The following is a 72089-nucleotide window of genomic DNA, read 5'->3' as shown; positions in this document are numbered from 1 at the left end:
TGGCAGGGATAAACTATGTAGATCTATTCTCTTTAGTGGTTTGCTATCTTCCATGGAGAGAAGCTAGCAGAAGGGAGCAGTGGAAGAAGTTTCAGAAATGTTTACACTTCTGACAGCAGGACACTGCTATACTGTAGGAATTGTAAATCGTTGAAGACATTTGAAGAAAAGTACAAATCCTAATGGTAATAGACTGAACTCTCACACAGTGCCCCTCTTGTGCTCTCTTCTCCCAGTACATCATCTTAGTCTTTCCTGTTTTAATACTCCAGCCTCCTTCACTTATTGACAGAAGGGAGTCTGTCCAGCATTTTGTCTTGCAGTCATTTATGTCTGATATTGAAAGGAACTATTGAAAAGATCTTGGTCCATGATCTTTCTTCTTATGCTTTGTACGGCAAAGAGACTCAAGGCTGCCTTTAACATGTAAAGGCAAGGATTCATTCATAAGACGCTCTACTCTGCTCTGATGTTTTTAATATAAGTGACACATTTTAGATGTCATTTCCATAGAATTAGTCACCTGGGCTTTTATTCAATTGGCAGATATGACTCTTCTAAACTGGAGTCACAGAAGCTGCAGTAAATCTCTCCTGTTCAGTGCTTCCACACAAGAGAATTTCCCAATATGTGTAATAGTTTTTTCCAAATAGCTACATGCAAATTCAACCATTCCTAAAGATGCAGAGATTCAAATGCATGTTTAAATTACTTCTGTTTGGATGTGAGTTTGTTCAGGAGGCTTAATACCACACAGTTAGACCAAAACATGATTTCTAATTTTGCCTGTTATGAATTATTATCTGACAATTATTTTCTCAAGGTGTTTGTCTTGCTAAATATAGTAACATTCTCTTGCTCGCTATTGACACTTACTTTGCTCTATACAGTGTATTTGAAAATTAGTCTTATCAACTATAATGAAAGCAAAGGCTGCAAAATAATGTTGTTGAAGGATTTTTGTTTGTGAAATTATTCATTAGAGAACTCTTCGCAAGTAATATTTCCCTTTAAAGAGAAATCTCAGGAGACATTTTGGAAGAGAACTGAAAGACAAACGTAACGTGTTTGTTCATTTTATTTTAATAAAATATTTTGTGGTGGGAATGTATTTAAGCAACAAGTCTGAACATTAATTAGGTAATTCTGTGGCAAAACATTTGGCGAATCTAAAAAAAAATCCCTCTCTGGCATTTAGAAGACTGAATAAGAGCAGAGGGAATTTGTGGATTGTTGTCAGACTTTTTAAAAGTGACATATTAGAACATTTAAAAGTCTTCTGACATTTGCAACTTTTAAGACCTATCCACCAGGGTTACTTGCTGTGGTAAGGAATACATTAACCAGAATAATCCTTAAAATAAATTGTGATAGTCAGTTGAATTTGATTACAGAGACTGAATTAAAATAATTAATTCAAAGAAAATTTGCACTCCAGAATGCCAAGAGGAAACTAGAATAACTATATTTCATGCAACAAAACTGAGTTTGCATAAATATAACCCAACTTTACAGAAGTAGAATATGAGGGAGAATGCAGGGAAAAAAAGTATAGTTTAAAATGCATTCTAAAAAGTCTGCTCAGTTGATGGATCATAAAACTCATGATGTTTAGGTCATCTGAGAGGCTGTGGCTTATAAGTGATTCACCAGGTACTGAAATGGTTAAATGTGAGGACATTTATATGATTCACATGCCCAAATGAGCTGAATATTTTTCTAGATTCCAAAATAAATATTAGCAACTAAGTATGCTATCCTGATCACTTTCAGCCTCTTTGTCCTGCATTTTATGTGCCCACATTTTTGATTGTAATCATCTTAATTGATATATTGATATATTCTAATAGAACTGATATACATCATTTCTGACAATGAAGCAAGGTAGATATAAAACTCAGCGAGTGATTCACTAAAAAATATCATACAGGAAACATCAGAAATAAAGTGATCAGGCTAAACCATATTTTCAGACACAGAATGCATCATATAGGTTCACTTCCTTCACAAGTAGTGGTCCTTGAAAACAGCACTGATTAACCATATTCTCAAATACCCACACTGAGTGGAAAAGTGTCCATTGCCATTATCTTCACTTGTGCTGCAGAGAGACAAGGGACCCTGATCTGTGCCAGGGAAGGAGAGAGGAATGTACTCTGCTTTATGTCAGGGAAAATATGCTGTTCAATAAAATTTGCCTTTTATTATACATCCATATGTATAACCTTCAATACTGCTAATTTAAATTCTTTTTGACAGATAACCTGTAAGTTAGTCAAATGAAAATATGGCACTTACAAGGATTACTCATTTTTCAAATATAAAGCTTCTTAATAAAATCCAGTTACAGCTGTAACTTTTTAGTACTGGGCAAGTTCATACAGTAATGCTTCAGTTTTCAGCAGTTGAGTTAAAATAGCTCAGAATCTTTAACATTGTAATGTCATCTTATGAGATTAATATCCCATGAATTTTGGAGCACTTTCTACTTCAGACTGGCTGGAAACTCACAGAGGCTTCAAACATGACTGTATGCTGTTGCTAAACTTGGCTTGAGGCGTGGGGGAACACATCAAATTAGAAAGCAGGGGCAAAAAGACACTGTGTTTTTGAACCAGAAGAAAAGTTTTAGTAAAGTAACTTACTGTTACATCTAAAGTAAACTCCAGGAAGTTAATAGTTCAGGGGTCTTCAAATATTTGTGAAAGCAGCATTTCTAGGCCTTTATGGCTCCAGATCTGGCTGATATTTAAGAATGAATTGACTAGCTGGTTTTCTTAGATTTCTTCCGTAGACAGTCTTCTTTAGAAAGTAATACAAAGAGTAGTTCCTGTTTTGTCATTATAAATCAATGAATGGCACAGCCCATGAATGGAAGAGCAGACAGCTAAGATATTTTAAAGGTAGATGTCAAAAACTGGAAAAAAAAGTCTCCCTGTAACACTCAGTGGTAAGGAACAAAGTTAAGGTAGCAGGCTGGGGTGTATAAAGACCTCGTTCTGATGACTGTAGCTTGAGTGCTTGACACTGCAGCGCTAGTCAGAATTCCTGCAGTCTTCAGGCAGCAAAAGGCATTGTTTATACTCAAATCCCTCTAACATGAAAATTTTAATGGGAAAACAACCCTTATTGACTATTCTCCCCACATGACCTATTACACAGTTGTGGCAAACATTAGCTTCCTTTTTGGTCATTCCAGAGAAACGTTCATTATATTTAGGACATGTGTGGGTTCAGTAGCAATACCGTAGGTAGGGTGATGCATTTTGGATGGTAATGTAGTCTGGCTACATGTTATAAGCCAAACTTCCCTAAGGCAGTAAAAAAGATGAACAAAAATACTCCCACATGGTGACTTACCCAATCACTGATAGCAAACACAGGTGATGCCATGGCTTCAGTGCCCTTTCAGAGATACTTAATGTCCAAGTCATTTGACAGCCACAGCCAATCACATAAATGCCTTCTGAATGCATGTAAGAGTTGTGACACCCCTTTGCTCCACCAGTGGTAGTGTAATATGAGAGAATCATAGCTTACATGGCAGCAGTGTGTCCTACGCATCATTTTGGATGATGTGGACTTCATGTTAGTCAAGGGGCAGGGTGTCAAGGGGCTGGGTGTAAATGTTTTAAAAATACGTATATAATATCATTTCAGGCTTGGGTTTCTCTTAGAGCATCGATTATGAAACTATAAGATGGAATTTATGATTCGGAGTCCCTGAAATGGTTGTCCAGCCATCTTTGTCTTATGTGCTGGTAATTTCCTAAGTTTATACCCCAAATAATTTAATCTATCCCAAATAAAACATTTTGTTTTTATTTCCAGATCCTTTTCCAGATACCATAAAAAGAAAAAAAAAACAAATTTCAACTGCTTAACTTACATATGCTTCAGCAGCAAAGACGAAGTCCCTAAAGAAAAAGAAAAATTTACAATTTTTTTTAAGGTTTTTAAGTTGTTGCATAAAGAGCTTGGTAGATTAAATGGGCTTCTTGTTTCCTATGCTGGAAGTAAGAAATTTCTTGCACAGCTGCTGTGCTATCAATTGGTCTGACCCAGTTGCACTGCCAAATTCTCTTCCACAGTTCAGACCTTGCACTTTGCCTCTTCCTTGTGGACTGAATCGAAGCAAAACTCACCCCGAACTGTAGGCAGTTTTCATATAATGACCCTTTGCTAGTGTCTTTGTCCATCATAATTCTGAACCTCAAAAAGCAAATGAGCACTCGTGCCAGCTCCAAAAATACACTGTCTATATTAGCCATGTCTTGCAGAACTGAAGGCGAGTCTCCTGAGTATCATGGTTATGAACACTGTGTTTGAATGACTTTAACAATCTTTGCTACTGAGATGACTGTAAAATCAATGGACTTACATTGGAACTCTGTCTATTGCAACTTCCTCTATAGGAAAGAAAATCTGATCGTTTAAGTCATTGTGTGGCAGTAAATGTTAATGAATAGTTGGTGCTGAGGGACAGCAGAGAGGCATAGGGAATAGGGGGTTTTGTTCATTTGTTTGGTTTGGTTCATTTTTTGTTTTGTTTTGTGTTTTTTTTGTCTTTTTTTTTTTTTTTTTTTTTTGTGAATGCTTCCAGTGTTTCTTTAGGAAAGGAGAAAGGAGGGATAGCTCAGTCTTTGACCATAAACATGCCACTGTGTGGGTTCCCCTGAGGCTCACACTCTCAGCTTGGACATGTACCAACATCCCCTTCTCACCTTTTACTGTGAGGTGGAGAACAACAGTAAAAATGTTTTGACTTTCCTATTTGAAGTATCAGTAAGGGCTCCTCAAAGAGATAAGAATGTCAGCAAGGCCTCCCTTTACTTAAAACTATTACTTAAGTAAAGTCAAGTAGATCTGCAGCACTGTTCTCTTTCAGACACTCTTCCATAGTCAGGCATGTGCTGCTACTGTGACACTGAGGAGCCTCTCAAAAGCTTTGAACCTTTGCAATGATACTATATGAGAAACAGCCAGTGCTGCTCTATCTCCCAGCAGTAATTATCAGATTTCAAACAATTTCAGACAGATCCTCCTGCATAAGATAAAGTCAGGTTGAATTTTCATACTTTATTTCAAAATCTGCAAGGAAATAATTTTTCTTTTAAACTAAAGGTTAAAGTTTTTAATATACTAGAATATAACAGGAGCCCTAGGGATGGATGTACCTTGCTTATATCTTTATCTGGTCACTTTTGGGTGGGCTTTTTCTTTTTGTAACTGTCAAAGGCCAGAGTTCTCTGGGGCTAGATGATGCTGCAAGCCTATTGATGGCCTGAAAATCCTCAAAAAAAAACCACCAAGTGCTTCATATCCTGCTCCTTATCTCTGTTACTGCTGGCTGAGAACAGCATCAACATTTCTACCAAGTGTTTGTATATGCCTTATCCTTTTTAAAGACTGTTGAGCACATTCCACCCACAAGTAGTACAATCTGCTCCAACCTCTTCATACTACTAGATTTTTCTTAGAAGTATTTTGCAATTAATAAATCTCTAAATCCTTCTTGGATAATTGCTTATATCACTGAAACCATCTTAAAATATACACATAAAGTTGAGGTGTCAGTACATATTGTGTTTCAGAATGAAGCATGTTACTTATCATTGCTCTATTCTTTTTGTAATTCTACTTCCTGCTGATATTCAAATAGCTTTTATATCCTTGCAGTTGCCAACTGCAAATTCAAAATATATGCATATTGATATCACAGAAATAAAACTCAATTACATTAAAATCCAAGATATTTTTATTGCCCATTGCTTTCTTTTCTTGATGTATTTCTTAAAAGCAAATATTTATGCTTTAGGCATATTCAGGCATAATTAAACATGTTTATACATGTTTAAATGTGTGTCGTCTTGCAATAATTGTAAGTAGCATTACAAGACCACAAGCTTTAGGAAAAGAAAGAATCTCAGCAAGGAAATATGCATAAGTAGCATAAAAATCAGCCTTTTTTTTTTTTTCCTCTGGGAGTTTCATATAGTCTTGCAAAAGGAACTGGATAGCTAACATGTTTTCCATTTTTGATGGTGTTAATACAGTTTTTCTTTAAAAAAAATGAGTCACATTCATTGGTAATTGCAAAAAACATCTTAGTATTTTTTTGCTTCATTGAGTTACTAGCTGAGGCATATTATGAAACTGACAGGAACACCACTTGAAACATAATGGTAATGAAAGTGAAAAAAAGCTATTATTACTGCCTTCTCTTTTGTTCTTTTTCTCTCATCAGAAACAAGCAATATTATTTAGAGCACTGGTGCCACAGTTCTAAAAACACCTTTTGGCTTGCACAACACACCATAGGCTTATCTTTCTTTTCACCTATTAGAATCACCTCTTCTATAACTCATTTTATTTTGTAACTTAGCAATAAATCTAGTCCTAACCCAGGTTTCCAGTTTCAAAGCATACAAAAAGTGCTCAGTCTTTTTGAAGGAGGATTCTGAAGATAAAGAAAAATTACTGGAGTGCAGTGTTAACCTTATTCCGATACCTGAGCTTACCCTGAACTTTGGCAGTCCTTCTTTAGACTACCTTCTTACATAAAGCAAAAAAGCTGCTTACTGGATGTCTGTACTCAACTACATCTGTACAAGGGAGTATTTTTGTCCCCCAGTCAGGAATTTATTTGTCCTAAAACTTCATAGAAGAGTAAGACTAAATATGGGTAAATGAGACATTGCTTTATTTATCCTGCACAGTAACCACTAGTAGGGATTTATCAAATGTTCTGGATGGAATCAAAGTTTCTGTTTCCTAGAATAATGATTTAAAGAGACTTGCGATAGAACGCTGCCTCCTGTCAGTCAAGGATTTATTCCAGATGAACTTTATTGGCAGAGAAAGATAAAATTTAATCTTCATGCATGGTAAACTTAAATTGAGGTGCCTAAAACCACAAAATGAATTACACATCTCGGCATCACCTCAGTGCCAATTTAAGCAGCTAAGATCAGTAATGACACTGTAAATGCATCATCTTCAGAGCAGTTTATTTCATATATTCCCTTTCCAGACATTTATTGTGGTGTTCATGCATTTTATATTTCTGTAGATTCTGTTCAAACCATAATATTTTCCTTATAGTCTTTCAAAGGACATTTTAGACTTGTGTTGCAGTTGTGGTTTATATTCTTGCTTCGGTCCCTTAAGTTTAAATGCTTCTCTTGTGTGTTGAATAGAGTATTACAAACCTAGACAGTAAAGTGCAAACCACAAACACTGTAAAATTCAACTAGTTTTAATACTTAACTCTTTTCCTTCTTAAAAAGCTATTTTGTTGACTATAACAAACTTTTCTGTTCTTACTAGCTCTGTTTGAATTTTTAAGCCAAATAATTTGGAAGGCAAATGTTCTGTTGTATGAAAGAAATATTACTTTTCTAACTCCTGCAATGGAAGAAATCATTTAGGGTTCAAATGTATCTAAAGTAGAAACTTCTACTACTTATACTTCTACTATGTATACTTCTATTTATACTTCTAGTATCTACTATTCTGCTAAAGTAGAAAGTATTTAAACCATATTTCAATAGTATTACTGGATCTGTTGGGCTGAAACACTGTGCTCTTATTCACCAGAAACGGTTTCTTCAATGACTAGGCTGAAGACGTAACATTGGCTGTAAACGCTCAGTAAACGTTAATTGCTTTACATGGTTTTGAACATGCTTAGTACGCCATTTTCATCATTGCCATTTTAAACATTTCTTATAATTCTCCTATGCTCTCTCCTAATGTAATTAACATTAAGAAGGTGTTTGTCAAGGATACAATTTTAAGGACACCTTCTGCTTAAGAAGCCTCATTAAAAGCTTTTGAAATATAGAATGTTAATGAAAGCCCCTTGTGTCAAGACATTTAGTTAAGGACCCATGCAGCTTAGGGTATCTCAGTTTAAGATATTACTGCTAATGATGCAGACAGTCTCATTTAAGGAAGTACCAGTTCAGTGTGTTCTGGTGAACACAGTTATGGCAGTAAAGATGAGGCTCAAGAAAATCACTCATTCAAAGAAAAAAAAAAAACAACAACAACAAAAAAAACTCAAAATACCCTAATAGGAATGTTTCTTCTTTACTCTTTTTTTTTTTTTTTTCCTTCTATAGATGTATTACAGAGAAAATAAAGTAATAACATCCATATATTGGGAAAGTATGCAAGTGTACAGTATCTGTTTTGAATCCCTGTTTACCCTGCTTTAGAGCAAATGCTGATCAGTTTAATGGCGTAAAATGTCATGGTCATAAGACTAGCTTGTTAGCACCGCCTTTAGCGTTTCAAGTGTAAATGGCACATGCCTCCTTATGACACAACGAGGGACACACGTAGTATTTTTTTCCTGGAAATTGTATTCTTGATACAGTCCTATTGGTTTTACATCTAATAACTAGTCACTAGAACCACTGAAGAGTAGGGTTGTATGCCGGCAGGGCTAAGCAAAAGGTAAATAAGGATTTTGAGAATACTAGTGTTGCATTAATACAAGACAGCTGTGCTTAAGTGCCGTCACATGTGTTTCAGCCTTCCTCCTTTCTGGCCAGATCTCCAAGCACCTCTATGACCACTGTCACTTTATCCAATTCCATGTTACTGCACACTTACCCTTTCTTTAACCCCTTTTCCAGGTGTTCACTGTCAGAGGTAGGGCATTGTCAGAGGCTGGAATATAGAATAGACTGATGTTTCTTCTGAGGGCATGGATATCTCATGTTATTTTTTTTTTTATGTGTACCCTTTTCTCCCTGTATGATTCATGCTGTTACAGCCATAGCCTCTTTCTATATAATGACTTCTGTTAAAGAGGCTACAGATAGTTAATTCAGATAAGGTTATTCCTTACACTCAAAGAATAAATGGGCAGTGTTAAATACCATTTTGTTGTACCTATTGGTTAATGTTGATGAGTAGCGAGCTTAAATAAACACTCTTCTTTTTGTGAAGCATTTATTTCATTTATATAACACCTCAAGAACATTCCTCATTATACCTCAATGTTCTTTCAAGGTTTTAATTTACTGATCTACTATCCAAGTCACTCCCAAATGATTCAGACACTTTGAAAAATGTACTCACCCAGCTTAAAATGGAAACACTTCCCATGGACTGAAATAGAACAAAGCATGAACTGAAGGTTTTCCTCTGGCATCACTAATAGATGGGAAATACTTTGCAAATACACAGCAGATTCTGAGAGGCTTATCTAAACATATACCTCATCATTGTATCTAATGGTGTTGCTCAGTTTCACCAGCATTTTTTTCACTGCTTTTTGTGCTGTCAGATAAGAATCATCAATTGTTCCACAGTCATACTTAAGATACTTTTCTCTTTTCTTTTTTCTTTTTTTTTTTAATGAGGCCAAAGCCAAATCTGTTCTGTACTACCAGAAAATCAATCCAATATTTACATATACTTTCTTCAGTAATAAGGTGTTTTCACCGGTGATGAAATACCCTGTAATATTTTGACTCTTTTTCTGAGCATCCTGCCTCATTTGGCCTTCTTTCTGTCCTTTGCCTCTTTCAAGTTCTTTTCATTCTAACTGAAAATAAATTCTCTTCAAAGGATGTTTGGGCAACTCAGGGAAAAGGATCAGAGGAATCCTGAGAAATGGCTGTGCACTGAAAGTGCATACACAACTGTTAATGCCTGCAATACCCTTTCTCTAAAATGTAACAGTCCCTGACTATAGACATTTTTCTTACCTTGTAATGCATAATTTTTTGTGGAGGCAGGAGGTGTCTGCCATTCTTGATCAGCCAGCAAGGGTCAAACTGAAGATAACATATGCTGGGATTGAATGGTCATTCCTCAGTAGTGTCTCTTCATTTTTTCCTGGAAGGGCAGAAAGTTGAGAAGCCAGAAACGTTAATGCTCTTTGCTGCCCCAAAACAGCCAAAATACAGTCCTCTTGCTTGTTAGCAGAAAATTCAGATGGGTTCCCAGATTGACTCAGGGCAATAACCATGGAAAGTCAAGATTTTCAGCTACAGGAGTTTTTTAAAACAGATTTATCTTCTAGCTCTGGAAACAGACATCTGAAACTTTTGGGTTTCTTTCATGCCCAGCATTCACAAAGGATTTGTGAATTAGGCATGTTTATGATTGTTCAGTTGTGATATTAAGGACAGGGCAGTTGTATTCAATCTCACAAAATCAGGTGGCCATTTAGAGACACGTATTTTAGTCTATTTTATCATGTTAATACGTACAGAAATCCATTGTCTACTAATTTATCATGGTGTTCAGAGCTGTTCTATAGTTCATGACAATTTACCTACCAAAGAAAGCATGCATGCTGCTTTCAATTTTTTAGTTCTCCCATGAGGGTGGTAAACCTATTTTGGGTAATAAGCTAGTAACATTAAGAGAGTTAAATCTGAAGGGTTTCTGGAGTTTTTGAAGAGATGCATTTCAGCTTGAACCACAACAATCACTTGTGGCATAAATGTACTAATGTGACACTTTCAGATTGTGTGGGTCATTTAAAAATTCTCCAAACCACCAAAACATTGATATTTGAATAAACTGTTAAAAAAAAAAACAAAAAAAAAACAAAAACCAAACACAAAAGCTTTGCATTTAAATGTCTTTTTTGAAGGATTAATTTGACAACTTAATTACTACCTTTCTGTAGAGATCTTTTAATCAGTGCTTCCCCCTTCATTTTGAAAAGTGTTTATGTTCATTTGCATGCTTTCTGAACAGCCTGACCACTGGTTGCAACCATGCTTTCCTAGGAGAGCACAGTCTCAGGGTGACTTGAGCCAAGCCGTATGTTTTGGAGAAGGATTATGTAGTGATTTATTTGTCTAAATTTACCTTTCTCTCCTCAACTCTCTTTCCGTGGTGGGGTTTGTTTTGTTTTGCTTTGTTGTTTGGTTTTTTTTTTTTGTGCTGGAAAGGGGATTTCTTATCACTTCATGCACCAGCTCCTTTCCTATAGCTGCCAGCTTTGAGCTCAGCTGCTGGTTTTCCCCAGGGATTGATGCCCACAGGGAACCTGCATCAGCTGACTTTGTTTCCTTAACTGATTTACAATACAGCCCTCCTCTCCTGGACCAAAGACTATGCCCTTTCTCACCTGCTGCTATCCATAAGGCATAGTAAGAGATCTGCTTGACATAAACAAACGACTGTGGGGAGTTTCATCTCCCAGCCTAGCTATATTGCAGGTGGGCACAATCTGAAAGACACAAAAATAAATGGTGCTTTTTTTGCAGTAGCTCTTTGGTGTTTCCATATGAGTGCTTCTGGCTGTATTAAAGTTCACTGGATTTTGCAAACACAATCAGGTCTTGTTCCCCTAGACATTGCTGCTGTGCAGCAATTGTATGCTATATCGCATCACTCATTTGTCATTTACTGCCTGTACGTACCTAGGGAGCAGTAGATCTACTTGGTTCTCTGCAGAAAGATGTACCTAGATGGGTAGGTATGAGTCAGCTCTACAGCTGTGGGAGACCTCGTCTGACAGGTCTTGAATGCCATGCAACTACACCACTCTGTTATTGTGTTTAAGTTAGTATGGCCAGAGACACATCTGCTTCTAGCTGATGTCTTGTAGTCTGTTAGCATCTTCTCACCCAGAGATCTTTGGAAAACAAGTCAAGGCTCAACCTGAGGAGCATCAACTAAAGGTAACCCATAGTCATGTAAGCATGTTTTAATAGATTTTTATTTTGTGCGTACATACTAGGAAGCAGAAAATGCACATTTGGAGATCCTGACGTTCCAGAGCAAAAAAGTGCTTGATAAATAAATCCAGAAACAGCTGGACAAGAGGTAAGCTGTGGAAACAGGTGCTTTACAGAAAAGAAATGAATTTAGTTTCGTTTATAAATCATTTTTTCTCCTTTTTTTTTTTCACTTTGATACTAGTGGTTCCTGGCCATATCAATGGGCATGGAATTTTGTATTTAGTGTAATTTTTTCTATTCACAGAAATCAATTTTGCAACTCACAAAAATCAGTTTGAAAAAATCAATGACAGTGTCATGTTTGTTATGTAATAACAGAATCTCACAGGTTGCTACTTGCTTGCCAATTCCAGTATCACATACTCATAGCGTAAACATATTTTTTTCTACCACAACAAATATTTGTTTTCATTTCCATTCTATAACAAATATTATTTTAGCTTACTTAAATAAGAAGTAGATGAGATAAATTTTAAAATAGAAACAAATTAATTTTTTTTATGTTTTTAATTTTAAAATGTTTTCTGTATTCTTCATATATTCCTATTGCTTGTGAACACCAATGGCACTTATACCTGCATTTCTGGGCAGTGAGGTTGCATTTTGCTATTGATATGGAAAATACCAGCTTTAGTTGAACTTACCTTGAAAAAAAGATGAAGATTACTTTATCATATAAAAATAGAATTTGAAAAGCAGAAACTTAAAGTCCAAGTAGAATCTAGTAGACAATGCTATAATAATGGCTGGTTAAAAGTGACTGAATCACAGAATTACTGTGAAAACAGAACTACTGAAGCTGGAAGGCTCCTCTGGACACCATCTAGTTCAACTCCCCTGCCCACAGCAAGGCCAGGTAGAACAAATTGTTAAAGAAGGTGTCCAGTGCAATTTTGAATATCATTAAGGTTGGTGACTTCACAACCTCTCTGGGCAACCTGTGCCAGTGTTTGTCCACTACCACTATTAAAAAAAAATAAACCTGATCATTAAGTGAAATTTCCTCTGTTTCAGTTTGTGCCTGTTGCCTCACTGGCACCACTGAGAGGAGCCTGTATCCATTGTCTTTTGTTCCCCACCAGGTATTTATATAAATGGGCAAGATTTCCCTGAGCATCTACTTCTCTAGGCTGAACAGCACAAGCTCTCTCAGCTGCTCCTTGTATGTCAAATGCTCCAAGTCCATAACTGTCACCAAACTTGTTCCATATGTCCATGACTCTTGTACTGGTTTCTCCAGAGTTAGACCCATGACTGCAGATATGTTTTACTGGTGCTGAGTAGAGGGGAAGGGTCACCTCCTTCAACTCTGCAGTCCAGGAGGCCTTCTTTCTTGCAAGGGCACATTGCTGGCTTTTGGTCATCTTCTTGCCCACAAGGACTTCCAGTCTGCCCACAGGACTTCTTTTCTGTAAAGCTGCTTTCCAGCTGGTTGGCCTTTGCTGTGTATACAGATGCAAAAGGCTATTTCTACTCAGGTCAGGACCCGGCCTTTTGGTTGTCTGACTTTCATCATATTCCCATCACCCCGTCTCTCCAGCATGTTGAAGTCCCTCTGAATGGCAGCACAACCATCTGTTCTATCAGCCACTCCTCCTGAGTTTGTATCATCACACTTGCTGAGAGCGCAGTCTATGCCATTGTCCCAGTCATTAATGAAGAGGTTAACAGTACTTGCCCAGGTATGAACCCTCATGACCAAACCTTAAGAGTTTTGGAAAAATCTTCCAGGATTATTTGCCCCATCATGGTCCAAGGGGCTGAAGTGAGGCTGACCAGCATGTAGTTTAGTGGATCTTCTTTCTTGTCCTTGAAGGTAGAAGTCTTTGAATCCTCATGAACCTCCTTTGACTCCCACAAACTTTCAAAGATAATTAAGAGTGGCCTAACAATAACATCAGCCAACTCCATTAGCATTCATCTTGAATGAATCCTATCAAGATAAAAAACACATTTAGACTGTAAAAAAGGAACAACTTTCTAAAAGTATACAAAGAAGTCTTTCTTTTAGAAAAAGCTCTGGAAATGGAAACAAAACATGTTTTGAAAGAAGTTTAATTGAATCAGAGCTATTAATGCTAAAATAGGAGATATTATGTCATAGTGCTTTATAAAAATCATGTTTTCCCTTAAAATTTAAAATTTATTCACCCCATATACAAAAATAAAATGTACTTATATTGCAAAAACTGAAATAGTTTTAATTGCGGGTTAGTGTAGAGTGAATCTGCCTTCTTAGTGAGAGGTCTCTGACATTGATAGTACTGATATTGCAAGCAGTATGTGAACTTCTGATAACTTTTCCAATAGAATATTGGCTTTTGACCCAGAAGTGCCAAAGTGATTTTTGATTTTCTAAAAGAAATTCTTTCTTTACAGACTGTACTGCCATCATTCAGATCACCGGTAGTGATGTGTTCAAGTAAGAGCATTTGAAAAGAAGTGACTGGGAAAGAGAGGAGACCAAAATGGTAGTTGATACTGGTTTGTTCCTTTCAAGTGGAGTAAGGACATGTCTTTCAACTCCATATCTGTACCTCTGCCTGCTGCAGGTGTCCTGAGCCTTCTGCATCTATATAAGAGGTACAAATTCTTTTTATTTCCTGCATGAACTGCTACCCAGAATCCGTACCTGAAATAGATGAACCACCTTGACAACGGTAGATCGATTCTAACACTGTTCTAGTCAATCTACTGTCATTCACTATCATTGGCTATTGTAAACTTTTCCCAGCAAAATGAGTCTTAATATGTTGAGTCACAGCAGACTGAAATTATCATATCTTATGTGGTAATTACTATAATTTATATGTGTTTGATATTTTACAAGCACAGTTCACGTAAAGCTTTCTGCTACCTGGGATGATGGGAGCCGGTAGTCTAGCACACAGGATTCTTTGCAGCTCTTAGAGAGGAAAGGTTTGATACAGGGCTACGTAAAAGACTTCATGGACTTTTTAGTACCTGTACATGATCAATAGGACCTGATGCAGGAAACTGGGAAAAAAGGAATTGTCCCTGAATTACTTTAGTAGTTTAAAACATTTGAAATAATTACTGTCTCAAATACTGTTCTAAAACTTTTTTTCTCCATCTGGGAGTAATTTTCTTCTTCCTTGCAGTACCACACTCAGAATTACTGCCGCTGAACTTGGTAATTTTATGATATTGTAAAAGTGGTATAATAAATACAAAAATCTTCCCAGAATTATATTGATCTCGAGCCAGTCCAATGAAAGCACTTTTGGCTTCCTAAAAAAAACTACATGGATTATCTATGTACCCAGAATCTTGGATATTTTCTAATGAATAATTTTCTGTGGAATCAAATGGCATCAGTTATCCTAGAACTGAAAAGACCCTGTAGGAATGGCCTTGAGAAAGCCTTCACAAATGAAGACTTGTACACTGGTGTTACAGCAGCCAACAAAAGGAAAAAATGTTCTTCTCAACATGTGGCAGCTATTCTCCTTACTGCTGGGCAAAAAGATAACTTTCACCAAATTACTCAGCCCTCCTTTCACTTTGATGCAATGTGTAGCTGCTGGTTGCTTTTGTTTCTTTCTACCATGTAGACAGATAATAAACTGCATTTTTTGATCCTCTTTCTCCTTAGTATCTCAAACACTCAGCCTATCTATGAGTCATTATCCTCCAGTATCTCAGGGAAAGAAACCTTCTTGCTGCCCAGATCACTGTAAGTGATACACACCTTTGAAAAAAAATGAAAAAAAAACCCAAAACAATGCTTCCTAAAACAATTGCTTCTAAGAATATGACAAAAGCCAGCCTGGTAATACTGACCTATAGGTAAGAATGATGCCATAACACCCACGACATTGGAAATCTGATGACAGACATGACCTCTCAGTAGTTCATAAATAGTGGAAAAACACTAGCCTAGCTGAGAAAACAATGCTATACAGTTCTGTATAGCATTTTAAAATATGGCATTGTCTCTATATACAATGTGCTGTGGTTTGTTTATAAAATAATTGTTCTGATCTCCTAAACTACATGTAACAGCCATTAATATCAGATCACCTTATATTCAATGACAATTGCTTTTGAGTTATTGTCTTGTTCTCTGCTGAATGCCATCTCATTTAATGAGAAAGTATCACCTTATTAGAATGCACCTAGGAAAATGTCACTACTGGCCAGGGCACTTCTAAAATAGTTGAGACAAATTAATATTGTCAAACCCGAGAGAGATTATAAATTCCCCTTTAAGCTGCCTTTGTGTCTTCCAAGGACAACATACCCCCTGCAGATTCAGCTGATGCCTTAGGTACCTCACACTCATTCTGTAAAATGTTTTAAAATGTTTTTTTTTCATGTTTACTATTTCTTTACATATAAAAAAAATATAATTACAAGTTTTAAGTTGTTGTTATAGATAATAAATATAGATGTAAACAGCATTGTTAAGGGACAAAACAAATTTTAAGCAATTTTAGTTACATTTAGCTGATACATCTAGAAAACAGATCAGTTGAATTAGTTACCCTTCAGGTTCAGTTTCATTGCCAATAATATCTTTCTGAAAGTAACAGACCTTATAATATCGACTATTTATTTCATCTTAGATAAAATTATTTTCAAATGTAACATATAAAACTCTAAAAGAATGTTCATTTCAAGTTCAAGGCAGCTTTGAGGATTCCTGTACAAGGAATTCATCATGGATATAAACTGCATTGTCCAAACACAGTTCCTGCAGAGAAACATCTCACAAAATTTCAGCTGCTTTATATCAGGCAGGTTTAACTCATAACACCTTAAGCATTTTCACAACTCACGTTTCTTCTTGCAGCTTCTCAAAGGCTCTGCAGATTAGATTAACAAGGATACCCTTCAAACACCATGTCTCACTCAGTGAACTCATCATGAAATGTGTTTGCTCTTTTCTCCCAGCTAAATGTCCCTTTGTGTCTTCCCACCAAACTTGCTACGAAAGAGTCTCCCCACTTGTAGATGGAGCACCTGCTCAGTGTAGCCTGCCACTGTTTGGGAGTAGTTTTCTTGTGCATTATTTCTGACCCCATAAAAAGCTGGCCCATAAAAATGTGATTGTGTAAAAACAGATGAGGTCCAAAAAGATCCACATCATTAATAAGACTCTTGTATTTGTCTTCTGGATTTTTGGCCTTCAGTGTAAAGTCTGATCACACTATTAAAATTTTTTCCACAATAGTAAGATTTTGAAGTTTCTCTCTTCCATACCTTAGTTTTGCATCTGATTAAAATATTTGAAGAACTGGGGCTTCAAAAAGACCAGGACCCAGAACTGGTTATTTTAAAATAATAGATGTATTTATCCCAGTCTTGTCAGGGTATCTTTGAAGTCCAGAATGAATTAAGGAAAGCAAGGAAATGCATCTTAAAATCCTTCGTCTTAAATCTGTGACTCTTCGGGCCAATGAAGCAGACTTCTTCAGTGGCTATAGATTTGCGTCTATCTATCTTTTAGGCAATCTGAAGAAGCTGCTTTTAGACAGAAGGAAATTATACATTTTTGTCTATCTATCTTTTAAGCAATCTGAAGAGGTTGCTTTTAGACAGAAGGATATTAATTTGTGTATGAAAAACAAAAAGATGTCTTCCTTTATGCCTAGCTACCCAAAGGAAACAACCTATCATCTTGTCAAAACCAATGAGAGAGATGTAGGAAATAAAAGAGATTTCTTAACACATTTATAAGAGACAGAAGTTCCTTTTTTAAGTGAAAGAACTCTGTCACACTATAAATTTAGTATGATGTCTGAGAAAACATTGACACTCCGTTCTCTTTTATCCTCACCCACTTATTCTGCACTAGTAAAAATAATTTTATGTGGATTTCAGTTTTATACTGCTGAAAATATATTAACACATTCTGTGTTAGAATAAAATTACTTTGTATTGTTCAAAAATCAAACAATAGATCATGAACTCAACCTTTTTTCCTTAAATTTCTAAAAGTTTTCTACATAAACTGACATATCTGTGTTACTTCCATCTTTATTCTCAGGCAGGGCGAAAGGAAAGATAGCTTTGACACAAAAACAGTAACCTAAGAGTCATCTGAATGGACCACAGATATTTCATCTTTTAATAGCTCTATGAACTTCAGTAAATCTTTTATGACCAAGTCTAGAAATCAAATTTTATTTTGAATTGGTTAGCTACAAAAAGAAGACAGAAGGGATCATAGCCTTATGTTAAGTTCACTGAATTGAGCATACTGACTCAGTAGTTTATTATGCTGAAGACAGGAGAATAAATCTTTCACTTCCCTATAGCTTAAGTACCACTCCACCTTCAATTCTCTAGGTCTAAACACAAATGTATAATTAAATACCTAATGTCATTTCTGCCCAGGGAGACCTGTGTTAAATATTTCAGCTGTCCAAGAAGATTGGAAGCCCTGTCTCCCAAAAGAGTGTTTTAATCATTAGGCTCCATCAGGAAGATGAGCTGTGGAACCATCAATCCGTCTTTTTGATATTGTTCCACTTTGCATAAGAAAACAAATATCTTCAAAAGAGATTGATTTTATTGCTCATGTTAGAGCATTCATCCTAGAGGAAAGAATCAGAGTTCCAGTTCCTTCTTCCAGTAATATTTTGCTAATTTATGTTGGAAAGGGAAAGCTATGTTCTCTCCACCTCTGGGTGTGAACTAACCAGTCTAAACAGTTTCTCATGGTCTTTGACTGAGTTAATATTTAATTACTCTGTGTAACTGGAATAACTTCAACACACAAAAAAAGGTGGGAAGACCAAAGTTGTTAGCAGTTACTAGCAGCTACAAGTACTTAGTATCTGGTTTTTCTCAATTAAAAATCAAGTCTAAGATTCTACAGATGGAGAATGGAATTCTGTGTCCTGAATACACTCTCTGCTTACTTGTTAGCTGAAAACCTTTCAAGGCACAGTCATCAGTTTTTAATTTTGCTATGTGACCTAATCTGCAAAGTGCTCTTGACAAATATTTTACTTAAGCAGTGTAGATAAGTTCTTAGCATACTTATCTTGCCAAAGTACTCAAGGAAGGCAGACAGATCTGAAACAGTTTTAGACATGATCAGAAGATCTCTAGGCACCTAAGAATATTTAATGTTGGAAATTTACATCCCAGTGGACTTTAGTTACCTTAAGCCTAAGCATGAGGAGCTGGGATTCAATTAGGAATTTAAATGCCTGAAGTTATATTACTCAACTTTATGATCTAGCACTTCCATTTTCTGTAAATTTCTTCCATCCTAAGGTGTTCTATAAAAAAGGAAAGCATAATTTCTCCAATGTGTAGGTATTGTTCAACCAAAAGTATTAAATTTACAGCATTTAATGATCAGCTATGGAGCAAAATGCCAGCTCATACAGGTAACTAAAAAAAAACACCTGCTGCTATGATATAGCAGAATTTATTCAGTGGTATCAAAGAATGTTTTATCATTGCCAGAAAAAAGCCCTGTAACAATAACACTGTTACAGTAATAGCTAAAGGTTTTCCCTTACATTCACGGGCTCTGCAAACACTAACTAATCTATAATCAGCTATGACATAGTATAATATTACCATGTAGGGAATGGGATAAACTGTGGAAATAGAGGTTGCAGTCAGATTTTCCTCTTTGAAGTGGCTCAGTAGTTAATGTTTTATTTCAGTGTAGTGTCAAAATATTTCCAAGAGGGTAGGATGCATAAATTTAGAGGAGTCACTTGGTATCAAAAGCCCCAAGCGGTATTCAGTTTGTTCTAAAGAAAAACCAGCAAAATGCAGCATATCTGCATTAGTCAAGGGCATACTAGCAATAGGAAGTTAATACAAGAAACAGAAACCAGAACCTTTGCTTCAAATTCAAAATTAGGAATAAAGGAAACCTATGTCCAAAGGAGAAGGTGGCTGTTGGAGGATGGAGATGGGCATGGGAGTTTTGCTCTAGGTTTCAGCTGTGCCAGAAAGCTGCATCTTTCTTTGCTCAGTTTTGCAAGGAAGCCTTAATCTGAGCTGATGGAAAATGTCTTGACCAGATGAAGGATGTTCATCTTAACTGCCCTCAGTGTTGATGTCTTGCACCACCATGAATACTGGCAACAGCTAATAAGGAAAATGGCTAGTATGTGACTGTTGAAGCAAAACAAGCTTATTACCTGGCATGTCACTATTTTCATTAGAGAAGATTTATGCTAACTGTAGAGACATCACTAGATTTATAGACCTAAAGTAACAAAAGGCAAAGTTGTCTTTACTCAACAAAAGCAGCATTATGGAGATTTATATCACAAAGCCACTTAATCAGTTTCTGATTAATAATTTATTAACAGCATAACTCATTCTATCATTTCATTCTAATATTTTCACTCTTTTTCTTTCTCTACTAAAAATACAATTCATTATAAAATGCTACCAAAGGTGACTGATATAATTGAAGATGAACCTCTTGAAAAGAAGTATAAAATTGTTTAGAAAAAAGATGCCAAGTTTCATACCTACAAACTAATGACTAATAATGACCAAAAATATTACTTTTAATTATCATCATCAAACAATATTTGACCACCCACTTTTGCTTCCTGAAGAAAAATACTGGGAATATATTTTTATAGGCATGAATAATTTTATTACCGGCAATATAACCTGTAGTTACAGAAGTTGTGCTATTATTAGGAGTAACAGAATGAAATATTGAGAAAAACTTCTTAGCAGTTAAATCTATTGTACTGTGCAATCATTTCTAGGAGCAAATTATTTTCGTGTTTATTTCACACTCCTTGCCCCACAAGTCATGCTGATTTCAAGACTGAAGCACTTCATGGAGTTTGACTTTAAATACAGATGATTGAAAAAAAACACATACACTTCAAACTAACCTTTCTGTGATTGCTTCTATTTTCTCCTTTTTGTGCAACACCTGCTTACCAGGAATTCTAAACCTCTGAATAAGAAGTCTGCCTGCTGTGGAAACAAATTACTCCTATTATTTAATCTCATTTGCTAAACATTTACCCAGATGTTATAGTATTGTCAGATATAAGACAACATGCTACTTTTACTATGTCTTTTCAAAACAGATTTTGGCATAAGAAAGGGATTTCTCTATATACTCTACATTCTACCACTTCATTAATTATTTTTTTTTAATAATACTGTAATACCATTTGTTCACGTATATTTTCCTTGAAAGTTTGGAACTGGTGACAATGCATTAGAGAGTCTTTTGTGATCCCAGAAAGCATCTTTCTTGAACCAATTAAAAAGAAAACATCATGAAAAAAGAGAAAAAAGTTTGATTTGGGGAAGGAAGCACCAATGGTGATGATCAGTGATGATTTCTTGGATTTGTTACCTACATGAGGCAATATATATGTATATGACATGTACCTATAACTGAATTTATTAAAAAGCTGTAATAAATGTCTTGATTTTTTGCTCTTCCTTGTTCAACCCTCAGCTTGGCAGATGGTGATGAGCAAGCAATCCAGGAGCATCTCTAGTCTAGTTTCAGTGTTAATTTCACACAAAGGTGTGTGTGACCAGCAATAATTCTTTACACCCATTTGTTCTTCCTGGGTATGGGTAGATTACTTGGTAATGGACTGTCTTTATGAAATACCAAATACTTTAATTCATCCGGTCACCATGAGGGAGATAGGTAGGTAGGACTAGGATGTAATTAATGGTGAATTTTTAATAAATTATATTACACTTTTATATTTCAGAGATTCATCAGAGAAAAACCAGACATTTTTAAATTCATAGAAGTTACAAAAGGTTTTCTACATAAAATATCAAGAGGGACCCGAGGATAAGAGTAAAAAAAAGATTATTGGAGAATTCACTACAGATACAGAATTAGAGTTATATGATACATTGCCTCTCTTCCTATGTTATTCCTTCACAGCTGAATTTCATAACTTAGAGGTTATATTCATTCTGTGATTTTTAATACACAATGTACTGATGCTTGTATGCCTTTAAATAAGTGCCTGTAAAGGAGTCCACATGTGGGTCAGATGGTCAGTCCCAGCCTTCAATTGCTGTCAGTGGCCAGCAGGAAAATGCTCAATCAGATGGCAAAGAGTGATGTTTCCCATAGAATTTTCTCTGAGCCTTCTGTGATGTGTGGCTCAGAAGGCCCCTGGACCAGAAATGGAAAGGACAGTGATTTTATTGATCTCTACCATACCTTCTTTTCATCACCTTCATCCTAGGTTGAACAATCCTAGTCATTCCTTTCACAGAGGTGACATACCTATCAGTAAAATATAGAATTCCTATAAGTATATTTTGGCTTGTGATGATTGCTTCATCCTTTTATGTCTTCATTGTATTGCTCCCTTATTATCACTCTAAATAAGTCCCTTATTACAATTTCTCTTTTATAATCCAAAGTTTTGTTTGAGTGCAGAGAAGCACACAAGATCTGCCTTTAGTTAAATGAGAAAGAGAGCTCTCAATCCATGATCTTTAGTAGTACGTATTATGCTTAGTTCACATTCTATTCCTTTTTAGACGTAAATTCTGCAAAGTGCTTGGATTATAAATTACTTATTCAGTCAGTAGTTTTCAGCACTCAACAATTACCTTTAGAATACTTTTCAATTTATAAGTCCTTAGACAGTCATGGTATATTGCATACTAATGTGTCGTGCTAATTAAAAATGCAAAAAAAAAGACCTAGCATATATATTAGTGTGTTATTTTTCTCTATTAGAAACATAAAAGTGACATATATTAGAAAATCATTAGAAATTATATCTTTTGAAAGCTAACTTTTTGTAATGTGATAATGATTTTGCTATTTTCAACCCTAATAAAGGGTGTGATACAATTTATCAAACTAAACATTCCCAAAGCATGGCTGGAGAAAAAAGCTGTAGGTGGTACATTTTCTGATTTTTGAAAGACAAAATTATTTTAGCCAATAGTACATTGAAAATCTTTTATTATGAGTTGTTCCTGTAACTCTTAAGTAAGCTGTTATTTAATTTCAATTGCTTGTGAAATAAAGATCGAATAGCTTAAAATACTAATCTCTAATATGTGTACTTCTAGTTGCACATTGTGTATGCCAATAAGAAGTTTCCATTTAAATTCATGCCCACATTCACTCTGGTGTGAAAAACAGACCTATATATAACTCAGTGAAAAGGTAAAAGTGAACATTTTTATTCCCCAAATATAGAACTGTAGAGTTAAATCTTTTGTAAGATGCTAAGGGTTCCCCGTGTGCTTTCCTCTCCATGAGAGCAAAAACCATTCAGCATTGTACTCTTCTCCTTATCCAAAACTATACATGTTTTAAATAAAGGTTTGTAAACCACCTTTTTCACACAGAATTTTTTTTAGCACAGGATTTCTGCTTCCCATATCACTGGTTTCCCAGGATTTCCAGGGTCCTACTGAGACTAAAAAAGTATCTCTTGTTGACCATTTAGAAAACATATGTACAAGAAAGCCAAGTCTAGACTAATGACTGAAGTTTAATACAGAATGTAGCCTGTTGGCCAGAAGGAGCTCTAAGAGAAGAAAGTGCTTACGAGTGAGGTGTCATACTCAGAAAAGTTCTGCTGCTGTCTATATGAGATAGAAGAGGATGAATATTTATAAGGAAAGTAAAAAAAAATCCTGTAGAATTTATATTTATGCAGAACTAAATGCCTGTCAGTTAAGGTCAAAACTTTGATAACTGGATTATAGGTGTATCTGACCTGGAATTCTGTCTTTTTATTGTATCTTCTGCCTTTGATCGTATCCTCCATTGAAATAATCTTGTAGTATGATCTCCACTCTGTATTATGCTAGGGAAATGTGTGATATAAGGGATAAGAAGAAATTGATTACATTAAAAATCACACTGGACAAGAATTATGGACGTTCTAGTTCAAAACTGCTGAAACCTGTATCAGACTCGTCAAATGCAGTGCACTTAGTAGAGATAAAAATCTTTTTAATATTATTAAAACCAAATATTCCTGGGAATAATGAGAAATTGTGAGCTATGTTTAACTTTCTAAATACCCATGAAGCTGAAGATGCAATATTATCTGGAACCTACACCAAGACCTGGGTAGGGAGGTGAAGGAAATCGCACAGAAGCATTCTAGTTATTATTCATGTTAAAATTGCTTTAGGATTAGGCAATACACTAAAAAAAGTAATCAGAAAAATACTCCGTTCAACAAAGAAAGTAATGCTTTAAAGTCAAAGAGTATTCAAATATCATAAGACTCGCCAGAATTCAAGCAGAACTATATCCAGAAGAGGAAATTATCCAAGAACAGATCAGGCCATATGCAATTGTCAGCTTTCCATTTTATAGACTTTTAAAAATGTATATGTGTGTGCAAATAACTGGCACTTACAATTTAATAGATTCTACAGCATATAAGGAAATTTTTGTTTGTTTGCAGGGAGAGGTTGAAATTTTTTGTCAAGTTTCTCAATGATATGTTCCTCTTCCACTCTCTGTATTACAAATGCTTCAGTGGAAATGGCATGCAAGAACTAAAAATAAATATCTCAGCTTCCAGGAGTAAGGTTTTGAGGCTGGCATTTTGATATCTGTGAAATAATGTGTGTATATACAATGCAGTGAAGGGAGAGCTGTGGTTCTCAGGACTTCGAGCACACAGGCCTATCCTAAGGGATACATTCTGCCTGTTAATCCCCTTTCTCCTCAGTTCCTATCCATTTCCTACACACAGAATTGATGAGGTGGTGGAAATTAGTATAGATTTCCTCTTGAACCAGGCTTTCTTTCCAGTGCTTTGGAGATTCACGCATGGCATGCCAGTGTAGAGAGCTGAGTGGCAAGCGCCTGCATTGTGCCAGACAGCCCAGTACCTTAGATACCTGAAGATTTTTGTTTGAAGTTTTCCCTCTTATTTCCTGTTCAACCATTTCTATTACAAAATTTGAAAGGTAACATAACATGACATAGAAGATGAAATTGCAAGTGATAGATCACCATAAAATGTTATCTGAAAACCAAAAAGTGGAATGGTCTTCTGCAAAATCAACAATATGGAAACAATGGCTTTCAGTATATAAAGGAGTCTTTTTTTAAGAGTTATAAAATTTGAAACTTTCACATCTTGTCAAACTTCACAAAGTCTGGGGTTGGTTCAAAGCTCCATTTAGTGGCCATCTATTTTTCCTTTTATTTCCTTTTCCATTATTTTTGATTACCAAGATTTGATGAATTGTCATCACAAAAACATAAGAACTGGCCACTTGAATCAAGTTGTTTTTCTGTCAAGAATGTCTCAGCAGTAGCTTTCATTCTTTCTTTGAAAGATTTCTCTTCAAGTCAGATGGAAATCATTATTTTATACAGAAGTACCTTACTGCTTTATAGCTCAATTTTCTAATGCTTCTAGAGAAAGGCAGAAAGACTTAGGAGTTGAAGGCACTTGGCACCCTCCAGGAGGCTCTCCATATAACAGAGGATTGAATCATTAGGTATGGTACTTTTTATAGTGCACATACAAAAAATATCTGCTTTGAGCTCTGTTTTGTACATCTGTGCAATGTTCCACCTTCTGGTAATACTTTTACAAGTGCTGTACTTGCTATACTGTAATGAAAGGTTGTTAGGCTGATTTTTAACCGGCTTCTGTAAATATTCTAAGAGACCTATCATTGCAAAATATAATCTTAAATATAGCTTCTTTAGGAGATTTTGCAAGGATAGGATTTAGTCTTTTGTCTGTTGAGGAGCCTCTATTTGAAGTAGAGTGAATATTGCTTATTTGTTTTTGTGTTTCCACATATACCTGTAAACTTTGTTACATTAGTAGTAGTAGTATTGTTGTTACATGGATCAGAAAAACAATTAGCAAAGGAGAGTGGGAATGCTATGTATTCAGGTCAGCCGCAATCCTGGCATACATGTAAAGTAAAATGGCAAAGTGAAGTGAAATTAGAGAAGATGCTGAATTGTGTCACCAGGTGGGAAAGTTACATCAAGACAAGCTGAGGTGTTAGGAATGAAGTGAGTGAAATGAGAGTTTCAGAGGCTAACAACAGAAAGGAAAGAGGTGCTTTCTAAGGAGAGCAATCACAGAAATCCTGTGTGTGCATTGCACAGTCTTATGTAGACTGCAATAGATAATGGCTGAAGATAAAAAGGAGAGAAGTGAGAGCCTGAGGAGCAGTGGATAAGAAAGCCTCAACCACAGGAGCAGGAAGAACCTGGGGAGGGAAGGGAAGGATGATGCAGGCAGGGAAATCCATAAAAAGGCTCAGGCTCTTTTCCAGCAATGCTTACCTGCTATTAGGCAACCTACACATGCCTTTCATAACTGTTCAGGAACTTGGTGCCCATAGCATTGCAGTTTTGCCTGCAGTATCCTTTACCTGCTAATTTGCATTTCCCAGATACATGCAGTACTGGTGCTTAGGGTCCTCTGGCAATTTCATTCTCTGATAACCTAAATTTGTCATGTTGGGAACCCTAATTTTTATTATTGTGATGCCATTGGACATTACTTCTTGTAAGTGGGAACATAATCAGGGACCTTTGAAATGTGTGGAAGAGAAGACAGAAAATAATGTACTGAAAGAAACTGAAATGAGTGAAACAACTAAAAATAAAAACAAGAGAGTATAATAATGACTGAATAATCTGTCAATTAATTTATGCAGACAAAATACTACTGAAAAGACCATGTATATCTATATATACCAAATAAGCTAGTTCATTTTTTTCTTCAATTAAAAATGTTAGAACATTTTTTCATTCCATTTTGTAATAAAATTTAGAAATTTTGAACTATCATATAGGAGATGTATTTAAAAATGTATTTTGGGGAATAAATTCTATATATCTTTTGTAGAAACTGGAATACATAATGCTGACTTAAGAAAACCTCTCAAAATAGGTTCTGAAATAACTATTTCAAACCACTGCAGCTTCATTTTCATTTATTAAAAGTAATGTCTGAAAAATAACTTCATCTTATTAGTTTTGTTCCCATTTCATATTTAAATATTCATTTGAATTATTAAAATAAAGTGAGTTAGGCAGGGAATATAGACTTCTTTGTTACTTCTTTTCTTCAGTTTCCCATTTCCTAATGGAAGATGTGAATATACCACACAATGGTTGAGGCAAACTGGACGTGGCTGAGAAGTGGTCATATTTAAAAGTAAACAGTGCAAGACAAGCTATTTTATTATGTCAGGTACATACTGAACAGCTTAAGTTCAGAGAGTGAAGGAAATCGCTTCACATTGTTTGCAGCAAGTGTCTGCAGAAACACCAATGTGTATGTCTGGAAGTTGCTGAATATGTGATATTTGGTATTTTATTTTCTGGAAACATATCCAATCAAAGAGGCGATAGTGCAGTATCTCTATTACTGTTCTATTTAGCTGCTGACTGACAAAAGGAAGATTTTTAAAACTTTTTTTTTTATTTTTCATTATATCATGCATTGTTCTCATTAAGATTTCATGGGCTGGAAGCTGTAGAAATACATTTCTTGTTCAATAAATCCCATAAATTATATTGGGTCAGAACTTCACACTATAAATCAAGAGATATTTCCTAAGTTGAAAATAGTATAAAAGGATTTAATTTTTTACCATCCTAGATTTTTCATTGTTTATTCATATTACATCAAGCTACAGCTATAATCGTACATTATACCAAAACACTAGGACCATTTGGGAGAACAAAAATAAGCACAGAATATAATTGGAATAGACCTACTGAGTAGCTTTACCTCAGGTGAGCAAAGTTTCCAAAAAAAGGATTTGCTTCAAAAATAATTCTTTATTCTCAGTTCTTACTTGGGACTCTGCAAACACTGGAGAAAAGAAACATGTGAAGATAATTCAATCTTCTTTCACCTTTTGATATTTTTTTTCTTCTTTTACTGTGCTCTAATTCATGAGTTAAGAATTCAGTGTAATAAATTAAACAGAAGGTCATATTCAAACATATAACCTCTTCCTAAAACAAATGAGGTAATTCAATTGGATTAATTTGTTTTATGAATTTGATTTTTTTTTTTGGTGCAGTATAACAAAATATATAAAACTCTGCATTCAATTAGATTATGCTCCATTAGATCAATTAAGTGAATATAACTCAATAATAACACAACAGAATAAAGATAAATACTGAAAAGTGATGAGCTTTTGCTTTTCCAATTTCATGAAGAGGTGGACATTTATATGAAAAAGAACATAGTTTGTATTAGGCAAAATTGCCTTTTTTGGATTGTCAGTTTAATACATGGAGGCAAAGACATTTAAAGATATTTTTTATATGAGTCTTATGGATTGATTTGTGCTGGAGAGAGGAATAAAAAGGAATGTCTCAATATATGATGTCCCACAGGCACATATACAGTGCCGTAATCTCACTATATCTATTAATGGTCAAAATCCTAATTGCGCTAATGAATTCTCTTTTTTAAAGAATTACTTTTAGAGAAATAATTGCTTCTCTCTGTTGTCTCTACAAGTTCAGGAGCTTCATTTTAGACAAATATATGAACTCTATACTGCTAGCTTTATATTGGGCAACCATGGAGATAATGCGTCATTTCAACACTCAGAATCTTTAGTCTGTAATACTGGGGTGGAAAATCTCTAAGAAATAGTTCTGTAGGTTTTTTCCCATTTTAGTTCCTGGCAGTGTCACTTCTTTTCAGAGATAACATTGAAGCGTATTTCTCAAAATTACTCTTCACATTCTGTATTTCTGGAAATTGAGCTGAAAAAGCTGGAATCAAAGGCTTTTACAAAGAAAATAAGTTTCTACTTCAGTATTAGAAATGGTTAAATGTTTGATGACTTTTTCCCTATGTACCCATGAAATTACTACTTCTTAGCTCTTAAGAAACTACCCGCATCTCCTCTACAAACAAAACAGGGATGATGGATATCAGTCTACAAAAATCATGTGGTCTGAACTATGTAACCCTCTAATCAATGACATACCTCACTAAGTGGGGTACATATTTTGTTTGTATGTCTGCTTTGGTAAGCTGATGATTCAGAAAGTTGACAAGGAAATATTAATTCCAGGTTAACCGTATGATGATAAAACACTGGACTTCATGCATCACAATCGCATGTGAATGTAAGTGCCTACATCTTCTTGTTTTAGTTCCACCATCTTAAATGCTTACTTGCTTATTCTTTTCAACTCCATAGATCAGAATATCAAAGACTGAAATTTTTGAACTTGCATTTGACATTTCCCACCATGTAGACTTGATTCCTTCTGTTTACCAGTGTCAACCAGGTTTCAGTCTCATGCTGAGAAGGTGCTTCACTAATGCTTTGCACAGTGGTTAATCAAATATTTATGCAGCACATGAAGGAAATATACTTACATTTCACTGCAGATGATTGAATAAGTTCTATACCATTTTCCCAGTGAACAGAGTCATGTCCAAACACTTTCAATTATTCATGTCCTAATTTGCAAATATTGCAAAGAGTTCTTATCTGGTAATGCAAGCTAGTCCTGTAGCTGAGAAAGAATGAAATAATCCCTTTCATGAAACAACTCTTTTCATATAATAAAGAATGGTTCTGTTCTCTCAATAGTGTATGCTCAGTGCATGCTCCTGACTGTTTTAGAAATCAATGTTGATCCATAAACATATATAATTTTTCTGTCCTTCATTACAGCTGAAACATTCTGATACTTTGTATGCTCTTATGTTTTGAAAAGTATAGGTGTTTTATTCTTAAATAAGATGGAAAAATCTTGGGAAAATAATATATAAAAAAACAATGTAGGCAATATCTTGCCCATGCCCTCCAAAGTATGAATAAAAGCAACTGAAGAATTTGAAATTGACAGGAAATCTTAAGTCCTGATTTGGCTGATTTGGCTGATTTCTTGTCTAAGTAGTCCTTACTCATACAAACAGTTTCATTTAAATTTCCCTGCATTAGGCACTAATACATAATGTACACTTTATTACTTTAAATTTGTGTTCTTTTCATTGTGACAGGTAGAATGCTTTGATTCCTAAGCAATGCATGAAACATTAAAGATGGAATTCTACACAGAATTAAGATGTGCAGTTAACTGATGCAAAGTATTATGTGCGTAAGCAAAATAGATTTTTTTTTTAAAAAAGGGAAAAAAATATTACTTCTTAAATCTGAGCTGGCATAAAGCTGTGAGGAACTACAAACATGCTTGACGAGAGAATTAAAAGGCACTATGATCTTGAGAAACTGTAGAAGCTATTAGGAAAAAAAGTGCAAGTCACTAAGGAGAAACACCAGGTTTACGTACATGTAGGGACAAAAATGGGAATTATACATCTGGGCAACCAAACTGCGAAAACAAGTCTGAAGATGAAGATGAATCCAAACTTATCATGACTGTGTAGCATTACATTGTGGTAAAGTGGCATAGGAGTACTGTCCATGTGTCAAGCAGTCTTTCTACTCAAGGTCTTCTGTTTGTCTTCAGTTAGAATACTTTGTACAGATTTGGTGCTGTGTTTGAGGAAACGAGCCACTGAAAGAGCCTTGAGAGGACAATAAGAAGAACCAACACTGACCTGATCTATAAGACAGACTGAAGAAGTTGTAATTTAAGGAGAAGAGCCTGGTGACTAAAGTTTCAACTATGTAAAAAAACTGTGAGGGAAAGGGGGAAACCCAGCTATGACAGTAAAGGATTTCATCTGTAGCAAGTGAGGTTCATAGCAAACATCAGGAAAACTTTCTGAAATTGAATATAATGAATGCTAGGAAATGTGGAAACAGAAAGTTTTAGGAACAACTTTGATTAACTCCTGTCAAGAAATGAATTATGGAGCACTAATCCCACCTTTGGCAAGAAGATGTAGCGTATCTGACCAGACATCCTCTCTGCATCTCATTCTGTGATTGCATCCAATAGTCTTACCTTACTGAGCACCTTTTTTTTTTTTTTTCTGTTCTTCTCCTTTCCTTCCTACATACAAAGATCAACAGTGAGATTCCTGGAGCTTTGATTTTCACAAAACAGCATGATAAATTGTCAGCCTATTGAAGTGGTTTATAATTCAACATTTTTTTTTTTCCTGATAAAAGAAAGGCTTTTAGACAGCTTAAAGATGAAAATAATTAATACTGCTGAAGAAATGAGAGAAAAGAATGCCTAACTGGATCTCTGCTTTAGCACCTGTATGATCAATGCTTCAGAATAGAAAATATTCAGAAAATTCTAATGAAGTGTTTTGATACAATTATATATTACTATCTGTAGCAATGATGATGGTACAGTATAAACAAAAAAGTTATAATACAATAATTAATGAGTTTACAGGCTTAAATCACTTGTACACTGTCACTTGTCTGTGTTCCTTCAGAGAAAATACAATTATACTTATTGCATGAAAATTAAAAAAAGACCCTCTATTGCTATGCCTGGGAGCTTCATCTTGCATTTCAAAATGTATCATTATACACATTTTTTTGTCACTTTACACAGATGAAGAAAGTCAACTTGAAATCTGGTAATCAGATTTATAGTAATTGTAGTAGCTATGGTATTTTCTTATTGTACTAAAAAGATATGAAAATTTTAAAGTAGTTCTTATTACAAATGAAATATTTCCTGAAGAATATAACATGCATTTCCATTGGCAAACCTCGTCAAGACTATCTTGCTTTTAGTTCTATCATAAAATACTAATTTCTTTGAAGTACACAATTTTTTTTATCTTATATTTGAAATAGTTAAAATATTGTATAAAGGAATAAAGAAAGGTAGCAACATCACGTATGAGTTTTTTTCTGGTTAAAAGATACTTCTTATTGTAAAAAGCCCTGTACCTTAGGAGTTTTGCCTTGCATAGTGAGGTCTTTTGTCTAATTATAATTTATTTTCTTAGATATTACACATAGATAAAACCATTGCTGTAATAAAGAAGGCATAACAAGAACTGAGAAAATGCAAACAGATAGACAAAAGGTTTGCAAGGGAATAAGACATTGATGTAAAACAATTAAGATTTCTGTGAAATTATTTTTTCCCAATTAAGAAATTATGCTCAAATTCACAGCAGTCTTGGCCTATACTGAGTAAATGTAACTTCAGGCCTTAATTCGAGTCCAAATTCTTCTTACGTTCCTTTTCATCTTCACTTCAGTTAGTCCTTATTATGGAGCTGAAGTGACCTCAGACTATAGGATAATTGTTTTGAAACTTAGAGCTAAACCAGGCAAGTTAACTCTGACATTGTTACAAAACAATGAAGACCACTATAAATTTTTCTTGCATGTTCTCATTGGCCGATTTAGCTTACTTATTTAGTAAATGGCAGAGATGCAGACAATAGCCAGGTATGAAAATTAAACCTACAACAATAGTGACAATTTCTAAGAGAATTTAATTTCCCACTCCCCAGCCCCAGCATTTAAGAATTCAATATCTAAGGACATCCTGCTTCAGTACAAGAATATGACAAGTAAAATGTTTCAATTCCTAGGAATTTCCAGGGAAAGGACAGCTTTAGAAAAGCTAGAGTTATTTTATTTTCTTTCTCTAAATCAGCCTTTCTTGAGAAATCTCTACTTGTTTAGAAAGACTAAAAAGTGGACACACTAATTAGAAGAGCTTATGTTAGAGTCATCAGGGCCAGATTCTTGTTGAGCTTTTCTGTGCTGTAAAGTAGAGAGCTGCAAGGTGATAATCTTATAGAATAGACATGATGTTAAACCTAGAATAGGCATGTTAAACCTAGAATAGGCATGATGTTAAACCTAGAATAGGCATGATGTTAAAGGGCAGTGGCTCTAAACACCAGGTTCCTGAAAAAAATAGTATAGATTTTTTCTGTTCCTACTCTTAAGTTCTGTGAAGAAGTCTAACAGTTTCTTTTGAACAAGTGTTATAACATGGATTTGTGGCTGATGGGAGGCAAACATTGATCCCATGGCACTTTATGTCCAGAGTTCAAAGAAAGGGTGTTTTCTGGCACTTGCATTATCATCTTTATCCTGGAAACAAATATTCCTTTGCTGTCTGAGTTCTTCAGCCTAGTGTTGTACACACCACAGGAAGCCATAGACCCTATATATATGGCTGCTTCTCAGTGCACAATTAAATATATTTGTTTATTCTACTTGTGATGACGCTGAAGCAGTTTAGTAGGTAAACAGTTTAAATTTTTATTCAGCCTTTTTGACCATATCATTTAGACCTGGCAAATATATGCAAGCATCCTTTTGTTTAAAGATGTATATAAATTTAAGATCATTTCAGGAATCAACCCAGCCATAACACCACAATACTAATAGATATTATTTCTATATACTAATTAAAATGTGGCTTTATCCCAAGATGCAGGACTCCCAATCTTAAAGAAATCTTTATTAGCTAATGTGTTTCCTGTATGCAGCCGCTCATTTCTTACTGGCCCTAGAATGCTGTTTGCATTCAAGAGATCCTGAGATTAGGTGAGATATTATATTTCAATCTTTTGATATCACCTGGTTATTTTTTATAGGAGTAGGTTAGGAATCATTAACAGAGAGGAGGAGGTGGTGTTGAGACAGTGCATATGTATCAGGAATGTCTTCAACCAGGTAGCTGGAACTGGTTAAGAAGGTGGAATCACAGCCTCAGCTCTTTCAGATGCACAGCAAGACAAGCCTTCTTTCACTGTGAGTAATGAGTCTGTTAGCCATTCAAAGTGGAAGACCAACATTTGTGAAAACTACAGTCCTGTTTAGAAATGCAAATGTACTGCAGTGAATATGCCAAGTTACTAGCAACAGAGTCCAAGTGATTTATAGGCAAATTAATGGACCAACTTGAATTCATGGGGCATAGATTAATTCTATATCGAAAGTATTTCTCAGTTTAAATTGCCAGTGATATAGAAGCCTAAGTGTCTGCAAAATTTTTCAAGACAAAAAGTGTTCGGCAAAACTGGAAAGAATAATTAAAGAAATGTTGAAACTTTGCCGAGTTTCAGCTAAATTTCTGGAAAATCTTTCACCTGCCTCCAAAAGCAGCAATTCGTATCTGTGCAGAGGTATAATGCAGTTTTTTCTTGCTGGTATTTATCAATGTGCATGTGCAAAATGGGGATGCTTCCTTCCTTTCTTTTACAATTGTAAGTCTACAACACTTCCAACACTGACAGGATTTCTGCATATTTGCTGATATTCAGCAACAAAATTACATTAATTCTGATCTATGTTGTTAATTTGGAAACTGCCCACAGTTCAGTGGTCAGCTCTTATTCAGTGCATCTTTGAGGAAAAATAAGTTTTGGGTTACCCAATTGCAGATATTAATTAAAAATTTCTTGTTTAATTGGTCTCAATCATAATGGCATTGCCTACTAGACCTAAATACCTGTACTGCAAGCCTGGACAAAATAAATAAATAAATAAAACCATAAATAAATAGATTTTAATATGGTATTAAGCATGTATTAAAACCACCCTTTGAAAGTTTTTGGTCTTACTTTGTACAGTGACATATACACAAACCCTTCTGTCAGCACAACTGAAAATAATGCATCATTAAAATCAATTCCTCTGAGCTTTGTATATAACTCATGACATTTTCTCTCTTCAGTTCCAGTGTCATATAATATACAAACTGCCCTGATTCTACACTTGGCCTCTGAAATCTCTACAGGAAATACAACCGCTGATACAGTGAGCCCTTCTTGTTACTATTCTCTTTTCATAGAATCTCAGTTTGACAAATGGATAGATTTTGTTTTGGTCACATTTCTGAAAATCAGCTTTTTAGTGCAATATAGTTAATTTCTACTGCTTTTTTCTTTTGTACTTTTTCTGATTAGCTCTTTGTATTTGGTGTTGGTGTTGGTGACGTGTACTTATATCAGGACCAAATCTTATTTGGATAGACCTTCCTATTCTGCCTCAGAGGTGTAAAAAAAACTTTTGAAAGGATTAAGGGATCATATATTATTTCACCATTCTATGGAAACCAGTGTGTTAGCACATCCGTGATCTCTCTGAGGATTCAGTATTTATTCAATCACTACTTCCTTGATTCGTTCTGACCTTTCACTTTATTTTTCCCAGCGCTTTCAGTTGTACCTATGCACATCCTGGCATGCAAAGCCTCCCTAGCCCAGATTCACTTTCCTTGTTATATGTTAGCCTCCTGCTCTGATTTCTGCCACATACAGCTAAGCTGTCTAAAGAGATGTGCTCTCCCAGTTGTGCTGTCTGGGATGGAGCCAGTTTTGTTTTCTTCAGTAATACCTCTCCTGTCCCTGACCGCTATCATTATAGACTCAGCAATCTGGGAGCCTTTTGCAGTTCCACTTGTGTATGTTATGGCTCGAGCCATGGGGCAAGTCCCACTCCTCCCTTTCCAAGCAAACTTCTTCCTCAGTGAACATGTTTCTATGGAGATTAAATTTGTTGGTGTTTTCCAAAAAGGATAATATTTACACAGAAAAAGGACTGATATCCTAGTGTGTGCAGCTCAGCAGGTAAGAAGTTGTGTAGTACTTAACACTTTCATCAAAAGCAGTTCATCATGACTTTGAAGTAGTTATTTGGAATTAATGCAGCCTTTACTTGATTTCTTTCTTTGCATCATTTCTGACAAGGCCTGATTTCTTCCTGAATAATGCCAGTGACAACACTTACACTGAAACAGACAACAAAAAAAACCCTCCTGTTTGATGTGATTTTATTTATAATTGTATTGTTCTGATCTTGCACAGCTCCAGAGATCTTTCTGCAGCAACTTCTCACAACTTCACAATTTTCTCAGCAGTCCAAGCCAAGGTATACAAGTAGGGCATAACAATTTGGGCTTTGAACCCTTGGACTAAGACGCCTAAGCCTCAGTGTAGGCAGAAAGGTTACAGGGACAAGGGGTTACAGTGAGCTTCTAGCCTCTTGTATAACAAGATCTATGAATTTGGAATGAAACCCCACTAAGAATGGCTCCATCTTGGCATGTGAAATAATTCATTGGAAGCATGGTGAATAAGATGTGCCCATCTTTTTTAAATTCTCTTCTTGCTGGGGAAACTCTTGACCTTTTAGCACTAGTAAACTCATTTTCATCTTCTGAATAGTCTCTGAGTTATTTGATGTATTTTACAATGAAGTGAAGTTGTCTGGAATGTCACTAACCTGAAATATGATTGACCAATACCCAGGAAAATAAAATTTCTTGTTTAGTACTGTGGAAGTCAACCTGGCTTCTTACAGCAGTGGAGTTCTCCTTAGTAACTACCCACATACAAGCAAATATTGCTAATGATTCTTGTTTGGCTCTAACTGACAGTGTTCTAGAGGGAGATTAAAATCCACGTTACTGACCACTGTTGTCGGCTTGCCCCTCTGATAGAGGCTTGCAGGGACTTCAGATGGTCCTGTATGCCCACTGTTTTCAGCCTGGTTCACAGCTGAATTAAATACCTCTCCCAGGAGTGGCCAGAGAGACTGTGGGCTGCAAGAATCCCACCATTGAGTTTTCAATTACCTTCACGAATCTCTAAGAAGCCTAATTTAAATTGTTTGTCCCATACCCATCCAACCTCTTTTACCTCAGAGAATTAATGTGATAGGCCTCTGAAAGCAATTCACTAATGATTGTAAAGTCTCTAGAAGCCAGAAGTTGAAGGGCTGAATTTTTTATGTGTATAGTGGAGAAGTCAAGGTAAATAATACACATTTTCAGAGAGCACTATACATTTACTATTAGATGTTATTCACTTTGGAAAGGAAATGCCTTTCTTCTAAGCACATAAATAATTATAGGAGGTAAATATTAGTTGTTATTCTTTGTGAAATTTGAGGTATGGTTTCTCTTTGTCTGAAAAACATTATTCAATTCCTTGCAAAATATTTTTCAAATGTCAAAAGCTTTTTATCAAAAAAAAGTAGTGAGTGTTTGAATAAGGAAGAGGAACAGAGAGATGCAAGCTGTAGCACAGCATCTCATTCTCTGAATGATGGCAAAGCATTGCTACTCTGTGTGTGTCTATTTGAAGGCACGTGCATAAATCACTTGCTCAGGTGAAAAGCTTACATTAGCAGTGGTTGTGCCAGCTCAGCCACAAAACTCAGAGGCTGACACAAAATGGCAAATATATTGCAGCATAAAAGGTCACTTCAAAAATTTCTGACAGTCTGTAACAGTAGAAAGTCAAAACTCAACAGCACATTGCCCTATTTAGCTCAGCCATGCTACTACACTCTCTCTATGGACTCATTATCTAAAATAATTGCATGCTCTTTTGAAATCAGAGAGTCATTCAAAGATCGTATTTCCCATTTTAGTAAGAAATGAATCAAGCATAGCAAACAGCTTATTTTATTCCAGCAGTCCTTTTAACATGCAAATAGTAGAGTCTTTCAATCAACACACTTCTGTTTACGCCAATAAAGATAATGCAGGAATAATTGATAATTGTCCAGTTTAGGAATTGTGTGCTTAAAACTTGCCTGTTTTTTCACCTATGTAATAATAAAAGATCTAATAAAAGGCTTTTTTTCGATAACTGTCCTCCTATTTCTTCCGGGTGTCTAAAAGAGTAACAGAATCTTTACTGACTACTGATGTGCCAATCTCCCTATCCTGTCATATATGAATTTCAGCCACACAAAGCTCTTTTTCCTAATTGCCTTGTTTTGGAAAACCTTAAAATATTTTAAGAGAAAATGCTGTGAAGAGCAAATAGACTGTGAAAAATGTCTTGTGGATCATAGCTGAAAGAGAAGAAAATATAGAATATCTTTCCACAGCTCACCACAATACTTCATAAATCTAATAAAATCTGTTCCACAAAATGTAGAGATTCCTAGAAGGCACTTTCTTTCTCTCTCAATTTCAAAAGCTCCTCTTGACAACCCTTTAGACTAAGGATTTCTTGGAATCTATTTTCTCGTTCTTGTGTTACTAGCCCATCCTATTTCGAAACACACAGACTCTGCACCTCACAGAGACCTTTATAAAAGCATCATACTGCCTCTACAAAGACATTTTGAGAACCATGTTCAAAAGGATGTCAATGTCAAGGGACCTACAAGTCATGATCTTGGCCAAACCTTAAACCGGGTTTCGTCAGCAATATGACATCACACAATACATGGAATTTTAGTAGTGAGGTTTGCTGAAAGCTTTACCATGAATTTAACCATATTTCTTAATATTTGAGAAATATGTGCATCTGGAACAGTCGCAAGAGATATCAAGACTAAATGGAGAAAGAGTATTTTATGCAAATGGGACATTAATGTTACTTTAAACATTTAGAAGCAAACGTATTGAATTTGTGTGAATTTATATGCAGTTTTCTTTAATAGGGTATATCATAATAGAACATTAGGCAACTCTGAATATATTTATGGAGAGACCTTAAAATAACTATACGTTTTATATATATATATTTATATAATGATTCGGAGAAAACTCCAGGAAAAAACTTGCCAACAAAGTTTTCAAGCTGACAAGCAGGTATTCTTTATTGAACACGGGGGATAGCTCCTCCTAACGTGTGTCCCCATATTGCGACACAAGCAGCCCTTATATAGTCCCTGGGCATACATACATATTCATGAGGCTACATATGGATTACATCATTTTCCAGAGCATTCTCTGCATGCGTACAGAATTGTGGTGGTGGTCTCTGAGGGTCATTTACTTCTTCCAACAATCTTCATCACTTCTGGCAGCCTTTGAAGCATGCGCAGTAGATGCTTATACCAGCTTATTTGGTTCGTTAGCACCAGAGACATAATAATCCTCCTGTCCTCCTGCTTATCAGTTGGTTTAACAGTAGCGCATCCTGGACACCTGCCATTCCCACATGCTCCTTATCCCTGTGTCCTGTTCTTCTAGACTGTTTTTCTTAAAATTATGTCACATAACGATTTATCTTGTACAAGAATTCTCAGTATGTTCTCTAGCTTCACTCTATTTTTTTTTCTATGTATCATGCACCTCAGTAATTTTCCATTGCTACTGTTACAAAGCCATCAAAATTAACATTACTTAAAACTGATTCTAAAGGTTTATATATTCCATTTTGTAATTTTGTCCCCACCCTTGTCTCAAATCCCCCCTTTTTCCACACTTTTGCAAATTCTTTTGCAACACTTTATATACTATCATTGCCATCTAAAGTTTTTTTGAAATAATTTCCAATATTCCTGCAACCAGTTGTCTCAACCAGGAGAGATTAGGTAACCATGAAGTTAACTTTTTTCATATTTCTTCAAAACCCTAGGGGGTGTCATCCATGGCCATTTCATGAAATATCTTAGTTTGTTTCCAAATTTCCTCCAGATCTGTTTCAATTCTGCCACTTTGGTCTATATAGGAACAACAACTTTCATCAATTATGGAACAAATCCCTCCTTGTGATGCCAGTAACATGTCTAGAGCCATTCGGTTTTGTAATATCACCTTAGATAGGCTAGTTACCGCTTGTTGTTCTGTCTGGATTATTTCAATAGTTTTACTTTCCATGTCCTCTATGGTTGCTGAGATATTTACAATTGCCTTCTCTAATTAACTTTCTTCCAAAGATGGAATTAACCCTCTTACAAAACTATGAAATGCAGTGTACCATTCAATAATAGGGTTAAACTCTTGCTTAATCTGTTTAGGGAGACTTCTAATCTAGGTCCCGGAATGATACCTGTTGATAACAGTAAAATTGTGTATTACAGAAGCTAAGGTGCATTCTCCATTCCAGTTGGGGGGTAAAGTCTTATAAGCATTTTCTCCACATAAACAAGACCATCCTTTCCCTTTAGGAATGGGCCACCACTGAACTATGATACCATCTATATTAATAGTATGATTGCAATTTGAATGGTGACCTACATCTGTGGCATTTAAACAAACATGATCTCCTACCCTGTTTTCTGATGTAATATAACTTTGTGCTCAGGTATAATATTTATTACCTGGATTAGGATTAACTATCCCAAATTTTAACCTTTCTCTTGGAGGTAGCTTGCTAGTGTTCACCCACAAATTGGTCCATGAGATAGTGTTAGGAATTGAAACGCCAGTTAATGGAAGGTCTGGATTTTCTCCTGATTTAGGCAACTGTGCACACACCCAACAGTCACTATGATTAAACATTCTGCACTAATTTCAGGTATAAATTCTGGTCCCAGGCTTGTGAGCCAGTTATCATATGAGTCCTGGAGTTTTCGCCGAATCAATAACTAGCAATTTATGTTTATTGTGAGTTACATTCGGATTCAGAGACTGGATGCATTTCAGTGCATTTCATCAGTTAAGATCATTTTTATAAGAACTGAAGAGGAAATAGCTGACATTTTTTTACAAGCAAGACTGTTTAGAAAACAGAAACATATTGTTAAGTTATAGAACGAATGAGACTTTTAAAGACATTGTGTAGCTGCAGAAATACTGATAAAGTCATTGGGGGTCAGAAAATCTTGGCTTGATCCTCTGCTACTAAATCATCGTACTTTAAACCTAACAAGAAAAGTCTTCATTTTTAGAATCATAGAATAGTTAGGTTTGCAAAGGACTTTAAGGTCATCTAGTTCCAAACCCCCTGCCACAGGCAGGGATACTTTCCACTAGACAGGTTGTCCAGGCCCTGTCCAAGAAGGGCTTACAAAGATGCTGGGGAAGCACTTTTCATTAGGGACTGTAGTGGTAGGACAAGGGGTAATGGGTTCAGACTTAAACAGGGGAAGTTTAGGTTGGATATGAGGAAAAAGTTCTTTACTGTGAGGGTGGTGAGGCACTGGAATTATTTGCCCAAGGAAGTTGTACATTCTCCATCCCTGTCAGTGTTCAAGGCCAAGTTGGTCAGAGGTTGGGTGAGATGGTTTAGTGGGAGGTGTCCCTGCAGGGGGGTTGGAACTGAATGATCTTAAGGTCTTTTCCAACCCAAACTATTCTATGATTCTATGATTCTACGGCCTTGAACGCTGCCAGGGATGGAGCATTCACAGCTTCCCTGGGCAACCCATTCCAATGCCTCACCACCCTAACAGGAAAGAATTTCTTCCTAATATCCAACCTAATTCTCTGTTTCAGATTGAATGCATTACCTCTTGTCCTATCACTACAGTCCCTAATGAAGTGTCCATCCCCAGCACCCTTATAGGCCCCTTTCAGATACTGGAAGGCTGCTATGAGGTCTCCACACAGCCTTCTCTTCTCCAGGCTGAACAGCCCCAACTTTCTCAGCCTGTCTTCATATAGGAGGTGCTCCAGTCCCCTGATCATCCTTGTGGCCCTCTTCCGGACTTTTTCCTATGGTTCCATGTACTTTTATGTGGAGGACACCAGAACTGTACACAATACTCCAAGTGGGGTCTCTTGATACAGTAGTACAAAGTTGTCTTGGATTCTTGTCATTTTGTAGACAAGTTCTGAATACAGTGAACAGATTCCTGGGTTTATAAATGGAAATTTTATTCTTGCAAAATAAACCAGAGTTCTCATGTGTTTTGCTTTGTGATTTGTTCTTTCTGAAAATTAATTAAAATGTTGAAATAAATAAATCTTAGGCTTTCTCTTGAGGCTTTCTCTTTTTGGCATTTGAATTGCTAACCTCTCTGATGCTGCACACATAAAAACCAATCCTTTTATTTCTGAAGAGAAAGTTTATGCAGAAAACTAATTTTAACCTTCTTTTCTGATTCCTGTGACAATAGTCCTATATCTGTGCAAGCAGAACTGTCTGCCAGGAAATTTCTCAGATGTCAAGAGTCAAAGTGTAAGCATTAGCAAATGTAGGTTTTCTGTAGACATCAGAGCTCAGAATAATTTTGTGACCTTTCAGTTAAGTATGTCATGCATAATATATTTGTTTGCTTTTATCCTCAGTTTCTATTTTGGCTTCTCTGTGTAAAAGCTAAAAACTTGGAATGCATCTAGCTCAGCAAAAATAAGATGAAGGATAATGTATGAATTTGTTTTATGATACTTTATAGAACTAAAAATTACAAATTACGATAATTTATGGCTGTGGCTTATATCTACAAGCAGACTCTCACATGTTTGAATATACCAGCTAGCATCTACTGGGCATTTTTAAAGACTTTCTTTCTTTACTGCTGATGAGAAAAGGTCTGCATGTTCTTCTATAAAAAGTAATGATAGACTTGTTCTCTGCTAAGAGGTATATATGTAATATGTACAGTAATAAAAAAAAAACAGCACACCAAACAAATCAAATCTTAAGTAGTATTCCATAATATTCTGCAATATTATGATTTCTCATAAATAAAAATAATAATAAATTAGACACCAGAGGTAGGCTTTGTCATACTTAACTTTAAAGGTTTACAATGCAGAGTTATATAACTAAGCTGAGCTCCTTTCATAGTTGGTGGAGAGGACTGAGCATTTTTGAAGAGCTATTCATCTTTCAGACATCTACCTTAGGGTGAGGGTCATTGTGCCCTGAAAGTGTCTAATTCTCTCCAGCTATGAAGGAACTGTAGGATGATTCTTGCAGTGTAGGCAGTTACCAGAAATAGGTGCGTGCATTCCTCAGACGTGTGGGATACGATATGTCCATTCGCTGAAAGACTTTAGCTAAGGTGAGAATGTACAGTGCTTTCCAAAGTATAAGGCCACCTAAAGGTAGCTGTAGCTTACGACTAAGAAACTGCACCTCAGAATATTTTAATTTCTGACTACACAGATGTCAAGCAGGAAGGCATTGGAGCTGGATTAAATCTAGACTGTTTCTTTGCCCTGGTGCCCACACCTAAATTTCTTTCTGGAGGATGGATTTAGCAGCAGTCCACATCATTAGGCGTCCAGATGAAATTTTGTCACCTTCAATTCAAATTACCTTAGTAATACAATTACCAGGACAGCAAAAGCAGCTGATCCCATGACTTGGCTGTGCCAGAAATGGTGTGTCCTTCACCTAAAAATGGCAGGTTTTTTTCCTGGCTGAGAGTCCCACACACACCGCTCTGCACTGAATGTCATTTTAGGCTGCAGATTAATATTGCATTGCATGCACAGTGTGGTGCAAGCAAAGTATTTACAGTGAAGTAAATATACTCAGATCTGTCGTCAGAATGATGATGTTTTCAATCCACTTAGAGTCAAAAGTGGCAAGACACTTCCAATTTTAATCCCTTTATCTGCTGTTATTCTTTTATAGCCTATAGTCTTTATAAACTATGTATTTTAAAGCATCTTCTTAGCAGTCCTTTTAATAGCTGTATGATAGATTCAACTTTTCCTCAAATCCTCATGTACTGACTACATGAGGACAAACCTATAACTTAGATCAGATCACATAGGTAAAAGTAACAGACAGTGTAATTTCAGGTATCTTTTATACACTGGGATCAGTGGGTCCACAGCCGTGTTATCCCACAGTTCCAAATGGACTAACGCAGATCCAAGAAAAAGTAGTTTGCTGCTTAGACATGATAATAACTAACTGAAGAAGACTCTTGCTTTTTAATATCGAGGTGTAAGAAAGGAGACTGGCTTGTGTTTTGCATCAAGAGGTTCTGGTTTATTGCAAAAGGCAATCAGGCTCTACACAGTATAATTTAAAATGCTCCCATGGTGTGTGGGAATTAAAATCCCACCAGGCAGTTTACTAGTATTGCTGCGGAATAAATTCTCTTTCAGGTACCAAACTAGAGATGGGATCAGCATTTTGGGAGATCGAGGGAAATAATTAAATTATATGCTGAAACAAGAAACTTGTAGGAGTTGCTCAAGCGAGTGAGCTTTATCAGTCCTTTCTAGGATCCAGTCACATGACTCTACAACATCACCAAATTCTCAAGATAAAAGAATAGTGTGGAGGCAGGATTGTAAAGTAATATGCCTTTCCTGACTGCTAGAGAGCAGAGGAAAAGAAATGAAGAGATGTAAGTCACAATTGTCTTCCTTCCTAGCAGAAACTGCAAAAAGTAACCTCATGACATCCTTGTCTCTAAATTGGAGCAACATCAATTTGATGGATGGACCACTCGGTGGATAAAGAACTGGCTGGATGGCCACATACAAAGAGTTGTGGTCAATGGCTCAATGTCCAGCTGGAGACCAGTAACGAGTGGTGTCCCTCAGGGATCGGTGTTGGGACCGGTCTTGTTCAACATCTTTGTGGCTGACATGGACAGTGGGATTGAGTGCGCCCTCAGCAAGTTTGCCGATGACACCAAGCTGTGTGGTTCTGTTGGCACGCTGGAGGGAAGGAATGCCATCCAGAGGGACCTTGACACACTTGTGAGGTGGGCTGATGCCAACCTCATGAAGCTTAGCCATGACAAGTGCAAGGTCCTACAGCTGGGTCGGAGCAATCCGAGGCACAGCTACAGGTTGGGCAAAGAAGCGATTCAGAGCAGCCCTGCAGAGAAGGACTTGGGGGTGTTGGTTGATGAGAAAATGAACATGAGCAGGCAGTGTGCACTTACAGCCCAGAAAGCCAACCTTATCCTGGGCTGCATCAAAAGGAGTGTGACCAGCAGGTGGAAGGAGGTGATCCTGCTCACTCTGCTCTTGTGAGACCTCACCTGGAGTATTGTGTGCAGTTCTGGTGTCCTCAACATAAAAAGGACATGGAACCATAGGAACAGGTCCAGAGGAGGGCCACGAGAATGATCAGGGGACTGGAGCACCTCCCATATGAAGACAGGCTGAGGAAGTTGGAGCTGTTCAGCCTGGAGAAGAGAAGGCTGCGTGGTGACCTCCTAGCAGCCTTCCAGTATCTGAAGGGGGCCTATAGGGATGCTGGAGAGGCACTCTTCCTTAGGGACTGTAGTGACAGGACAAGGGGTAACAGGTTAAAACTTAAACAGGGGAAGTTTAGGTTGGATATAAGAAGGAAATTCTTTCCTGTTAGGGTGGTGAGGCACTGGAATGGGTTGCCCAGGGAGGTTGTGAATGCTCCATCCCTGGCAGTGTTCAAGGCCAGGTTGGACGAGGCCTTGGGTGACATGTTTTAGTGTGAGGTGTCCCTGCCCACGGCAGGGGGGTTGGAACTAGGTGATCTTAAGGTCCTTTCCAACTCTAACGATTCTATGATAACTTTTTGGTTGTTTCTTGTTAAGGTTTTCCATTCCAGGCTATAGGTGTACTCTCACTCTTATCCAGATTTATGAGAATTTTAGTTTATTAAATCATCTCAGACAGGTTCTTTTCTCTAATTTGACAGCAGTCCCAACTTTTTCCCAGTCACCAAGCTAACCTAATTCAACATATAAGCTGCTAACATTTAGCATAAAAGCCACAGTATCGTACCTGTGTACAGTATTGTTTCTGATTAACAAATGTTTTTGATTTCCCATTAACTTTAGCAGCTGAGGAAAAAATGCTCTAAATATTCAATCTGATGATGTGCTTGAAGACTTGACAGATGTGTGAGAAATGTTTGAGAAAAATGTCTCTCACTGGAATTCCTGAAATTCCTTTGACATAAAGAAATCATCAGTTTGAGACTTCAAATATTTGAAGACACATACATTTTGGGGAGGATCAATATGGAAAATTACTTATTTTTCCCATGGTAATGTGCCAAAGTATGTCATCCTGTATCTCTGAATTATGTGTCTTGTCTGTCAGACTATTTTTTCCTATTTTCAGCAGTATTTGTACATTCAATCATAGTGTGGCTGCAGGAGAAAATTGGGCTTTTCACTTCTTATATGCATACATTTGTATTCTTATATATATAGACCTTTCTAGATATTTTCTAAAAGGAACAACCATCAGATACACCATGAACCACTTTGAGAGGGAAACCTAGAGCTCTGAAGAAACACAAGTTGTAGTTGCAGGAGTGAGGAACTTTCACCTGGCCACTCTGTCTATGTAATTCAAAGTGATGTTCCTTGTATTCCTCATGGACCAATGCACAATCAGTTTGCAAGTGAGGCTGGTTGTTACAGTGTCACCATTTTGAATTTTCTGTGGGAAACAGCATAAGAAAATGAAACTTTCATAGGAATTCCCCAAACAAAAGCAGATCTCTTTTGGTCAGTTTTAGTCATTTAGATAGATGATCCGTTACCTGAAAGATGCTGGGGATTTCATGCCAGGGATTCTTCCCTTAAACATTACTGTATAATTAGAAAATATCTGACAGAATCAGATTAAAATTAGCTATTACCTTCAATTGTTCCACATTCAGGTCTTCAACATCTTGTCTATTTAACCATAAATTCTCTAGTGACATGAATTCAGAATGAACACTCTTTCCCAAGATATTGTAAGAAAATGAAATACCTCAGGGATTTTCTGGTAAGTCAATGTAACATTTTGAAAATCTCTGAAGAAAACACAAAATGGGATTAAAGACAGAAGAATAAAATAGAGAAAGGCAGGGACAAAAAAAGAAGGGAAGAAAATGTAGGACATGAACAAAAGTGTGGATTGAAATATAGTACAGAACTGCAGACAAGCAAAGATTAAGCAAACTGTAGACAGAAAGCAGAAAATGTCCAGTCATTATGAGATTATAGAAAAGCAAAAACTGCACAAAAGGAACACCAGAAGCTGAAAATAAGGATGATGTTATGATTAATTTGAGATCACTGTCAAAGCTTCAGTTGATGACAGAATCAGGATATAAACACACAGAAAAAAGTATACATCTATATAAAAGCATACATATGCATTAAACATACAATGTATAGACATATAGATGTATCCACATATATATTTGTATGTGGCAGGGAAAGCTGGAAAAAAAATACATATATTCTTACAGCACAGTTATAAAAATAATGAAATTTTAATAGTGACACACCTGAACATATTGAAAAATAGCTTGATTGGGTACTGACAGCAGTCTGGCAAGAACAGCATATGTGGATTTATCTTTGTCATTCTTTGTCAGAATAGAAAAATGTCTATGAAAAGACCTTGAGTAAAGACAGTATTCTATATTTTAGAATCAAAATTCTAGACTTAAAACATGATTCAGCAACTTCAAAGATAATAAAACACATTTTATGATTAGCAAATATCTCCTAGTCTGGAGACTGGTGTGCTAAATTATCAAGTTTGAATAAAGCTTCACTTTTGTGTGGAAGTTTTATCAAATGAAGATAGCCAGCAGAGTTAATTTTCTGTCAGCAGCTGCTGTACCTAGTCAGGCGGCCTGCCCCAAAATGGAGACAAAAAAAAAAAAAAATTCTTTGTGGAAAACTTGTTTGAGAAGGTATGCTGTGAAACTTGCAAGGTCTTCTTAACAAGATGAGAAGGATATGTGTGTCAGTGTGTCTAGCAAACCAATTGTCTTAAACTCAACCCTGCTGGAGTCCTGGAGTGCCATCTTGCAAGAGCTCATCTGTGAGAGGCTGTCAGGCATTCTTGCAGGTCTTTCAGCCTTCCCTCACCTCATGGATGCCAAGGCAACCTCCTTCTGTGGCCTTCCCTTTGCCTCTGCGCACCCATGTTCTTTTTTCAGGGCAATAAATTCGGCTGTGGAGAGACATGCTGTCTTTCCAAGAACATCTCTTGAAAAGAAATTACTTCACATTACACTTAACAGTGAAATAAAAAATCCTCTCAAGCAGTATCCAATTTAGTTAGACAGCCTGGGACATAGTTCTGCTAGAAAATTATGGACTGTACATGAAGAAGCATTTGTTCAGAGATGTTTCATATTCAGAAGATACCAGAAGAGACTCTAGTCAACATTTTAGTATCATTGCACTGAAAATCAATTGTACAAGGAATGAAGAAGAAGTGTCATTCTGGAAGTACAAACAGTTAGTTTGGTGTGTTTTGCAGTAAGTCATTCAGGTATAAAGGTGTTTGAAATCTGCAAAAATATAACCTTATAAAAACATTGATGCACAGAGTTTGTTGAAAAGCAATGATTGCAAACAAAACCAAAAACAACAAAAAAAGAAGCTAAAAGAAAACCAATTTGATCTAGTCACATAAGCTATTGCAGACTGCTGGTTTTGTTTACCTTTATTGTAGTTCCCAATGTTTTTCCATCCTACTGAGATGTTATGCGTGTACACTTCAGAGAGAAATGATAAAAGAGAATTTTTTTTTCTGTTTGAGAAATAAAGCTTTGTTGTTTTTATGTGCTGCATTACTGGGTAGTAGTAAAAACAGAGAGCAAACAAATATATGCATTGCATAGCCAGATGAAAATGTCCTGCAGCAGGATTGAGTCTAGACCGATATGCTACGTTATCTGCAAGGGAAAAAAAAAACGAAACACTGAAGGCATCAGGCTACATTTCTTTAAAAAAAAAAAATTCTCTTAAATCTGCAGCATCCTCAAGTTTCCACTTGCTGTTTCTCCTTCATATTTTTGTTATTTGAAGTTCACATTAAACAGCTTTAATAATTGAGTTACATCTTCTGTTTTTGTATGTACAACTGTGTCAGGGACTATAGATAATGGTCTGTGGTGAAACACACAAAGATAGAAAAGTACTGTTTGTCTGCTTTGGCTTCTCCCCAGAGAGTCCTGCTTTGGCTGCTCCCCAGAAAGTCCAGCTTTGGTTCCTACTTGGAAAATTCTGGTTTGGAACTCCTGAGAAAAGTCTCAACCCTTGGAGACTTTCCTAGATATTGCTGGCCACTTCTTCCCACTTAGGCTAGCCCCCTGCATTGGAATGAGTGTGCATTTTGGTCAGTATTAAAGCCTGAGTCTCATGTGGTGGGGGAGAGACAGAACCTCATACCCTCCAGGTCAACGTTGCCTCTCTGGGGATGCCCGCTAAGGTTGAGCCTGCCGCCTCTGACTGTGATGATGATTCTTGGAGCTGGTTTCATGATCACCTTCACTGGGTCCTTGAGGCTGGTAAGATAATCAAACATCAGAACTGTCCTTTACTGTATCCTTTACTATCTCTATATTTTCCTATATTAATAAATTATATTGGTAACTTATTGACAAGTTTATTTCAATGCATGTTTGCAATGTGCATTCTTTTTTTACATGCTTGCATGATACTTTCTACTTGCAAAAATATTTCAGAATCAACACATTTCAAATGTCTATACAAAGACTTTCTTCAATGAAAGCAAACAAATAAATTTTTAAAAAAGAAATTAACAGAAAAATGAATCGAAACAGCTTAAAAAGATTGGTGACACTAACAACTCAAGTGCTTGAGTTCTTTATTTCAAGCAATTTAACCAATGAGATGTTTTCATCTCATAGCAAAATGCTCACAAAATAAACATGATTTTAAAAAAATAAGTATTTCTTTTGAAATTCAAAAGACAGGTGTTACCAGCATATTTGTGCTACAGATGAAGTGCTTGCTTATTAACTGTAATCATAGACAAAGAATAAAGGATGCATTGTCCTTAGTTCTGAATATTCATGCTCATGTGACACCAGAAAAATTTTCTAAAACCTTCTCCTCTCTGTTTTCTGCACCCTTCCACCTCCCCCCCCCCAAACCCCACAAATATGGCCACAGATATTTTGAGGTACAGTTCTGCTTCTGCACTTTTTTGAGGGAAATTACCTGGGTATTTGAGAACTGTCTGGTTGGTTCCTAAAATTGAAATAAAAATCAGACTGATTGCATATACTGCATACTAAGCAGAAAAGGGTGGGTAGCTGTAGCTGTTCTCAGAGTTCTAATAATTGATTATTTTTATGCTTAAATCATAGAATACCATAATAAATTCTACACTGTGACTATAGCACAAAATAATGGATTTGGCAATGGACTTAGGTGCATCAAATGGAAGTTGTCATATGGAAAAGATCAGCTAAACACTGTATTATTTTGAATTTTCAAATGACAAGAAAAAATGTAACCACATGGAAAAAGACTCTACTTTGTTATACTACATTTTCTATATTTCTTGGAGGTGAGAGAAAACTCAAACAAGCCCAGGATGGGGCAAAAAAGTGGTTTTCATTGTTCATTTTCTATAGCAATCAGAATTAGAAGTATCTGTCTGTGGTTTCAAATTTATGAGAACCAGTTTGGTTTGGACTTAATACTAGTTGCTTTTTAAAAACAGGCCTTCTTCTTTTTTAACATTGAGCACTGTTGAGACAAAGCCAGCTGGAGTGCACAGAGCTGATGTTTATGTGTTGGTTTAGCTGATCAGAATAAGGACAAAGCAATCTGAAGAAAGAAACAAGTATACTACAAAATGTAAAAAAGTGTAAACTGCTGGGGCTGAGTAGGCGGCATCATTTAGACTACAACCCATAGCAACTTTCCCCTAGTGTGTAATCCTTTTCAAACACACAAGGTAAAATATACTTCCTGAAAAGCTTTGTTGATCATTGATTATCAGTGTCATCCAGGGGCTCACAGGCACATGGGTAAAACGATATCTGATTCCACTTGAAGTGTCTCGAAGTCTCTCTCTGGTAGCCACTAAAACATTCCCATTTGAAATTAAAGCTAGGTGAGTTATAATTAAATAATGTCAATAAAGTTCATAATATCTTTTTCCCATATAAATGATTCAGAATTGTGGGGTTTGGTGGTTTTGTTCTCTTGTTCTGTTTTGGGTTTGTTTGTGTTTTTTTTTTTCTTAAATCATGCCATACTATGTTGGTTTTTTTTACTTGTTAGAATACCTAAAAATACAGTAAAGTAAAGCAAAACTATTGCTTGTAACTTTCCTTTCTAGACTCACCCATTTGCTACATTAGTAGAAGTGTGGCTTCGCAAAGACAGAAGCCCTGATTGACTTATTCATGCCTTTTGAGAAGTTGTAGCACCTTATGTCATATAGGTAAATGACAAACAGCTAATTTTTTTTTCTGTCATAGTCAGCAGCACTTTGTATCAACTGAATGCTTGTAAGATTTACCTACCAGGCTAACAACAGGGCATGCTACGAAGACTGAGATTTTCCCCTGGCTAAAACATGGATAGAAATCAGAATTTTAGAAGTGGTAATACTAGAGACAGCAGCAATGAATTACTGGAGTGGATCCCGTAAAGAAAACAATATTCTTTCTAATAATGAGCTTGCATTTTAGTGTTATTTTGGATAAAAGAACTCATGAACTATGAGATTCTGGACAGTGATTTATAAAAGCCAAGTCAGTCAAATTTAAACATGTATCTTGTCCATGTGAGAGTAAAATAGGGACAAGGGAAAAATAACAGTCCGTGATTATACTGAACGCATTTTCATTGGTGATCAGGGTAATCTGGAAAAAAAATATTGTCAGTGTAAAAAGCTGAAGAAACCAGCCATGCCAGAATGGCGTTTTTTTTTGCTTTTACCTAACTTTACTGGGACAAAGACAGTGAAAAATGCCTTGATCTGCAGTAATCTGAGGAGGAAATGGGCTTTGTAGTAAACTAGTTAAGTATATCTTCAAGGTCTTCATGTCATAAAAAAAAAAAAGAAATCATTCAGGAAGCACATAAGAGAGGTATCTTGCAACCGAATGTAAGTTAATGACTGTGTGTATCTGTTTAAGCCTTAACTACGCTAGAAAAAGATGGGTTAAATATTCATTCAACTGAATGATACCTCTGGCATTTTTCTGCACTACTATTAACTCTTACTGTGACTTTGGAACTGTGTATACAGTATGATACTCAATACCTCAAATTTAAGTTTTTAAGTAGACTTTGCTTACCCTTTGATCCCTATCAGTACCAAAATTTTTAGCATTTTGTAAAGATAACCTATAAAATTAAACAGATAAATGATGGCAGGAAAGAAGATAAAAATATTAGTGCAGAATATTAACTGGTATTTTTGGCAGATGTACTTCTTTTGCATGCAAAGCCAGAATAATGTGGGAATTATAAAAATTGAATGTTGCTTTGATTCCTGCTGAGCACTGTAATAAAAAAAAAAAAAAAGCCTGAAATCTTTGTTCTAAAAAAAATAAATATAATGATATGAAAAACTATATTTTTTTAAAAGTAGTAAAAATCTTGTACAGATGACTTGTATTGCTTGTTTATGCACTCTCACCACAGATGAAGTTAACCTTACCCCTGAGTCATACAGGCTTCTTACACAATGACTGACAGTTGTTTTGAAATATTTGAAGTTTTGTGATTACTGTTACGGTTCACAGGGTGATATTTTTCCACTCATGCAACACGGTGAGTTATACTGCCTGTCATTTGCTGTCTGTGTTTATTTCCTACACAGTAATATTTATTATCTTTGTTATTTTTACACATCTGTGCAGCAGACAGAAACTGCCTCAGAACTACTGCTAGTATCTTCAGGGTTAGTGGCTTCAAATCATTTTTACCTTTGACTAAGCTATCATTTTATATGTACTATGCTATCTACTGTACTTGAACTAGAAAATGTTAGCTATGAATCTCAAACTCTAAAGCCTTTAAGTGCTTGTTCATCTTTACTACTAATAAAATATTACCATAAGGGTTATTCAGTATTGTGAAAGCAGTACTTTAAATAAAAAGAAAAAAAAGTTCAATTAAACTGAAAATTTACAAGGAAAGCTCAATAAATTGTATATCTGTGTGAGGAGCAACTATGTAGAAGAGTCAAATAGCCTCTAATAGTAATTTTTAAATATATGTGGATAGGAGGCCGACTGGTATGTGGATGACTTCTGTGGATTGTCAGCAGTACATTTACTACTTTGGAAATCAAAGACCAATCTTGCCCCAAGGAACTGACAGCCAAATTCAAATTGGACAGCTGATATGAACATAGCTATGTGTGCCAAAATGAGCAGGACATAAAAACTAAACTTTTCTCAGAATACAGTTTGAGATTAATGAATGGCTCCAGTCACTTATCTCATTGAGTCAAGTACTGCAAGATTACATTACTGTTTAGATCTTTTAAAATATTTTTTGGACAATGTGAAAACTTGTCTTTAAATCATTAGATAAGTTAAATATTCAAAATACATTTACATACACTGTAAAAGAGTGGAAACCTTCATAGAAGGTTTCTATAGTAAGCTAATAATAAAATATCATAAATTGAGGTCTTTGAATCAGTGAAAATAAAGAAGTCATGGAAGACCAACTCAATATAAACTGGAAGAAATGTTTGTCAAATACTGACAAATTCAGCCATAAAAAATGATTCACATAATTTGAGTGGCAAACATGTAAATAATTTGTCAATTTTTATGAACTGATGAGTATTAAAATATGTTAACTATGCATTTTATATGGTTTAACCTGATTTATTGCACTTTAATATTCTACTGAGCACCATATTGTAACTTACAGTCATCAAACATCACTTTTAAAAAGTATAATCTAGCTAAAGCTGTTAGTTTTTTTCAAGCAACAGATCTTCTCAGTAACTAGCTAAATTTTATCATCTTTTTAAATTGATGATCTAACTCATAGGTACTCATCTTCTTAACACATTTTGGCTACCTTACCCAAAGCACATTAACGTGCTTTTAAAAAATAAGGGGAGTTTCATCACATTTGATATTCTGTAGTCAATGTAGTGCCTAAATATTCATTAAGGAAAAATAAAAAACACATAAAAAGCAAAAGATACCCTGAATAATACTTAGAGTAAGGTCAGATTTAAGATCTCTACACATAACAGAAATTCTATGCTACAGTAAATGAAAAATATGAGTATTAGAAAACACTGATATGAGCCTGGAAACCATCTTGACTGTCAAGGGATATGTGCTTCATTTTCAGAGTGTGATTTTTTTTATAAGTATTTAATTAAAATATTATTAAAATTTTCAGTTAATGAAATAAACTGACAACCAAGTACAGCCAAAGTACAACCAAAAACAGCTTACTTAATATTCACCAATGAAATGAAAACATTTTTCTTTGATACTATATCAGTCTTTAGAGAGTTCTAATATTTTATACTTCTTCGGACTATTTAAAATATCATTATTATGAATATTCACTGCTTCTTTGCTAAATAGGATGATAGAACTGGCAGAGAATTGAAAAAAAATGTGTATCTAGGAAAAGACAATTTTGTTTAGAAAAAAAGTTCAATTTCTCTTTATCCAGACTCACCAGAACCTACTACAAATGATAAGTTTACTAGAATTTCACCTTCTACAGTTACACAGGTAAGCCATTTGCATAAAGCAAATATGGTACATGATATCCGGAAAAAAAGTAACTGCTTTCAGCAAGAGGAAAATTACATCAAAGTAATACCTGATCAAAATGCTTCCTTTTATTTCATTGTTGAAAACCTGCCTCTGCTGCTGGTCATCTACTAATTCTCTTATCTGTGCAGCTGAACAACCATAGAATCACGGAATCATAGAATAGTTAGGGTTGGAAAGGATCTCAAGATCACCTAGTTCCAAACCCCCTGCCATAGGGGGAGCTCACACTAAAACAGGTCATCCAAGGCTCTGTCCAGCTTGGCCTTGAACAACACCAGGAATGGAGCATTCACAACTTCACTGGGCAAATCATTCTAGTGCCTCACCACCCTCACAGTAAAGAACTTCCTCCTTATATTTAATCTAAATTTCCCCTGTTTAAGTTTTAACCTGTTGTCCCTCATCCTACCACTACAGTCCCTAATGAAGAGTCCCCCCCTGTATCCTTAAAGGCCCCCTTCAGATACTGGAAGGCTGCTATAAAGTCTCCATGCAGCCTTCTCTTCTCCAGGCTGAACAGCCCCAACTTTCTCAGCCTGTCCTCATAAAGGAGGTGCTCCAGTCCCCTGATCATCCTCATGGCCCTTCTCTGGACTTGTTCCAACAGTTCCATGCCCTTTTTATGTTGAGGACACCAGAACTACACACAATACTCCAGGTGAGGTCTCACAAGAGCAGAGTAGAGGGGCAGGATCACCTCCTTCAACCTGCTGGTCACACTCCTTTTGATGCAGCCCAGGATAAGGTTGGCTTTCTGGGCTGTAAGTGCACACTGCTGGCTCATGTTCATTTTCTCATGCACCAGCACCCCCAAGTCCTTCTCCGCAGGGCTGCTCTGAATCTCTTCTCTGCCCAACCTGTAGCTGTGCCTGGGATTGCTCTGACCCAGATGTAGGACCTTGCACTTGGCATGGTTAAACCTCATGAGGTAGACATCAGCCCACCTCACAAGTGTGTCAAGGTCCCTCTGGATGGCATTCCTTCCCTCCAACGAATCAACCGAACCACACAGCTTGGTGTCATCGGCAAACTTGCTGAGGGTGCACTCAATCCCACTGTCCACATCACCAACAAAGAATTTGAGCAAAACCGGTCCCAACACTGATCCCTGAGGAACACCACTCGTTACTGGTCTCCAGTCGGACATTGAGCCATTGACCACAACTCTTTGCATGTGGCCATCCAGCCAGTTCTTTATCCACTGAGTGGTCCACCTATCAAATTGATGTCTCTCCAATTTAGAGACAAGGATGTCATGCTGGACAGTGTCAAACCCTTTGCACAAGTCCAGGTAGATGACATCAACTGCTCTACCCCTGTCCATCAGTTCTGTAATGATGGAAATAAAAATAAAATCATGCCTTCATTTTTTTAATCCTCTTTAGATTGTATTACTATTTTTTAATTATTATTAAGCTCATAAAAAAACAAAGGTTATAAGCTATTCTATCTTCCCACAATCTATTTAGGGAAAATACTGAAATAGTGGAACACAACTAATACGTCATAGCACATCTTCTGAATAAGCCATTTTACAAATTTTTTAATCACTATGGCTATTTTTCATCTGGTTATATATTTAAAGGCCAATGATGTCTTTCCAAGAAACCCTGCATGACTAATTCACAAGTACCAAGCCAGTACTTTCTGTTTTAAGAAATTTGTGTAAATTGCAATGGCAGAAGTTTATCCAAACTAGCATGTTCTCCCCAACCCAAACTGGAAACAAATATTTGTGACAAATATATCTGAACTGTAGCATCATGCTATGAAAAGTGCAAGTATGTTTTTCTAAATGCTTTACTCGACAATATAGTCTATTATTAACACATTTTGACTTTGAAATGTGCAATCATGTATTTTGAACACAAAAGCAGAAGTCATTAGTATGACTAAGGCTTTTCTGGAAAAAAAATAAATTCAGATGATGAATGCATTATGATTGCCAGAGATGAATCCTGCCCATTTTGTTGATAAATCACTTATTTTAATTTTCCAGTCTGTGTTGTTATTATGGATCCAGTTCCCACATAACCCATTTCTGCTTTCTAGAATTATATAACACCAGTGTTATCGTTAGCCTGCCTGATAAAGAAGCATTATTTTTAAAATAGGAGATCCGAAAGAAATGCAATGATAACTACCAGCCCAGAATGAATATTTTACTACTATGAATAGGTATATAGAAGTCTGACACTTATCAGGACCTTCTGTTCCAGACTCTTACCAAGCTTTATAAACACAGCACAAAGTCACCAGTGTGACACTACTGAAGCACAGCCAACCCAAAGCGGAATGTAGCTGCTATTTTGCTCTCACTTGACAGCTGTTGGTTATTATGACCTGCTTCTTTTCTACAGCTATTTTTCTGGAAAGTATATGAGGGAGAAATCCGCCCACCAGGAGATAGGCAGAGACCATCTGCCATGACTAACTTCACATTTATTCCAGGCAGCAGTTGTACCAAATTCCCAGAAATGAAAACCCAGTTGCTGTATAACTTGAGCCGGTTGATGTAGTACAGGATCAATCCATGATATTATCTATGAATACAGACCTCTATTAAGATCCTAAAGATATTTGAATGCCTTTCTGAATTGAAGCTAAGATTTTTTAAAATATTTAGATTTTTTTTAGTTTTGTAACATGGGGTGCTACTTCCTGGACAAGTCAAGCATATATAAGCTTAGAAATCTGACAAGAGAGATCTTTGCAGTATCCTAACAAAGAAAAAATGAAATGGGAAAATGTGACCTGTGGTCTGATAGAGCTGGGTAGATTGTTCTATCTTCAGGTACCGAGTTGAAGTACTTATATTAATAAAGTACTATAGTTGCTTTCAAATTCTGCTGTGGTCAGCAGAAACAGAAAATCATAGAATCACAGAATCAGCTAAGTTGGAAAAGACCTTTAAGGTCATCAAGTCCAACCTTTACCCCAGGACTGCCAAGTTCACTAAACCATGTCACTAAGGGAAACAGATACTGCACAGTATAGATAGATACTCCATAGACAAAAATGTGAATTATTTTCTAAAGACCTGCCTCTCTCCCTTCCTTGCTATACTGATTACAGAAGCAGCATAGTGTGACTATGTTCTTAACCTACATTTTAGCTGGTATATGTGCCTATGATCTAAGCCTGTAGACAGCCAGCCTGCTTACCTCAGTGCTCTTAATTGAATTACCTGTGTTTATGTGGGTCTGCCTATCTGGATGAAGACCTTGGGGCGCTCTAGATGAAGTCTTGTTCTTTGGAAGAGACTGAGACTTCTTCCATTAACTTCTCTAGAGTCAGAATTTTATGTTTTTTCTATAAAAGCAGATGGGGAATAGTTCTTGGGTATACTTAAAATAACTGTTCCCCTCAGAAATGCATTTTTGCCACTGTATGTTGTATAAAGCCCCAGTTTCCTTCTTATTCACACTAATTTACCCATGACTACTTACCATTAAGGTATAAGAGAAATTTTAAAAAATCCATGTTAATCTCATTAATTTCCTTGTTTGTCTCATACTTCTTCTAGTTTCTCTGCTTTGTGGCATATGTCTTTGTATATGTATGCAAGAGAAAGTATTTTTAGGGTATGATCTGAATCTTACACAGCAAATTGAAAATTGATCTGTTATCCAACACATTTTACATGAAGTAAATCAGTTATAGCCTGGCTATAATCCATTCTAAATTCAGCAATTCAGCAGCTATACAACCAAATCAATAGGACAAAGACAAAAGTGTAAGTCAGGTTGAAAGGTTCAGAGAAAAATGGATTAGAGAATCATAGCATCATAAACTCATGGAATAATAGAATCACAGAATGGTTTGGGTTGGAAGGGACCTTATAGATCATCTAGTCCCAATCCCCCTGGCATGGGCAAGGACATCTTTCACTTAACCAAGATGATAATGTTAAGAATGAAAGAATAGAACAATCTGTACCATACTTTTCCAACTACAGACCTTCTGTTTCAGTAAATCTCAGGATAGCAATTTAAAAAAAAAAAACAACAAACCTAACCAAAAAAAAAACAACAAAACCAAAGAGTTAATAGAATTAACATACTTTTTTTTTTTTTTTAAGCTAATTGATCCAGCCACTTCTATGCTACATCAAAACTTCAGACTTTGCAATTCCACTGCCTTAACACCACTCCCCAAGCAGCTGGAAGGCAACAAGAACTGGGGAAAATACACAGAGAGTGGATTAGGATCAAGTAGCTTTACACTCAGATCTGTCAAGCTAGGTTTAAATCAACCACCTATGCATTATCCAGGACTCAAATATAGGAAGTCAGCAGCACATGTCATACAATATTTTGACTTTCTTTCCTTCTACCGCCAATTTTTATGTAGTCCTATAGTTAGACTAGAGCCTGGAAAGTACAATAAGATTGATTCCTACTTGATAAAACAGCAGAAGGTTTTAGATACAAATTCTAAGTTAAGATATTTCTGGGAAAGGACTTTTCAAGTGATTTGAGAAAGGTGCAGCTTAAGTTCGTCTGGGTTAACAGCACAGATAGAAAACACTAAATGATCTTAATTTCTGCAGCCTGTACCTGCTATACTGGAGGAAATGAATCTTGAAGCCTGTACGTATTTTGTACAAACATTTTCCTTTGCTGACTGGTGGAAACAAATCTGACTCATATCCTAACACTTTAATTTGCCTGCCACCTAGAGCAGCCTTTGGATTTGTTTAAGAGCACAACTACTTAAGAGAATTCTATGAGAAAGGGAAAGGTTTTCAAAAGAAAACTAGCAACACCTCTTTAAAAATGCTTCTCAATTAAAATATTTAGAGTATGCCAGTGAAAATTAATAGAAGCGAAGTCAAGCAATACTGTTTTTTATGAATGAAAATTATGTTAAATATTTATTTCCAGTATCCCAAATGTCTACAAAAAATGTTGTTAATAACACCATAATAATGATAGTAATGGCAATGATTATAATAATGGCAATAATGATAGCAACAATAATAAAAATGATAATGATCATCATTATCATAATACTGACAGCCAGGTTCCTGTTTAACGTAAATTCAATAAAATCTATTAGTTGCAGTGAAACAAAATGTTTTCATGACATTACTAAGCTGATGACCTGACCAGGACATTTTAATAGCTCTGAGAACAAGGTCTTTTTTCTGCATAGGCCTTGTCTAATCACACTTTCAAACTGCTGGTAGCTTGCCTCAATTTTAATGGGAGCATTAACAGTTTTTAGTATTCATAGCAGTGTCCATCGTTCCTGACAGAAGACTGGGAGACTATTTCTAGATATAGTAAAATAAGTCTCCCTGAAAGCAGCAGTCCTCCTGAAGTAGAGACAAAGAATTTAAAAAGAGAAAACTTGATTAGGTGATACGTATGTTGATTTTAAAACTCAAGGGGTGCAGAAAGAGGAAGTTTATATCAAGCTTTATGATATTTGACAATGAATCATTTTTATACATGTGAAAAGTGCATGGTTTCTAAAAGTTTTTTTTTAACATTAACTCTAAAAGTCTGTTGATAGAATAATAGAGGGAAGCGGTATTATGGACCCAATAAGCATGCAAAAGAATGTATCGTTGACAAAGGATGTACAACTTGCAAACTATAGCAAATTGCAACTCTCAACGACACATTAGAATCATAGAATCATAGAATCGTTAGGGTTGGAAAGGACATTAAGGTAATCTAGTTTCAATCCCCCAGCCGTGGGCAGGGACACCTTACGCTAAATCATATCACCCAAGGCCTCGTCCAACCTGGCCTTGAACACTGCCAGGGATGGAGCATTCACAACTTCCCTGGGCAACCTATTCTAGTGTCTCACCACCCTAACAGGAAAGAATTTCCTTCTTATGTCCAACCTAAACTTCCTCTGTTTAAGTTTTAACCTGTTACCCCTTGTCCTGTCACTACAGTCCCTAATGAAGAGTCCCTCTCCAGCATCCTTATAGGCCCCCTTCAGATACTGGAAGGCTGCTAGGAGGTCTCCACGCAGCCTTCTCTTCTCCAGGCTGAACAGCTCCAGCTTTCTCAGCCTGTCCTCATAAAGGAGGTGCTGCAGTCCCCTGATCATCCTCATGGCCCTTCTCTGGACTTGTTCCAACAGTTCCATGCCCTTTTTATGTTGAGGACACCAGAACTGCACACAATACTCCAGGTGAGGTCTCACAAGAGCAGAGTAAAGGGGCAGGATCACCTCCTTCGACCTGCTGGTCACGCTCCTTTTGATGCAGCTCAGGATACAGTTGGCTTTCTGGGCTGCAAGCGCACACTGCCTGCTCATGTTCATTTTCTCATCCACCAGCACCCCCAAGTCCTTCTCTGCAGGGCTGCTCTGAATCTCTTCTCTGCCCAACCTGTAGCTGTGCCTGGGATTGCTCCGACCCAGATGTAGGACCTTGCACTTGTCATGGTTAAACCTCATGAGGTTGGCATCAGCCCACCTCACAAGCGTGTTGAGGTCCCTCTGGATGGCATTCCTTCCTTCCAGGGTATCAACCGAACCGCACAGCTTGGTGTCATCGGCAAACTTGCTGAGGACACACTCAATCCCACTGTCCATGTCAGTGACAAAGATGTTAAACAAGACTGGTCCCAACACCGATCCCTGAGGGATGTCAGTTGTTACTGGTCTCCAGCTGGACATTGAACCATTGACCACAGCTCCTTGCCTGCGGCCATCCAGCCAGTTCTTTATCCACCGAGTGGTCCATCCATCAAATTGATGTCGCTCAAGGTCATTATATTTAAGAATATTCCTTAATCACCTATTAACTTTCACATTATTCTTCTTCATTGGAATAAGAAAGTACTGAGCTAACCAATTGTGCATGCAAGTTGAGCAAAAGTACTAAGAGGTAGTCCAAACTCTTTCAGGAGACATAATATAAAGAAGGAAAAAAAATCCCGCATAAAGTACTTAGAAGAAATTGACCCTAGTCTGAGTTCAGCTGTGGTGCAAATACTACAGGTTTGAGCCTGCAGTGAATGTGGAAATGCAGAGATAAACAGCAAATTGTGCTTAATAACAATAATATGTATCTAATAGTACTAATAAATCCCGTATTATAGGGATAGGGGGAAATCTTCTTTCAGACCAAATTTCCTTTTAATGTTACAAACAGAAAACCTGAAAATTTGAGAAACTAACAATAGAAATAACATGGTAGGGCATTCATTGCATAACTGGATGAACCAACATCAGAAAATTGCTTTAATAAAATATTAAATTCTAGCCAGATCTTCAAAAAAATTACTCCTCACAAGAATCTAGTCCAGGACCTCACTTCTGTGATCCTTAAACAACTTTCCAACATGGAAAAACTTTCTGTTCCTGGGCAGAATATACGCATATTATTGGAATTCCTTTTTTTTTTTTTCTTTCACCTCTCTTTGATTCTTTCCTCCTTCTAGCTTTATCCTTAGGACTTTGATTTATTTAATGTGTAAAAAACTTTTCATGTTTTCTTTCAATGCCTCTTCATTACCTGGATTATCTGCACATTTTATTTTGCAGCTTTTTTCAGTTTCAGTTCATTTTTGTTCAACACAAGTGACTAACATTGTACAAGATATTGTAGGTAAAGCTCTCCAAACAGTGCTTTGTTCATGAACATTTTCCCACATAAAACACCTAAAAATCATATTTACTTTTTCATAAACCCATGATATTGGCAGTTTTTCATAGCACAGGAAACTGTTACTATGTCAGAGTTTTTTATCTCAAAGTCATTGCTAAACTTCATATCAATGGTGGAAAATCTTATTATATTAGTCCCTCTTCATTGGGCTTCATGCTTCAGTTAAATTCAATTCCATTTCTACTACAGTAATCCTCAGGATCATTATATACTTTTTGCATGATATCCAAATTCCCCTTTATATTTACTTTCCTCTTTTTGTAATAAACAATTTTAATCAATGTTTTCATTTTTGTGCCAAATTCATTGATGAAAACATGAAAGATGTGTTGCTGGACTAGTCATTGAGAAGCTATGCTACTAGTCTTCCTCTAGTCTGATAAATTATTTTTTAATACTATTTTAGCAATTTTTCCTTTGTTTTACATGTTTCTTACTAAGTCTTTTGTGTCCCACCCTAACAAATCATTTCTTACAGAGAATGAGGTCATTTGTTGTTTTGAAATCCCAACAAATTTACAGTTGATTTTTTTTTAAATCCTATAATTTTAACAATTAAAACTGTACAACTAGTCTAACATGACATACCACCACAAATATGCTGTCAGATTATATCTTCCTTTATCTGCATGCACTTAACCAGATTTTGCTTTGAAATAATTCTATCGGTGATAAAGCAGTCAGTTTGATAGTTGCCTGGATCACTTTTTCTTTTCCTGTTTCATAGAGGTACTCTGCTAAATAATGTCCAATGTTGTAATATCATTGCAGTAGACAAAAGAAAATATTAATGCCAAACTTTCCAGATGAAAGACACTATGGTTGCCTAGTATCTAGCTAGAGTATATTCAGTACCTGAAGTTTTAATTTCATGCTGGCTTTTGGCATGACTGCTGTCATGTGTTTAGCCTTATACTCAACCTCCTTTCCAAAAACAGAGACAAAGGAATTGTCCAGTATTAGTCACATTTAGATTATTTCTAGTCATGATCTTATATTCAGTATGCTAACTTTCCTTTTTCTCTTTGCTTTTACGAGTGAAGAAGCTTTGAGATTTAATTTTCTCAAATGGTTTACAACAGATCTACAGCTAAAATTTCTGACCTCTTTTCCACTCTTCTTGATATGGATGTCTTTTTTCAGTGATCACCTCTTTAAAACACTCTTTGCTTCCTACAGCTTTAGAAAGCAATTTTTTATTTCTCAAGGGGTTTATAGAGTCTTCCTCTTTCTGTAGCCTCCTATGTATGTTCTCCCCTTACTGGTACACATGTATCTTTCACACACAAAAAAAAGTCAGAAAATAAGTCTCCACCTAGGCAGAACAGTTTCAATAATAAAATAATATAATATAATATAATATAATATAATATAATATAATATGTGTAATATAACAGAATTTAATATACTTAATTTCTATCCTTTTTTCTGACATTATGCCTTTCCCTGCTTACCTAGGTCCTATGGTCACCAGGTTACATTGGTGTCTTAAAACCATAGTACTACCATATGTAAGAAAACTAAAAGGAAAAGAAAAACAAAAGTCATATCCCCCTGCCAAACAGAAAAGTAGCTGCCAAAGCTAAACTCAGTAAAATAAATCTTTATTTTTGAGCAAACCAAGCAAGCTTCAGTCCTGAGTCCTTGCAAACCCAGTATTTAGACTGTAGCCTATTATTAGTCATGGCAATACTGCACTAAAGTACTACAAGGTTATATTATGTTTATGATAACTACTATAATTAACTAGAGTGTAAACCAAAGTAACTAGGACTTCTCAGTTCCTTGTTTCAGTTTATATATTTGAAACATAAAATGAACCTAGGTCTTTGTACAGATCTGCATTTTTCAAAGAGCTGACCATTCACCTTCTATTTGATTTTCTTCTGACCCCAAAACCTGTCTTCTAGGTATATTGTGAGAATAAATTAATAAAAAGTAGACAAAATTTCCAGACTACGATAATGGTGGCATCCAGAATCTCCAAAATAAAATCTATTTAGAGTACAAATCTGTGTCTTCAACTGAAGGCTATGATCTGATTTTCATTTTCTTCTACAGAGTTTAAAAAAGAAAAGGCAATATGGAACTCTTCTTTCACTCTGAGATCTTAAGTTACTAATTTAATGAATTAATCATGTCTAAGCACACCCAAATAAGTAAAACATTTTTTGAAAGACTTATGATCTATTTAAATATCATAATCTAAATGTCGTTAATTTTTTATCCCTCATTAATTTCTAATTTGCAGGTTTCAGATGTTTTTTCACAGTGCTGACTTTTCAGAATTGTACTTATGATCACATGCTTCCTATACAGACACACAATACAAACCCAAATATAACCTTGCTTTCATGCTGTGCAATACAGAATTAGTTGAAAAAGACTAGAAAATTTTCTGCCTTCCATTTAGTCTGATTTTCTGTTTGGTTGAGATAATTTTTAGGGGGACATATCTGGGTTTTTTTTCATGTTTATTTTTAATGTTTATTTTGCATACAAGCATCTTAATATTTGAATATTTGAACATAATAATAAACATTGCAGGAAAAAAACATTGCAGCCAGTTTTGCAGAAAGAGCCAAAGTAACAAGCATTAAAATGAGTTTTTCTGAAAATTGGAGTGTGTGTGTAAACAAACATTTAACCATCTCCATATTTGCCAGCTTCTTACAAGGTCTAGGCCTTTAGGAGCTGAAATAATCTTTAACAGATACAGTGTACTGTGGAAAAGAAATGTGTGAGCAAGTAATCATAGAATGGTTGAGGCAGTTTCTATGTGATTTATTAAAGTACCATCAGATGGCTGATAAGTGTGGAACAGTTATGTATTTCTTGTGGTTCTTCTCACAGTCTTGTTCATTTTTTCAATTTCTTTACATTTAACAGTTACATATTTCCCTATCTAAGGGGGTTGTGAATGCTCCATCCCTGGCAGTGTTCAAGACCAGGTTGGACGATGTCTTGGGTGACATGGTTTAGTGGAAAGTGTCACTGCCCATGGCAGGGGGCTTGGAACTTGATGATCTTAAGGTCCTTTCCAACCCTAACCATTCTATGATTCTATAATGTTTGAATGTTTTGGGTTTGTTTGTTTTTTTTTGAGAATTTATGATATAAAACAATATATTAACACTGCTACATTCAAAACCTGATTTATGGGCAAAGAGGAAACACACCTTACACACAATTAAAAATAAGAATTTATCATTAATATAACTGAAGTCTAAATGTTTAATCATTGTTAGTTCAGATCTAAATTGTTACAGAAAAAAAAAAAGGAAGAGTGCAGTTAAAATTATTTTATATACAATGTTTCCAGCCCTTTTCCTGGTTTTATGCTCAGTCTTTCCAGGCTGCCCTGGCTCCTGAGCTCTGTGGCTTCATGGCCAGGAGTGGTGATGACAAGGGTGTCAGCACCCACCATAGCTCACTGGGAGGAAAGGGATGTTGATTCTTCCTTGCTCTATGATGCACTTAGTGTCATTTTTCCATGCTTGCTAGCTCGCTTTTACAACTTTCCTCTTTCTTCACCTCTTTGCACCTCCAGATAACACAATGTTTTTCTGTATATGTTACCTTCTACTTGTGTCAGAAACTATTTCTTTCCTTTGCTACCTCTAAAATCACCTTTGTCCAGCATTTCTCTCTGACTGCAGGTGATTTTTTTTTTATAGCTGTTGGGTTTGCACCCAAAACTTGTCACCCCATGCCTGTGATCCTCTGCACCACATCTTTTGTCTCTGCTTCTCAAGGCCTCTGCTGTCCTACCAGGCCTGTATTGCTCTACATCGTATTGTGTTGAGAGTCAAAAATAGCTCACTCCACCTAAAGGAACTGCTAGTTCCTGTTAGGTATATAAAACTATCATTGTACCACGCAGAGGTAAACAAAAGTAAAACAAACCAGTCATAAACAAAAGAGCTTGGCCAGTTAAAGAAATAATTACTCTCACAGCCAGATCAAGTTACAGGTCAAGAAAATTTCAGATACTGCAAGGCCTACAAACCTCAGTCCTGAGGCCTTCCCATCTTAGTACAGTGCTTATGGCCTTTTACTAGAAGTGGCAACACTGTGTTTGTCAAATCACATTTCAATAAGGTATTAATTAGTGGTACTTAGTAGCTTGTTTTAACACCCTCAGAAAGCTGAACTTACCTATGGGCACTTTTTCCTTCCATTTCATTATAAAACCATTTAAATCTACATAAAATCATACTAGATGGAAATCCTAGGATTCTGGCACAAGGCATTTGAATATTAAAAAATAATTCCAACCACATTAACAGATGGCAGCACTTCCCTTGCACCTTAGTGGATGGAAGAAAAACAGGAAAAAAAATGAATTTGGCACCTAGACCTATGTATCTACCTATTTAGCATATTACCTTTAATGTTTTCCACAGTGTTTCCTCAGTCTGATCTATAGATGGTCATGGAAATGTATCCTGACAACACAACTGCAAAGTTCCCATCTGACTCATGAGTGGAATGGGCTCACCAGAGACATGACTTTCCCTGACATGTATCTACGCTTCTTGGCTTTTCTGCTACACTCCTCCAAATTGTTCTACTTCATGGATGAAGATGATGCTCTGCACTTGCTGCAGATGGGCTGGGATGTATCTGGGTCCACTGGTTGGTTGATAACTCTCTTATACTAACAGTGATTCCCATTTCACCTTCCTAAGGAAAAATTCTTGTTTCAAACTCCAATTGCTTGTTTGGAGTTCAGCTTTTTTTCTTCCAAAAGCATTTGAATATCATTAACTGTAGGCTAAACATTCTGTCTTAACTGTATGAGTGCACAGAATTAAATATTGCATTAAACCCCTCATGTAATCAAACCAATATTTGGATGCCAGTAGCAGAAAAAAAACGTGAGCAATAACCACTTGGATTTTCATGTCTCAAGTGCCAAATATTCCCTCCCTTTCTCTGTCTGTCTTTTGTTTATCTTCTGTTTGTTTTTTCAGGTTCAGTTTGGTTGTACTGGAATACAGCCCATTGTTCAAGGCTCCACAAGAGGACTTTACAAAATGTTATAGGAGTGAGGAGCATCTGGCTGGTTTGGCTGAAAATCCTTAACAAGCTTAGTTACTGTGGGAGCTAAAATAAAATGAGAAGCTGAAGCAAAACATAATGTTAACGAGAACACTTCTTGGCTTTTACTTAAGCAAAACAAAAGTACAGCCAATTTCATAACTTTGCAAATTTACCAAACAAAATACTAAAAAGTCTGAGCAAATAAGAAACAGTTACTGTATATATCACCAAAGTCACTGAGAACTACCAACTGAAATATATATTTTTTTTAAAGCTAAGCATTTGCTTGCAAAGCTATCCTTGGTTTGCTGTTTCATTATATAAAATATTAAATTTTCTATCTTATACATATTTTTATCTTTAGTTAGGTTTTCAGTCTCTAAAGTTTTAAGTGAGAAATGTATAAATAAATAGGCATGGTATTGGATTAGTAGGTGGCTCCATTTCAACCCCAAATTGGACTTTTTGCTGCACTGTGATCTCTGCTTGTATTTGCACATTGATATTATCAGTCAGACCAAGGTGAGCAGATAAGGATGCCAGAAACATTCCGCTGTTGCAGCACTAAGCAAAATGTGTCTGCTGCGAGTGCCCTTTCCCCATTTCTGTCCTTTCAGTTGTGTCCTTAAATGCAGGTCTGTGCGTCTACAGTAAGCAAGGTTACCTTTGAGGTTTGCAAAGGTGGAATTAGCCTGTGATATAGGCCTGAAAGGCACAGTGTGTCCTGTTAGTGAAGAAACATATAAAATTCTTACTGGTCATTAGCATGAAGGTACTGTCCAGCTTAAAATTCAAAACGAGTTAAGGAAAAAGGTTAACATTTTTTTTCTAACTTCCTTGTAACAAAAATGAATTGTGATGAGAAATTTTGGTAATTTTGATGACAGGATTGCTAGGAATTTTAGAAGGTGACATTTTCACACAATATCTAAAAAATTTCTCACCCTTGAGTATGACTATGTCCCTTGATTTTGTACAGCTGTAAAAAAAAACACTTTGATTACAGAAAACTGAATGGGTTTTACTCACTATTTCAGGGCTTTCCATCTCCCTGAAATATCTCATTAGTAGAGAAGTATGAAGACAGGTAAAACAAAACACAAAAATATAGCAGTGTCACTTAAAATCAGATTTGAATTTGCATTTGTCCTGTAACCTGTCATCAGCAAAAGCAACAGCACAAGCTTGTATCCAGAAGGTTCAACGATCGCTTGTGTCCAAATAAGAAAGAAGACTGCTGCATCAAGTGTTTCATCTAGCCATAGGCTTCATTTGGTTACTGTGCAGATCCTTACATACACCTCAAACCATGGATTTTAATGTATCCCTTCTGTAAGATTTATCATTAATGGCAACTTTAAATACTTATGTTATCTGATCTCCTTTGAATCTAAATTCTTGATCTCAGCCACTGCCTATAACAGTATATTTCACCCTTTCAGTTGGTGTGATGTGTTTGACTTGCTCAGTAAAGTTCTGAAGACAAAAACTGAAATTAACGTACTCTTAAGGTTTGTGAATCGTGGAGCCCTATGTGGAATAGCTTTTAATACATGGCAGGAGAAGGGATATGAACCTAGATGCCAGAGAGAAGAGACAGCTTTTTTCAGGAAATGTTCCTGAGCTAATTACTCCATATTATGTTATAGGATTTACTGCAGTTTTTAAAACATTTCATGATTTCTTGTACCTGTCTCTTTACTAAATGGAAAAAAAAAAAAGTTAAAAAAAAAAATCCAACAAAATGCCAGACTTACTATATCCCTATAGGAAACTTTTCCTATAGGAAAGGGGATTTTTCTGTGACCATGGCCTTGTCACCCTTCTCAGAACTATTTATTTCATACAGACATATTCAGATGAGTATTCAGTGCACAACTGTAACGCAAATGAGGCACTGCTGTTGACTTCTGATAGCATTCTTAACACAACTTTGACTGTGTTTTTCCTACCAGTTGCACATTGAGCAGAAGTGAGATTTCTGCATATTCCCAGATCCTTTTGAAAAGTGACAGATAATACCACTTTCTAAAGCATACAAGCCCTTTATTTTTCCCCTGTGGTGAGACATACTTAGAATTCATTGATACTAAAACTCATTGTTATCCTGTTATCTTTGCATATCTCATATAGATCTCTAAAATTCCTTGGTTGTCTCTGGTTTCAGACTAATACAAGTCACATTCATTGTTCTGCAAGTGTCTCTGCTTCTCTGATCACTTCCTTTTTAAGATATTGAATAAACACAAAACCCAAGACGCTCACTGAAAAGCTTACTAACATGTGTCTTGTAACTTTTTGCCTTTATGAAAATCAAATGCTGACCCAACTTTTTTTTTTTTTTTTCCCTGCCTCCTAAGCAAGTTTGCTTCCTGCTTTTTTACATCTCACAGGGCTCAGGGATGGTGCAGTAGGTTAGAAGCATACAAAACTATCATCTGCTTTTCTGTTATTCTGGACTTTTTAGCATAAGAGATTTCTTTCCCTACAGAGCTGTAAACAGCCTGAATTTTGCTGCAGAAATATGAAAGCATCCCCAGCGGATGAACTCCAGTGGGATCTGGTTTGGCTGGCTTTTCAGGGGGCAGAGGGACCAACTTTGTAATCTACTGCCTTCCACTCAAATGCAGATAAAAAACACTGATGTAGCTCACACACAAAAGGCAAAATGCCTGCTCTGCCTTGAAAACACAGTTTAACTCTCAGCAGTGACTTTATAGGCACTTAGAAAAACCTCTAAGAAGAAATGTCAAACATTTTAATTAGCGTTTACTTCATCCACTTAATCACCTCCTTAGATCTCTTGACTAGATCAACATGACTAGACCACAGTTTTAACAATGGGCTGCTGCTTACAGCAGAAGACCTTTGCCATGATTTCTGTAACTAAAAGTTTTTCAGCTGGGAGTAAATCCAGTATGTGTTTAACCAGTGGCTCTTGTGGCAACAAGGATTGTGAAATGTCCCAAAAAATGTCAAGTAATAAACACCAAAAGTAGCTTTCAACATGGACACTTTTCACCTTTATATTCATTTCATGGAGCAGTTACTTTAAGAAGGAACAATATGAGTTTAGACTAGGCAAAAATTTAATTAATGCAATTTATTTTCATAGTGTTTCTGAGGATGAGTGAAGAAAAGGGAAAATTCAGAAGGGGGAAGTGTTTTATGCAATCTTTTCTGAGTGCTCTGTACGTCCAAAAAATCAGCTTTTTTATCTCACCAGCAATCAGATGCTGAAATTGGACTGCCTGAATAGGACCACAACCCATTGAAAAATTCCTGTTGTCACAGATCACAATGAAATTAAAATTTCCTAGTGATTTTTTAAGTAAAGGAACATGATCTTTTACTATCAGTTGGAAGGAGACTATATTCATACAGAGTATACTTACATTTTCACATATTCTTCTCCCAACTCTGCATCTTGTCCTTTTACCTCCACCATACCATAAACATCCTCTATGTGTTTGGGCATGTTTGGATTTTGCATTGGTGCTTTCCAGATGTCTTCCTGAATGAGGAAACTCACATGTAATGAAGAGACTAAGTACAGTTTTACAGCTACATGGGTAATATGTAGGTGTAGTATAATCTGTATAAGGGTTGGTAATATGGATATATCTCTGTCAGACCTCATAATAAACATGTGTTTTAATAAACAATATTTGTGCAGGCATTTCTTGAAGAACAATGAGGGACTGAAAAAATTGTGTCACTACTGGAACCACCATAAGGTTGTAGTATCCACTGCACAATACTTTCCATGTGAATTAAACATCCATAACCTTCCACAGCTGACTCATGATCCCCAAGGAAGGCTTCAGATAGTAACCAAGGCCAAGAATAGTAGCACATCAGAGTCTTGCATTTACTCTCCAGCACTAAGCACCTTTCTATCTCACATGAACCAGTCCTCTCCCTCTCCTAGATGCCTTGGTACAGCTCCACCTCTTGTTTTTCCCTGATTCACTCCTAACAACATGCTTCTCAACATCAACAGTATACTTCTCTCAGCAAAGATATTCAGATACTGTAATTCTCACCTCAACTTTCCCTACAGTTGGAAGCATGACTTGGGAGGAGAACTTTAGTAGAACAGTGAGAGAGTGAGATTTGTGTGTATCAGTTTTTATCATTATAGGGAATGAGTTGTAATAACTGAATAATTTTCATTATGATTATTATAATCAAAACCACATCAACAATAATTCATTGATTAGGCCATCAAGATCTTAACTGGACTATTAATAAATTCTTAGCTTCATATGTAATGTATGTTTCTGTAGTCCAGCTAAATTGCGTGCCATGTTTGCTTTGGAACTCTTTCTTACTTGGAATGGATCCTATTTTAACTGGGTGTTAAGATATAGCATCTGCAGCTCATGGAAAATACAGGTAGCCTAGGTTGTAATTAGTAGTGCAACATCTAGCTCATTACCATCTGCAGATTGTCCCATTATATCTACACTATATAAGTCAGAGTATTCTGAAATATCCTTATGTTGGCAAGGTCCTACTGGGACATCCCTATTTTTTATTTGCAGTCTTTGAACCCCTCCATTCCGAACACGGAAACAGTCATCAAATTGTTACATTCAGTACCCAGACTGAACTTGTTGCACTAACAATTGAGACAGGGTGAATGCTGCTAGGCTGAAAAAAGAGAAGGCAGAGTAGATACAAACACTCTGTATCCTCAGAAGGTTATGAATTGTTTTCAGGTTCAGCTTTGAAAACAGTGATTTGCAGTAATCCAGCTAAGCACGTTCCCCTAGTCCCAACATAAAGCACAAAAAAACAATTGCTTTTCAAAGGAATTCAAGTTTCAAAAGTGAGAGAAGAAAGAGATTCTACATCATTTACTAATGACTATTGTTATAGATTTTACTTTACTCAGACAATTGGCTGATGGATGGCATTATACAGCACTTACAATTTTAAAGGGGATCTCAGCAGAGGGCTATTTCTTAGAACAGCAGTTCATTGTGAAAAAAAGGTCCTGAAAATGGAGACAAAAGGGAGACTTTTAATCAGAGCACTAATGTGGGCTCTCTGTGATGAAGCTCTTATCATTCCACCACAAGCAGTGTACGGCACTTAAAGACAGATTCTGTAGAACAGTAATAGGGGCTTTTAAATCATTATTTGCACTTTAAACATAGGGAAATATGTGATTGATTTATAAAACATTACACAGAAAGGAAAATAACAGGGAAGATGAGTTATGCTCTTTTATTGCCTTTTTTGTTTTCTTTTTTTCCTGGACCCTGGAGCCTGTGGCTATTTCCTGCTAAAAGCAAAAACAGTAGTTCAGGCCCAGATAATTTATGTTCTGTTTGCAAGAAGCATTCTAATTAGTGACAATTTCATTGTTTCAATGACATGGTTATATATCTGTAATGGAAAATAATAACATGGAAGGAAACTGGCTGATCTGTTAGGTGTGCTAGTCCCCTAATGGAATATCAAGACAAAAAAATACAGATAAGCAGGGGTCAGCTAAAGGGAAGCATAACTGCCTATGATTATACTCAAAGATGAAGAAATAACCCACAGCTCTGCCTGAAGCATAGGGCCAGAAGATTTTCACTGACGCCTGAATTAAGTTTATCACATTGAGAAAGAAACTACTGTAGCTTTAATGCAGAATTAAACAATTTGTAGCTACTAAAATAAGATACCAGAGAATTGCGTTTTGCCATAGCAGGTACT

At 36.2% G+C, this 72089-nt stretch overlaps 1 long non-coding RNA gene across 1 annotated transcript; it reads right to left on the bottom strand.

Moving 5' to 3' along the window:
• Positions 1-45187: 45187 nt before the first annotated feature.
• On the bottom strand, positions 45188-47206 carry LOC133276380 (uncharacterized). Its single transcript, XR_009745858.1, has 3 exons — positions 47016-47206; positions 45785-45943; positions 45188-45582 (listed from the first exon to the last, which is right to left on the bottom strand). It is a non-coding gene; the product is annotated as an uncharacterized LOC133276380 (long non-coding RNA).
• Between the last annotated feature and the right edge of the window lie 24883 nt (positions 47207-72089).

Source organism: Pezoporus flaviventris, unplaced genomic scaffold (assembly GCF_033815535.1).
Source record: "Pezoporus flaviventris isolate CSIRO_AGI_PZ_B2104156 unplaced genomic scaffold, CSIRO_AGI_Pfla_v1 ptg000045l, whole genome shotgun sequence".
Lineage (NCBI taxonomy): Eukaryota > Metazoa > Chordata > Aves > Psittaciformes > Psittacidae > Pezoporus > Pezoporus flaviventris.
Note: the sequence above shows the minus strand (reverse complement) of the source record. Positions and strands in the feature narration are given on the sequence as shown.